Below are 72,089 nucleotides of genomic sequence, written 5' to 3' on the forward strand. Positions count from 1 at the left end.
AAACAGTGCTGCAATGAACATGGGTGTGCATAGACCTGTTTGTGTAAATGCTTTTATTTCTCTAGGATATATTCCAAGGAGTGGGGTTGCTGGATCGTATGGTAGTTCTATTTCTAGCTTTTTAAGGAAGCGCCAAATCAATTTCCAAAGTGGTTGTACCATTTGACATTCCCACCAGCAGTGTAGAAGTGTTCCAATCTCTCCACAGCCTCTCCAACATTTATTGTGTTTTTTTTGGATTAATGCCAGCCTTGTTGGAGTGAGATGAAATCTCATTGTAGTTTTGGTTTGCATTTCTCTAATGGCTGGTGATCATGAGCATTTCCTCATGTATCTGTTAGCTACCTGAATGTCTTCTTTAGTGAAGTGCCTGTTCATATCCCTTACCCATTTTTTAATTGGGTTATTTGTCTTTTTGTAGTTGAGTTTTTGCAGTATCATGTAGATTTTAGAGATCATGCACTGATTGGAAGTGTCATAGCAAAAAACTTTTTCCCAGTCTGTAGGTAATCTTTTTACTCATTTGGTGAAGTGTTTGGATGAGCACAGGTGTTTGATTTTTAGAAGCTCCCAGTTATCTAGTTTTTCTTCTGTATTCTTAATAATGTTTTGTATACTGTTTATGCCATGTATTAAGGCTCCTAACATTGTCCTTATTTTTTCTTCCATGATCTTTATCGTTTTAGATTTTATATTTAGGTCTTTGATCCAGTTTGAGCTCGTTTTTGTACATGGAGTGAGGTATGGGTCTTGTTTCATTTTTTTGCAGATGGATATCCAGTTTTGCTAGCACCATTTGTTAAAAAGACTGTTCTTTCCCCCACTTAACTGTTTTGGAGCCTTTGTCAAATATCAACTGCTCATATATGGATGGATTTTTGTCTGGATTCTCAATTCTGTTCCATTGGTCTGTGTATCTGTTGTTGTACCAGTACCAGGCTGTTTTGACTACTGTGGCAGTATAATAGGTTCTAAAATCAGGTAGATTAAGGCCTCCCACTTTGTTCTTCTTTTTCAGTAATGCTTTACTTATCTGGGGCCTCTTTCCCTTCCATATGAAGTTGGCAATTTGTTTCTCCATCTCATTAAAAAATGTCATTGGAATTTGGATTGGAATTGCATTAAATGTGTAGATTGCTTTTGGTAGAATAGACATTTTTATAATGTTAAGTCTTCCTATCCATGAGCCAGGTATGTTTTTCCACTTATGTAGGTCTCTTTTGTTTTCTTGCAGAAGTGTACTGTAGTTTTCTTTGTATAAGTCTTTTACATCTCTGATAAGATTTATTCCTAAGTATTTTATCTTCTTGGGGGCTACTGTAAATGATATTGATTTGGCGATTTCCTCTTCGATGTTCTTTTTGTTGGTGTAGAGGAATCCAAGTGATTTTTGTATGTTTATCTTGTATCCCGAGACTCTGTTGAACTCTTCTATTAGTTTCAGTAGTTTTCTTGAGGATTCCTTAGGGTTTTCTGTGTATAAGATCATGTCATCTGCAAAAAGATATACTTTTACTTCTTCCTTGCCAATCTGGATGTCCTTTATTTTTTTATCTAGCCTAATTGCTCTGGCTACTTTTCTTTTACTATAGTTATTACTCATTGTGATATCTCATACTCACATGTTTAGCTATTACAATGTATATCATTTATCCTAAGGGGAAAAAAATAGATGATTTAAAAAATCTGTGCTAGGTTGAACAAGTTGTAATTATAAATGCCTGTTGGCTGGAATGGCTTTATGGATGCTTTATGAGAATCCACTATTAAGCAAAGATTTATTGAACCCCCACTATGTTGAGGCATCATAAGTTTAAAGGTAATCCAAAGGTAAAACACACCTGTGTGTCAAAGTGCTAAATAAAGAACTGGAGAATGGGAGGTGTGTCATGAAGGAATATATATTTTAAAAAGGCATGAGAGGGCTAAGCAAGGACTTACGGTTAGTGCCTCAAGAATCCAGGACTGTCAAACAGAGGAAGTGGCATTTGAACTGGACACTGATGTATGAGTATGATTTGGGCCAATGGCTATGTTTCATAAAATAATGGAGAAGGGAAAATGCAATCATGTAAAAGAAATAGCCAGTAGTATAATTAAGCTGAAATATAATGGGCATGAAGCAGAAGAGAAGAAGTAAGGCATATTTGCAGCCAGATCATTGGTAAACTTTAATGCCAGCATTCAAAATGCTTGAACTTTACTTGACAGGCCAAAAACAAAAAACAAAAAACCAAACCCTCTGCCGTCAAGTCAATTCCGACTCATAGCGACTTGACAGGTGGTTATAAGCAAATAGACTTTTGAGTGGGGAACTAATATCTGCATTGTACTTTAGAAAGATCACTCTGAGAGTGATGTGGAGGATGGATTGGAACAGTGCCACAAGGTTGACTTCACTTAATCCAACACAGGACTCTTCCTGCTGAGCCCAGATGTATTCTCAGAGTCTTTCTAGAGGTAACACTCTAGGCTTCCATTACCAATCAACTGGAGTTGGCACAGGGGGTGAAAATAATTTGCTATTCTGGGGCTGGAGTTAGGGGAGACACCTTGGGAGATTATTATGAGTACTGATGTAAGGAGGGTGCGAAATAAGGAGTTGATAGTGGGAGAATATTACATAAGATGAAATGGACCCTAGGGGACTTTCGGTAATAGGTTTAGCAAGTCTTGGCTACTTTTAAGTGTTGGGAGGGAATAGGAGGCTGAGTATCTCTTTCATTAGCGGTCTAGGCTAGAGTTGTATATTCCATCATCTAGTAAATAAAGTTGGTATTTGAAGATGTAAAGCAATATACCATGGTAAGTTCAGAAAGAAGAGAATAATAGAGATAAAATCTTGGAGAAATGTACACTTTGGAGGGAAAAGTTGATGTAGACAGAGAAGGAACAGAGAGGTATTAACGAACTAGCTTGAGATAGATGCTGTCTTAGTCATCTAGTGCTGCCATAACAGAAATACCACAAGTGGATGGCTTTCACTAAGAGAAATTTATTCTCTCTCAGTCTAGTAGGTTACAAGTCCAAATTCAGGGTGTCAGCCCCAGGGGAAGTCTTTTTCTTTTTATTGGCTCTAGAGGAAGGTCCTTGTCCTCAATCTTCCTCTGGTTGAGGAGATTCTCAGGCTCAGGGACCCCGTGTCGAAAAGACACGCTCTGCTCCTGGTGCTGCTTTTTTGGTAGTATGAGGTCCCTAACTCTCTGCTTGCTTCCCTTTCCTTTTATCTCTTGAGAGAGAAAAGGTGGTACATGCCACATCCCTGGCAAACTCCTTTTACCTGGGATCAGGGAGGTGACTTGCATAAGGGTGGTGTTACAATCCCACCATAATCCTCTTTAACATAAAATTATAATCACAAAATGGAAGACAACCACAGAATACTGGGAATCATGGCCTAACCAAGTTAATACACACTTTTTTAAGGGGACATAATTCAATCCATGACAGATTCCAATCAAGAAGGCAATCTGAAAATGAATGATAGGTCAAGCACTGTCAAATGACCAGATGGTTGAAGAGAATGGTGGCTGAATAAATGCCATTGGTGAAAATTAAAGACCAATATAGTATATAAATCTAATACGGAGTTGGCTTTATAAGAACGATCTTAGACATGAACATTTGTAATTCAAACAATTCAGTATACATTCCAGTCAAAAGAGAGTTTATGAAAATTTTAATATCTCTAAGTATACGTGAAAGATGTTGTCTAGGCAACTCTGTCTTTTATTTGAATTGAAATCAGGAATAGAAGAATTGTCTGAAAATGTAGTAAGAAAGTTAAAGAGCTGAGGGAACTGTATGATATTTTCATATTAATTAATATCCGAGCATTTGAATATTTTCAGTGACTGTGTACTGTTTTATTCATAAAAACAAATGAAACCATGTGAGAAATGAAGGTTAAGAGTAACAATAAGTTGTTAAAAAAAGAAAAAAGGGTTGAAAAATGTTGAAATTTATTATGGAGCAGGTTCTACATCCTTGTAGGTAGTAAAGAAACACTATTATGGAGTTTATTTTAGATATTGGCCAAAAGCCATAGGGGATTTGAAACTCTGTAGTTTTTCTTTTTTTGGCAGTGCATAGCAAAGGATTGGTTCATATATGAGGCATTTTAGACACCAAGTCTTGTTGGACTCAATCCCTGACTGACAAAGTATCCTCAGTCATTCACTTGTTTGAATTGCATATAATTTATATTCAAATTTAAATTTATCAAGACACTATAATTGGAGATCATTAAAGATTATTTGAAGGACTTGGCTATTCTAAGAATCACGAGATTTCATAGCTTATATTCATTATTAGCAGAAGTCAAACAAATTGGAGTAAGGCCATGGAACTTCTTATTTTTTTTAATTTTATTCATTTTGTTGTTGAGAATATACACAGCAAAACATACACCAATTCAACAGTTTCTCCATGTATAATCAGTGACATTGATTATATTCTTCAAGTTGTGCAACCATTTTCACCCTCCTTTTCTAAGTTGTTCCTCCCCCATTACTATAGACTCACTGTCCCCTAAGGTTCCTATCTAGTCTTTTGAGTTGCTGTTAGCAATTTCATCTTACATAGATAGCACTTAAAAGAGCATAATGCTCAAGGCAGACTTTTTTTTACTAGTTAAGCTAAGCTTTTGTTTTGGTTTTAAGAAAACTTCAGGAGGTATTTTTGGTTTAAGGTTTAAAGACTAACTCAGGGGAATAGTTTCAGGGATTCATCCAGTCCCCATGGCTCCAGAAAGTCTGGAGTCAATGAGAATTTGAAATTCTGTTTTGTATTTTTTTCCCTTTTGATCAGGATTTCTCTATAGAATCCTGGATCAAAATGTTCAGTAATGGTAGCCAGGTACCAAACCATCCAGTTCTGGTCTCATGACAAAGGTGGCAGCTGTCCATGGAGGCAATTAGCTACACATTCCATATGACATGGAAATTCTTTTAATTTAGTGCAGTCATGGTCTTGCTAGAAATACGTACCCCATAACCTTTTTTATTATTAAATATCATAGTAAATATGAAAAACTTTAGAGCTGGATGTATTAACTATATCTGAACACACATATGAAAGTCAATCCCTTTTAGATATTGCTTTATTAGACTGAACAACAATTTATCCTGTCATTGATTAAAGATTAAACTACTGATTTGTGCTGAAAATTCATCCTTGAGAATCACTCAACAACAAAAAAAAATCACTATAATATAATCAGTACTTCTGGCAAATTCTGATTTGAGTTCTGATGCTGCCTTCTGAACTTACCCAATTTGTTATTGGATTAAAAAAAAACAAAACAAAACCTATGAACAACTTTTTCAGGCATATATAGCTTAATAAGACAGACTTTTTCATGGAGGGGTGGTGAGAGAGGGGGAAGAAGTGTTTACCCCAGGAATAATTTTGTCAGCTTTCACTAAGCACTCAGGAGAAAGATTACTTGATGTGTGTTTATGCTATACAAATTCAACTTAGACATATAATTGAAATTAAAGATTGTAACACTTCTAAGTTTCAAATGACAGGCACAAAGAGATTCTGTTATTTCCTAATATAATTTAAATTAATCTTTGTATCTCATGGTGAGTTTGATTTCTCTAGTTTGATGTGGCAGTGCACAAGAAAAAAAAAAAAAACAAAGTCATAATGTCTTTAGTTCACTACTGGAAACTAATAGTTTTGCCCTATGATTTTACTTTGATTTTCTTAGACTAAGTTTACTTTTAGTTATTTTCAGTCATACTTTGCTCAGCCAGGAACTCTTGTAACAGGGAGGGGGAAAATAATATCATCTGTTCTTTGTAGTTACCTCTGAAACCACTATAGAAAAATGAAACTGGTAATGCAATGTGTTTTTAAAAACTCACATTCTGTCTTCAAATTTTTCAATATTTCTTAATGCAATAAAAAATATTATATGAATTAAGAATAGACATTGCCTAGATTAGACTAGAACTTTTATTTATATACTAATGGTTAATTACAAAGAAAATAGAAATTTGTTGAAATGGAGGTACAGTTGTTAGAAATCTCAGAATGCTGGTCTCGATGCTGAAATAGTTATTGCCCAAAGTAAAACACTGGTAATCTTAACATCTTGTAATTATAATAATAACAAAAACAACTAAAACAATTATAATAACAGCACACTTCTTGAAGAAAGGGTCCCAGTATGTAATCTCAAAAATGAAAATCCATTTTGTTAAAGTAGAATTAAAATTATATAATTAACAAGACTGCACCACTAACCCAGGAATCACTCACAGTGTGTAATTACTAAGTGGTAACATCTTTTTATTTTTATTTTTTTTTAATTAGGTGAAAGTTTAACTAGGAAATTAGTTTCCCGTTTGATAATTTATACATAAAGTGTTTCATGACCTTGGTTTCATTTCCCACAGTGTGTCAGTACTCTTCCTATCTCCAAATTGGTCCCCCCATTTTCTTTTATCTTGATTTTCTACCCCTTCCTGCCTTCTCATCTTTACTACTAGGCAAATAATGACCTTTTGTTCTCATATAATTTATTGTTCTAAGGAGTATGTTCTTCTCAGGTGTTATTATTTATCTTATGTGCTTGTCTATTGTTTGGCTGGGAGGTGGTTTCAGGTAAGAGCTTCATTTACAAATTAGAAGGGTGTCTTAGGGCCATAGTCTTGGGGGTTCCTTGTCATGGATTGAATTGTGTCCCCCAAAAATATGTGTATCAATTTGGTTCAGCCATGAATCCCAGTATTGTGTGATTATCCACCATTTTGTCATCAGATCTGCTTTTCCTACATGTGTAAATTCTACCTCTATGATGTTAATGAGATGGGATTAATGGCAGTTATGTTAATAAGGCAGGACTCAATCTACAAGATTAGACTGTGTTTTAAGCCAATCTCTTTTGAGATATAGAAAAGAGAAACAAGCAAAGAGACACGGGGACCTCATACTACCAAGAAAGGAGCACTGGGTCCCTGTGCTGAGAAGCTCCTCAACCCCTCAGCCGGGGAAGATTGATAAGGACCTTTCTCTAGAGCCAAAAGAGAAGGGAAAGCCTTCCCCTGGAGCTGATGTCCTGAATTTGAACTTGTAGCCTGCTAGACTGTGAAAGAATAAATTTCTCTTTGTTGAAGCCATCCACTGGTGATATTTCTGTTATAGCAGTACTGGATAAGTAAGACACCCCTTGTGTGCTCTATATGAGACGTACCTACAGTCATGTATATAGAGATATCCAACATCAAACCTGTATTTGCCAGTGGGTGTGTTCTCTTACATCCTCCCACACCTCTTGGCATATCTACCTATTTGTCCATTTGTAAATTATTGTTTGTTGATACTATTGCTGCAGGACTGTGTGAGCTATAGCAGTTATCATAAAAAATAGTTGCCCTTTATTCTTGCGGTCCTTGGTCATGTTGTACTGACTTTCCCAATATTATGTATTGCCTTTCTATTCACCAATATTAACTCGTGTCGTCTAATTGGTAATTTTCCCTCCCTATCCCTCCGTCCTGTCCCTGGTAACCATCAAATAATTTTTTTTTTCTTTTTTCCTGTGTGTAACCTTTCGTTGTTTTTTTATAGTAGTGGTCTCATACATGTGTCCTTTTGTGATTGACTTATTTCACTCAGCATAATGTCCTCCAAATTCACCCATTTTATGAAATGTTTCGAGGATTCATTATTCTTCATTGATATGTAGTATTCCATTGTGTTTACGTACCACAGTTTGTTAACCCATTCATCTGTTGATGGGCGCTTAGGTTGTTTATATCATTTTCCTATTGTGAATAATGCTGAAATGAACATGGGTGTGCATATGTTTATTCACATTGCTGCTTTTATTTCTTTAAGGTATATACCTAGGAGTGGGATGGCTGGATCATATGGTATTTATATTTCTAGCTTTCTGAGAAAGCGCCATATTGTTTTCCAAAGTGGTTGTACCATTTTACATTCCCATTAACAGTGTAAAAGAGTTCCTATCTTCCCACATTCTCTCCAACATTTATCTTCTTTTTTTTTTTTTTTAATTAGTGTCAGTAATGTCCAAATGAAATAGCATCTCATTGTAGTTTTGATTTGCATCTGAGATGCTCAAGAACATTTCTTCATATGTTGGTTAGCTGCCTGAAAGTCTTCTTTGGTGAAGTAACTGTTCCTATCCTTTGCCTATTTTTTTAATTAGATAGTTTTTTTTTTTTTTTACTGTTGAGATGTTGATGTTTTCTATAAATTTTAGAGATTAGCCCCTTGTCAGATATGTCATAGCCAAAAATTATTTCCCAGTCCGAAGGTTCTCTTTTGGAGAAGTTTTTGTTGAGCATAAGTGTTAAATTTTTAGACAGTCCCATTTATCTAGTTCATCTTGTGCTGCGTGTTGCATTTTTAGTTGTGTTTGGTACTATCTATATTTATGCCATTTGCGCTGTGTGTGCATTTTTAGTTATGTTTGACAATGTATTTATGCCGTATTTTCAATTGTTGAACCATTCTTGAATACCTGGTATGAATCTCACTTGATCATGATTTTTTTTTTTTTTTGATAATGCTGTTGAAATCTTTTGGCTAGAATTTTGTTGAGAATTTTGCATCTATGTTCATGAGGGATATTAATCTGTAATTTTCTTTTTTGTGGAGTGTTTGCCTGGCTTTGGCAAAGATTGTAAAAAATGTATCAGGGTTATACTGGCTTCATAGAATGAATTCAGTATTCCTTCATTTTCTATGCTCTGAAATAGTTTGAGTAGTATTGGTGTAAGCTCTTCTCTGAATGTTTAGTAGAATTTCCCAGTGAAGCTGTCTGGGCCAGGGTTTTTTTGTTGTTGTTGTTGTTGTTGGGAGTTTCTTAAGTCTGTGATCTCTTCTTTTGTTATAGGTTTGTTCAGATTTTCTAACTCAATTTGTGTTAGTTTAGGTAGGTGGTATGTTTCTAGGAGTATCTGCATTTCCTCTTAGGGTTTCAAATTTGTTGGAGTAAAATTTTTCATAGTATCCTGTTATAATCCTTTTTATTTCAGTTAGTTCTGTTGTAATGTCACCCATCTCACTTCTTATTCAGGTTGTTTCCTCTTCTAGTTTTCTATTGTCAATTTGGCCAGTGGTTTGTCAGTTTTGTCAATCCTTTCAAAGAACCAGCTTCTGTACTTGTCGAATCTTTCTATTGTTTTTCTGTTCTCTATTTCACTTATTTATGCTCTAATGTTTATTATTTCCTTTCTTCTGGTGACTGTAGGCTTCTTTTCTGATCTCTGTTCAAGTTGTAGGGTTAATATTTTAACTTTGACCCTTTCTTCTTTTTTGATGTGTGTATCTATTGCTATAAATTGTCCTCTGAGTACAGCTTTTGATATGCCCCAAAGGTTTTGATAACATGTTTTCATTCTTATTTGATTCTAGGAATTTTTTTAATATCATCTTTAATCTCTTCTATTACCCATTGGCTTTTAAGTAAAGTGATATTCAGTTTCCATGTATTTGATTTTTTTAATCCTTGCTCTCCTTTTATTGATTTCAATTTTTATAGAGTTGTGATCAGAGAAAATACTTTGAACTTTTGGATTTTATTGAGGCTTGCTTTGTGGCTTAAAATGGGGTCTTTTCTGGAGCATGATCCATGTGCATTAGAAAAGAATCAATGCTTTGGCGCCATTGGGTGAATTTTCCTGTGTGGCTGTGGAGTCAAATTGGTTGATTGTGGCAATTAGGTCTTCTGCATCATTGTTGAGTTTCCAGATTTTCTGTCATTCTCTAAAAGTGGCTTGTTGAAATCTCCTATTAATTGTGGAACTGTGTCTCTTTTCAGTGCTGTTAGAGTTTATGTACTTTGATGCCTTTTCGTTTGGGTGTGTATGTATTTATTATGGTTAAATACTCTTGGTGGATTGACCCTTTAATAGTTATACAATGTCCTTCCTTATCTTTCGTGGTGGATTTTGCCTTAAAGTCTATTTCATCAGGGTTTAATACTGCTACTCCTGCTTTTCTTTTTTATTGCCTGCTTGATATATATTTTTCCATCCTTTGAGTTTTAGCTTATTAATGTCTTTGTGTCTGAGGCATGTCTCTTGCAGACAGCATATTGGTGGTTCATGTTTCTTTATGCATTCTGCTACTTTCTGTCTCTTTACTGGTACGTTTAAGCCATTTACATTCAGTGTGATTATCCACAGGTGTGTGTTTACTGCTGTCATTTTGTTGCATGGTTTTGTGTGTGTGTATGATGTTGAAGGTTTCTTTGTCCTGCTTAATTTTCTGCAGTGATTTCTTTTGATTTTGTGAATGTTCTTTTCATTTGTTTTGTTGTCATGAATTTTGTGAATACTGAGACTTAGTTTTTCTTCTTTTTTGATGATTAGGTTTGTTAACTTTCTTAGTGGTTACATGGAAATTTACCCTTACCGTCCTAAGTTTAAAGCAGTCTTTTACTTCTTGATATCACCTTGATTTCCTCTTCATATGAAAGCTCTATAACTACATCATTTATTCCCCCTTTTTGTTTTGATGTTGTTGTCAGTTATAGATTGATGTCTCTGGTTTTCTGTTTTTAGTTTTTTAGCTGTTTTATTTTTGAGGGTTCTTTTTCTGGGTTGGTATCTGGCTGATGCTGACCTGTGTCTTAAGCTCCAGTTGCTGTCTGAGGTTGTTGTTTTTCTTTCCAAAGGACTTCTTTTAATATTGCTTGTAAGTTTGGCTTAGTTTTTACAAATTCTCTTAATTTCTCTTTTTCTGGAAAAAATTTTTATTTTTTTTATTTGAGAGACAATTTTGCTGGATATGTAATTCTTTGTTGGCAGTTTTTTTCTTTCAAGGTTTTTTTTATGTGTCATCCCATCGCCTTCTTCCTTGCGTGGTTTCTCCTGAGTAATGAGAGCTTAGTCTAATTGGTTCCCCTTTGTAGGTGACTTTTTTTTTTTTCCCTAAGCTGCTCTCAGTATTCTTCCTTTGTCTTTGGTTTTAGAGAATTTGATTATGATATGTCTGGATGACTTTGTTTTGTGGTCTATCTTGTATCAGATTAACTGAGCTTCTTGGATGGTTATCTTCTCATCTTTCGTGATAAAAGGGAAATTTTTTTCATCAAATCTTCGGCAATTCTTTCTGTATTTTCCATTGCCTCCCACTGCTCTGAAAATCTGATCAAGTATAGATTTTTCCTCTTGTTAGTGTCCTACATAATTCTTAGGATTTCTTCATTTTTATTTATTCTGTTTTTCAGATTTTTCCTCATACAAATTGGGTTAAGGAATTTGTCCTCAGTTTTGCTAAGTCTGTCTTTTAGTAATTCAGCCTGCTCCTATATCCTTCTATTAAAGTTCCCGTTTCTGAGCAATTGTTGCTAAACTTTTAGATTTCGAGTTGCTGTTTTTGTATGGTTTCTAGTTTTCTTTTCATTTTGTTGTTTTGTTCTTGTATTGTTTTCCTGAATTTTTTTTTTAATTAATTTTTATTAAGCTTCAAGTGAACATTTACCATTCCAATCAGTCTGTCACATGTAGGTTTACATACATCTTACTCCCTTCTCCCACTTGCTCTCCCCCTATTGAGTCAGCCCTTACAGTCTCTCGTTTCGTGCCAATTTTGCCATCTTCCCTCTCTCTCTATCTTCCCATCCCCCCTCCAGTCAAGAGTTGCCAACACACTCTCCCGTGTCCACCTGATTTAATTAGCTCTCTCTTCATCGGCATCTCTATCCTCCCCACTGACCAGTCCTTTTCATGCCTGATGATTTGTCTTTGGGGATGGTTCCTGTCCTGTGTCATCAGATGTTCTGGGGAGCATTGTCTCTGGGATTCCTCTAGTCTCAATCATACCATTAGGTATGTTCTTTTCATGAGAATTTGGGGTCTGTATCCCATTGGTCTCCTGCTCCCTCAAGAGTTGTCTGTTGTGTTCCCTGACAGGGCAGACATTGATTGTGGCTGGGCACCAACTAGTTCTTCTGGTCTCAGGATAATGTAGGTCTCTGGTTCATGTGGCCCTTTCTGTCTCTTGGGTTCTTAGTTGTCGTGTGACCTTGGTGTTCTTCCTTTGCCTTTGCTCCAGGTGGGTTGAGACCAATTGATGTATCTTAGATGACCGCTTGTTGGCATTTAGGACCCCAGGCGCCACCATTCAAAGTGGGATGCAGAATGTTTTCATAATAGAATTATTTTGCCCATTGACTTAGAAGTCCCCTCAAACCAAGTTCCCCAGACCCCAGCCCCTGCTTCACTGACCTTTGAAGCTTTCATTTTATCCCGGAAACCTCTTTGCTTTTGGTCCAGTCCAGTTGAGCTGACCTTCCTTGTATTGAGTGTTGTCTTTCCCTTCACCCAAAGCAGTTCTTATCTACAGATTGATCAATAAAAAGCCCTCTCCCTCCCTCCCTCCCTCCCCCCTTTGTAACCACAAAAGTATGTATTCTTCTCCGTTTTTTCTATTTCTCAAGATCTTATAATAGTGGTCTTATACAACATTTGTCCTTTTGCAGCTAACTCATTTTGCTCAGCATAATGCCTTCCAGATTCCTCCATGTTATGAAATGTTTCACAGATTCGTCACTGTTCTTTATCGATGCGTAGTATTCCATTGTGTGAATATACCACAATTTATTTACCCATTCATCCGTTGACGGACATCTCGGTTGCTTCCAGCTTTTTGCTATTGTAAACAGAGCTGCAATAAACATGGGTGTGCATATATCTGTTTGTGTGAAGGCTCTTGTATCTCTAGGGTATATTCCGAGGAGTGGGATTTCTGGGTTGTATGGTAGTTCTATTTCTAACTGTTTAAGATAATGCCAGATGGATTTCCAAAGTGGTTGTACCATTTTACAATCCCACCAGCAGTGTATGAGAGTTCCAATCTCTCCGCAGCCTCTCCAACATTTATTATTTTGTGTTTTCTGGATTAATGCCAGTCTAGTTGGTGTGAGATGGAATCTCATCGTAGTTTTAATTTGCATTTCTCTAATGGCTAATGATCGAGAGCATTTTCTCATCTATCTGTTGGCTGCCTGAATATCTTCTTTAGTGAAATGTGTGTTCATATCCTTTGCCCACTTCTTGATTGGGTTGTTTGTCTTTTTGTGGTTGAGTTTTGACAGAATCATGTAGATTTTAGAGATCAGGCGCCGGTCTGAGATGTCATAGCTGAATATTCTTTCCCAGTCTGTAGGTGGTCTTTTTACTCTTTTGGTGAAGCCTTTAGATGAGCATACGTGTTTGATTTTTAGGAGCTCCCAGTTATCTGGTTTCTCTTCATCATTTTTGATAATGTTGTATTCTGTTTATGCCTTGTATTAGGGCTCCTAGGGTTGTCCCTATTTTTTCTTCCATGATCTTTATCGTTTTAGCCTTTATGTTTAGGTCTTTGATGCACTTGGAGTTAGTTTTTGTGCATGGTGTGAGGTATGGGTCCTGTTTCATTCTTTTGCAAATGGATATCCAGGTATGCCAGCACCATTTGTTAAAAAGGCTATCATTTCCCCATTTGACTGACACTGGTCCTTTGTCAAATATCAGCTGCTCGTACGTGGATGGATTTATATCTGGGTTCTCAATTCTGTTCCATTGGTCTATGTGCCTGTTGTTGTACCAGTACCAGGCTGTTTTGACTACTGTAGCTATATAATAGGTTCTGAAATCAGGTAGGGTGAGGCCTCCCACTTTCTTCTTCTTTTTCAGTAATGTTTTGCTTATCCGGGGGTTCTTTCCCTTCCATATGAAATTAGTGATTTGTTTCTCTATCCCCTTAAAGTATGACATTGGTATTTGGATTGGAAGTGCCTTATATGTATAGATGGCTTTTGGTAGAATAGACATTTTTACTATGTTAAGTCTTCCTATCCATGAGCAAGGTATGTTCTTCCACTTAAGTACGTCCTTTTGAATTTCTTGTAGTAGAGCTTTGTAGTTTTCTTTGTATAGGTCTTTTACATCCTTGGTAAGATTTATTCCTAAGTATTTTATCTTCTTGGGGGCTACTGTGAATGGTATTGATTTGGTTATTTCCTCTTCGGTATTCTTTTTGTTGATGTAGAGGAATCCAAGTGATTTTTGTATGTTTATTTTATATCCTGAGACACTTCCAAACTCTTCTATTAGTTTCAGTAGTTTTCTGGAGGATTCCTTAGGGTTTTCCATGTATACGATCATGTCATCTGCAAATAGTGATAGCTTTACTTCCTCCTTACCAATCTGGATACCCTTTATTTCTTTGTCTAGCCTAATTGCCCTGGCTAGGACTTCAAGTACGATGTTGAATAAGAGCGGTGATAAAGGGCATCCTTGTCTGGTTCCCGTTCTCAAGGGAAATGCTTTCAGGTTCTCTGCATTTAGAGTGATATTGGCTGTTGGCTTTGCATAGATGCTCTTTATTATGTTGAGGAATTTTCCTTCTATTCCTATTTTGGTAAAAGTTTTTATCATAAATGGGTGTTGAACTTTGTCAAATGCCTTTTCTGCATGTATTGATAAGATCATGTGGTTTTTATCTTTTGTTTTATTTATGTGATGGATTACATTAATGGTTTTTCTGATATTAAACCAGCCTTGCATACCTGGTATAAATCCCACTTGATCAGGGTGAATTATTTTTTTGATGTGTTGTTGGATTCTATTGGCTAGAATTTTGTTGAGGATTTTTGCATCTATGTTCATGAGGGATATAGGTCTAAAATTTTCTTTTTTTGTAATGTCTTTACCTGGTTTTGGTATCAGGGAGATGGTAGCTTCATAGAATGAGTTGGGTAGTATTCCCTCTTTTTCTATGCTTTGAAATACCTTCAATAGTAATGGTGTTAAGTCTTCTCTGAAGGTATGGTAGAACTCTGCAGTGTAGCCGTATGGGCCAGGACTTTTTTTTGTTGGAAGTTTTTTGATTACCGTTTCAATCACTTTTTTTTGTTATGGGTCTATTTAGTTGTTCTACTTCTGAATGTGTTAGTTTAGGTAGGTAGTATTGTTCCAAGAATTTATCCATTTCTTCTAGGTTTTCAAATTTGTTCAAGTACAATTTCACGTAGTAATCTGAAATGATTCTTTTAATTTCATTTGGTTCTGTTGTGATGTGGTCCTTCTCGTTTCTTATTCAGGTTATTTGTTTCCTTTCCTGTTTTTCTTTAGTCAGTCTAGCCAATGGTTTATCAATTTTGTTAATTTTTTCAAAGAACCAGCTTTTGGCTTTGTTAATTCTTTCAATTGTTTTTCTGTTCTTTTTTAATTCATTTAGTTCAGCTCTAATTTTTATTATTTGTTTTCTTCTGGTGCCTGATGGGTTCTTTTGTTGCTCACTTTCTATTTGTTCAAGTTAGGACAGTTCTCTGATTTTGGTTCTTTCTTCTTTTTGTATGTGTGCATTTATCGATATAAATTGGCCTCTGAGCACTGCTTTTGCTGTGTCCCAGAGGTTTTGATAGGAAGTATTTTCATTCTCGTTGCTCTCTAAGAATTTCCTTATTCCCTCCTTGATGTCTTCTATAACCCAGTCTTTTTTCAGGAGGGTATTGTTCATTTTCCAAGTATTTGATTTCTTTTCCCTAGTTTTTCTGTTATTGATTTCTAGCTTCATTGCCTTGTGGTCTGAGAAGATGCTTTGTAATATTTCGATGTTTTTGATTCTGCAAAGATTTGTTTTATGACCTAATATGTGGTCTATTCTAGAGAATGTTCCATGTGCGCTAGAAAAAAAAAGTATATTTTGCAGCAGTTGGGTGGAGAGTTCTGTATAAGTCAATGAGGTCAAGTTGGTTGATTGTTGTAAGTAGGTCTTCTGTGTCTCTATTGAGCTTCTTACTGGATGTCCTGTCCTTCTCCGAAAGTGGTGTGTTGAAATCTCCTACTATAAATGTGGAGGTGTCTTTCTCACTTCTCAGCTCTGTTAAAATTTGATTTATGTATCTTGCAGCCCTGTCATTAGGTGCGTAAATATTTAATATGGTTATGTCTTCCTGATCAATTGTCCCTTTTATCATTATATAGTGTCCTTCTTTATCTTTTGTGGCGGATTTAAATCTAAAGTCTATTTTGTCAGAAATTAATATTGCTACTCCTCTTCTTTTTTGCTTATTGTTTGCTTGATATATTTTTTTCCATCCTTTGAGTTTTAGTTTGTTTGTGTCTCTAAGTCTAAGGTGTGTCTCTTGTAGGCAGCATATAGATGGATCGTGTTTCTTTATCCAGTCCGTGACTCTCTGTCTCTTTATTGGTGCATTTAGTCCATTTACATTCAGCGTAATTATAAATAAGTAAGTTTTTAGTGCTGTCATTTTGATGCCTTTTCATGTGTGTTGTTGGCCATTTCATTTTTCCACATGCTTTTTTGTGCAGAGACGTTTTTCTTAGTAGCTTGTGAGATCCTCATTTTCATAATGTTTAACTTTGTGTTTATTGAGTCGTTACGTTTTTCTTGGCTTTTTTCTTGAGTTATGGGATTGATATTCCTTTTTGTGGTTACCTTATTATTTACCCCTATTTTTCTAATTAAAAACCTAACTTGTATCCTTCTATATCGCCTTGTATCACTCTCCATCTGGCAGTTCAATGCCTCCTATATTTAGTCCCTCTTTTTGATTATTGTGATCGTTTGTCTGTTGATTTCCATGATTTCTTGTTAAATGTGTATTATTTTGTTTATTTATTTATTTTTTAGAATTAGTCTTAATTTGTTTGTTTTTGTGCTTTCCCTATTTGAGTTGCGTTGATATCAGGACGTTCTGTTTTGTGACCTTGTATCGTGCTGGTACCTGATATTATTGGTCATCCGGCCAAACAATCTCCTTTAGCATTTCTTGCAGTCTTGGTTTAGTTTTTGCAAATTCTCTAAACTTGTGTTTATCTGTAAATATCTTAATTTCTCCTTCATATTTCAGAGAGAGTTTTGCTGGATATATGATCCTTGGCTGGCAGTTTTTCTCCTTCAGTGTTCTGTATATGTCGTCCCATTCCCTTCTTGCCTGCATAGTTTCTGCTGAGTAGTCTGAACTTATTCTTATTGATTCTCCCTTGAAGGATACCTTTCTTTTCTCCGTGGCTGCTTTTAAAATTTTCTGTTTGTCTTTGGTTTTGGCAAGTTTGATGATAATATGTCTTGGTGTTTTTCTTTTTGGATCAATCTTAAATGGGGTTCGGTGAGCATCTTGGATAGATATCCTTTCGTCTTTCATGATGTCAGGGAAGTTTTGTGTCAGGATTTCTTCAACTATTTTCTCTGTGTTTTCTGTCCCCCCTCCCTGTTCTGGGACTCCAATCACTCGCAAGTTATCCTTCTTGATAGAGTCCCACATGATTCTTAGGGTTTCTTCATTTTTTTAAATTCTTTTATCTGATTTTTTTTCAGCTATGTTGGTGTTGATTCCCTGGTCCTCCAGTAGTCCCAGTCTACATTCTAATTGCTCGAGTCTGCTCCTCTGACTTTCTATTGCGTTGTCAAATTCTGTAATTTTATTGTTAATCTTTTGGATTTCTACATGCTGTCTCTCTATGGATTCTTGCAACTTATTAATTTTTCCACTATGTTCTTGAATAATCTTTTTGAGTTCTTCAACAGTTTTATCAGTGTGTTCCTTGGCTTTTTCTGCATTTATCCTAATTTCATTTGTGATATCTTTAAGCATTCTGTAAATTAGTTTTTTATATTCTGTATCTGATAATTCCAGGATTGTATCTTCATTTGGGAAGGATTTTGATTCTTTTGTTTGGGGGGTTGGAGAAGCTGTCATGGTCTGTTTCTTTATGTGGTTTGATATGGACTGCTGTCTCCGAGCCATCACTGGAAAACTAGATTTTCCAGGTAATCAGCTAAAAAAAAAAATGCCGTCAGATCCCTATCTGAATTCTCCCTCTGGCTCCGGGTATTCGGATGTTAATGGAGCCGCCTGGGGGGGGAGGGGGAGGGATCAGAGAGCTGGGAGTGTAACACCACAGAATATAGAGCTGAACACCGCTTTCACAGTCCGCCCCCATCCGCCAAAATCCGGGCGGGCTGGCTTCCCGTCTAGGACACTGCTTTCCCTGCTCGGAGACCAGTCACTTCCTCCCGGGACTACTCCCTCCGGTGCAGGGCACCGCTCGCATGCACTGGGTGGGCGTCTCCCGCACGAACGTGTGGGCCCCGCCCCGGGGTCGCTTTAGGGAAATATAGCTGACCTCCCCCCCCACTCGCGCCCCGCTCGCTTCCTGCCAAACTCCCGGCAGGACGGGTCCGCAGCTGGGACGCTGTTCTCCTCGCTCCAATATCTGTCACTACCTCCCGGGTGCTTCTCCCTCCGGCTGCTCCACTACGCCGCCTGCGCCAACAAGCTAGACTTCCTCCCAGGATGGGTTCGGGGGGAAGTGCTGGGCCCCCCGTCTGTGCCGTCTGCCCCCCTGGGCTCTGCCCCAGATCGGGCTCCGAAGGTCACCTGCCTGGTACGCTGGCTCCTAGTTCTGAAAACGGTCGCTGTCTGCCCGTATTTGTTCGTTTTCCATCTCTAAGTCTGTGCTTGTTGTTCAGAGTTCGTAGATTGTTATGTATGTGATCGATTCCCTTGTTTTTTCGAGTCTTTGTTGCAAGAGGGATCCGCGGCAGCGTCCACCTAGTCCGCCATCTTGGCCCCGCCTCCCTTGTTTTCCTGAATTCTTATTTGTCTTCTGTGTGTTTTCCTTGATCTCTTTCTTGATCTTAGGGGGACACTGTATATTAGGGTTTTGAATTCTTTTTCAGGTAGCTCCATTACTATTTCTTCCTCCAGAAGGTTATCTCATTCTTTATTTTGGTCACTTGATGGAGCCATCTCAAGTTGCTTCTCTATGTGATCTGATATTGTCTATTGTCTCTGAGGCATTGTGGTGTTATTATAGGTATTGATTTATTGTATGTTTGTTTGCTGCAACCTGGTTTTTTGTTTTGTTTTGATATATCAAAGTAAGCAGGGTGTATGTGCTCCTCTGGTTGCACTGGAGCACTCAACACCTTTCTGTGGGTCAATGAGACAGTGACTGGGTGTGAGAGTATGGTTCTCTGTTTGCTGGTTTTTGTCGGACAGCTGAGGATATAGCTGATTTTTTGGTGAGATGATGTGTCTGTCTGGTTGGTCAGAGGGATGTGGGTGCAGTTAGAATTCTCGCTGGTCACTGGGTTGGGTATTGTGTGTGTGCAAAGTCGATTGCTGGGTGTTCTGTTCAAGGGTATCTGGATCATCCATCACTGGATGGTTGAGTGACATGGAAACTTTCACTGACAATCCCTGGCAGACTGAACTGGGTGGGGTTGTTGGAGCAGGCACAAGACTCCAGTTATAGTAGGGGATGATGTTGGAGGGCAAGTTAGAGAAGATATTGTTAGCCCACAGGTGCTCAGTTAGAAGGGGTAACTCATACACATGATCTGGCAGGCAGGAAAGATGGAGTGGGCAGCTGGGATTGCACCTGAGCTATCTGCCTGTGCTTTCCAGGGTCAATGGGGAAGAAGGATGGATTGGACGGTTGAGTCTGTGTCTGATGACCTGCGGTGCTCTGCTTGGTCAAGTGAACAGGAAAGGTGGGGTGGGACCAGAGCCCATGTGGCTTGCTAGTACTTGGCTCTCTTGGGCAGAAGGGTGGGGGAAGAGAAAGGCAGGGCAGAGCTGATGCCGAGCCAGAGCTGCCTGCTGGCACTTAGGTCAGTCAGGCAGGTAGCAGGGTGAGGCCAAAGCTGTGCTGGAGTACCTGTTGGTACTCAGCTTATTCAGGCAGGGGAAAGGTGGTATGGGGCTGAAGCCAAGCTTAAGCTGCCTGCTGTACTTGGGGAGGTGAGGCAGGGTGGGCAACTGAGTGATGGGGGAGGAGGGAAAAAAAAGAAAGGAAAAGGGGTTGGGACTCATACCATGGTCCCTAGTGAGCTGGGCTGCAGGGATGGGGGGTTGGTTGGTGCCTTTATTCACCTTATATCAATTTGGGTGTGTCTTCTCAGTTTCTCCACGTCCTGGTGGGAATTCTGTGAAGTTGTCTCCTGTGCTCCTCGCCCAGGATCACAGCTGTCTTTGTCTCAAGATGACCCCTTTGTGACAGGCCAGTTGGCTCAGTCAGCTAGGTACATACAGTCAGTCTTTTCCTGTTCACTGTCTTCAGTCAGTTTCTTCTTCCGTTCAGTTTTCGATCTAGTTCTTTATTTCTTCATTTGATGTTCAGGGTTCCAGGACTGATTTCTATATCTGTTTTACTTGTTTTTTTCAGGTCTTTGCTACAGAGGGATGGTATGTTCCTTCTAACTAGTCTGCCATCGTGGCCCACTCCTGCTAACATATTGTTAAATATCACAATCCTCATTCTTCTTTTCCCATTCCTCTCTGTCTAATTTTAGACACTACCGCTGATAATTGCGTGGAGCATAGGGCACTGCACAAATAAATGTGAAAGGGATATATTTCTATTTTTTATTTATTTTTGCAGTCAAAATGTATATACAGGCATTTTCTCTTTTCCGTATGCATGTAGGTTATATCCAATTATGTTTGCATTAACACATTAAAGAGAGAGAGTATTCCCCCATCATAATAATCGATATACCTGTAAGAAAGTGATATTTGTGTAATTGGGGCCCTGTTAGACATTAAACTGAAAATACGACATTATGTATCTGTATAAGTTAGATTTTATGTCTCCAAAGTGTCAAAAATTCTACAAGTAAATATCTCTGAAATCTATTGAGACCATTTAAAAACTATCTACATCATATTTATTTCTGAATTATACAGTTACTCTTTTTTGTACTGCTAAGTTGGTTCAACAAACAAGAATGATGGGAAGATTTATATTCAAATAAAAATTAAAAAATAAGATGCCGTCATTCTTGAGTGTGCTCTTCAATCTTTTTACGCTTAAATTATTTTTTTGAAATAGGAAAATGTTATATAATGAGAATAAAATAAGCCTGGTTATGCCTGTTGTGCCTTGAAATTTCAGCTTCAGTGTTGTTGGAAAAGTTTATTTTAGTTTCAATATAAAACGGTGAAAGAGAAGTAAAAAAACACTTAAAATGAGTCTTCTCAAGTTTCCAAACATATAATTCAATTTTCTTCCAATATCGAGTAAGAGAGGTAGAAAAGAAATTTCAACACTGTTATAAACTCTTGAAAAATGTGGTTAATAACAAAAGTGCTAACCCACTCTTAAACTATGCAATAAAAGCTCACATGAAAACATAGCTGAAGTAGGAAGAGAGAGAAACCTTTTTGTTATAGTTTCTAGAATGCCAAATATTTGTAATGTGTTGCTCAAATAAGAAATACACTTTCTTCAGAGCAGCACTATTTAGTTTTAGCTATTTAGCTTTAGGTTAGGCCTGAGATTTTCAATGCTGGTTTGCGTAATAGACTTTCTAAGGGGGCTCTTTCCTAAGAATTAAAGATGTGAAGAAACAGGAAACAGCTATGGCAAGACTTTATTTCATGCCTGTGTATAATTATGTATGCAAGGGTGTTTTTCTTAGTGACCACATGACCTGGAAGCTTTATCTGCAGAGATGAAATATATATACTTTATAGGTTTTTTTTTTTTCTTTTTTTTCCTGAAAGGAAAACAAATAAACTTGGCTGAGGGTTAGAGTCAAATGTCAAAACTGAGTTTGATTTCTATAACAATCATTTGGTTTCCTGAAAGTAGCCATCTGCAGCAAACGCTGTGATTATTTTTAAAGAAAGAAAAAAATAATAATTTATTTGGTTTTTATTTTGATCCTGTGTTTATACACAGGAATTGTTTGAACTTATTTCATTTTAAGTTAATTCAGTTTTTTTTAAAAATATTTTAATATTTTTAAATGATAAATTTTTCATATGATTGGTTTTGGTTTATAAATTAAAAAATGCAGAGTACTATTTTTTATTAGGAGAACGTGTTTCTGAATCAGGCCTTCAAAAAAGATGAAATTAGATAAATGATTTAGTTTGATTTAATAAAGAAGTGATTTTTTTTTTTTTAAATCACAGAAATTTCAAAAAGAATCTTTACTGGTAAAATACTAGGAGAGTTACTTTCTATTCAGGATCTTCACATACAAGTTCTATGGCCAATTATTATTAACTGTGAATACGTAACTCATTGCAGTCGAGTCAACTTTGACTCATAGTGACCCTGCAGAGCAGAATAGAACTGCCCCATAGGATTTCCAAGGAGCAGCTGGTAGATTCGAACTGCCGACGTTTTGGGGGTTATTATACAGGCTGCCTGTTTTGAAAAGAAACAAAAATTAACAAAACAATTTGAAGTTACTTATTAATTTTATAGCACATACTATCCCATCATTAGGTCTGAGATTACTAGTTTTCTGTCTAACTGGCTTCCTGTCTGTTGACAAGGGCTATTTTAGCTCCTTTTCTGAAAATTTCAACCCTTTCACCAGGCTTCTATCCCTCTGCTTGCCCTTTTTCCTGGCCACCCTTCTTCCCTCCGAGCCTGTTATAGAGGAGTGATCAGTCTGATTTTTCAGAAGATGGATAATAATTTACTAGTGGTTGGAGTTACCAACCAAAACCAACCAGATGCTATCAAGTCAATTCTGACTCATGACAACCCTACGTGTGTCACAGTAGAACTCTGCTTCATAGAGCTTTCAATTGCTGTGATCTTTGGAAGTAGATTTTTCAGGCCTTTCTTCTGAGGCACCTCTTAGTGGACTCTGCCAACTTTCTGTTTAGTAGCTGAGCACTTAACCATTTATACCACTCAGGGACTTCTGGTGAGCGGGGTTACTGTGCCTTAAAGTTGACAGCCATGAAGGAATGATCCCTTTTACTTCTGACTTTTTAGGTTAAGCAGCTCTGGCCATCTGTTTTAGGAGGAAGCACAGGAATACTGGAGCCTCAGTCACATTCTCCCGTTCAGCTTTTATTTAAGCCCTTTGGGTGTGGGAGGAATCTTGAACTGTATCCAGATGTTAATAAATCATTAAACTGGTTCCCATTAGGCAATTTTCCCTTGCATTTTCAGTGCTTGGATCGTAAATGGTGGGAGTAAGGCACCAATAGCCCACCTCAAACATTTAAGAAAATTTGTAAATACAAGGGTTTCTATTGCCTAGAAATTTATAGTGTGGAGGCACATCTTTGAGGTATAGTATACAATATTAGGCACAGGGAAAGAAGAGAGCCCTCTAGATTTTTCACCTTCTGATTTTTTCAAATATGTTACATTTGACATGACATAGAAATTAGGAATTAGTCATTCTCTCTTTTTATATGATTAATATTCAAACAAACAAACAAACAAAACGAACCTGTTGCCATCGAGTTGATTCTGACTCATAGCGACCAAATAGAACAGAGTATAACTGCCCCATAGGGTTTCCAAGGCTGTAATATTTATGGAAACGTCTGCCACATCTTTCTCCCATGGAGTGACTGATGGGTTTGAACTGCTGATCTTTTGATTAGCAGCTAAGTGGTTAACCACTGCACCACCAGGTCTTCCCTAGGATTAACACTACTCAGAAAATATTACCTGTTAAAACATCTTGAATATCGGTTAATAAAACCAGTTGCCTTAGAGTCAACTGTGAATCATGGTGACCCCAGGAATGTCAGGGATGAACAGTGCTCCATAGAATTTTCAATAGCTGATTATTTGGAAATATATTGCCAGGCCTTTCTTCTGAGGTGCCTCTGAGTAGACTCTAACTTCCGAACTTTTGATTAGCAGTTGAGCACATTGATCATTTGCACAACTCAGAGATAATAGCAGGAAATATTTCAGGGCAACATTTTTTAAAATTAGTAAGGCACAGCTAGAAGGTCGTATGTTCAAAATCATTCCTTTAAGGTTTTTTTTTTTTTTAAACATTGTGCTTTTGTGAACGTTTATGCAGCAAATTGGTTTCCCATTCGACAATTCACATACAAATTGTTCTGTGACATTGGTTGTTATCCCCCCGATATGTCAGCATTCTCCCTGTTTCCACCCTGCCTTCTCTGTTTTCATCCTTCCAGTTTCCTTGCTTTCTCATCTTTGCTTTTGGGCAAATGTTGTTCATTTGGTCTCATTTAGTTGATTGTTCTAAGAAGCACATTCCTCATGGGTGTTATTGTTTATTTTGTATGCTGATCTATTATTCTGCTGAAGGGTGACCTCTGGGAGTGGCTTCAATTCTAGGCTGAAAGGGTGTCTTAGGGCGATAGTTTCAGGGGTTCCTCCAGAATCTATCATTCCAGTAAGTCTGTATTTTATGTGCTATATTATATTTATGAATATGTGTGCAGCACATACAAATATGTATATATGATAACCCACAACTATACCCGTGTAAGCATGCACACGCACTCCCATGTACCCTCCCACCTCTATGTAGCATACATTTCTACCCATGTAACCACTCACAGAGTTTGAGGTTGCTTACTGTTGTTGCTGAATAGTGTACGGTAGAGTCATTAACATAGTTGTCCTTTATTCTTGTGTACTTCTCAGTGTCTTAATTTCCCCCATATGGTATGCTGTCTTTCCTTCACCAGAATTAACACGTGTCTACTGTCGATTACATGGTTATCCTTCCCTCCCCTCCCATCCCTGGTAACCATCAAGAATGTTGTTTTCTATGAGTAAGCCTTTTCTTATTATAAAAGTGTTATCATACAGTATTTGTCCTTTTGTGATTGACTTATTTCAGTCAGCATAATGTCCTCCAGATTCATCGATGTTGTAAGATGTTTTGTGGACTCACCATTATTCTTTATCATTGCATAGTATTCCATTGTATGTATGTACATTCTATTTATCCATTCATCCATTGATGGACATTTAGATTGTTTTCATCTTTTTGATATTGTGAATAATGCTGCAATGAATATGGTATGTCCATTAAGAATTAAAAAGTAAATTGAAATTCTTTGATTGGAAATAATACCATGAATTTAAGAAATAGTTATTACCACTGTAATATGCATTCCCTGCTTTCAACCAGGATCCATCAGACATCAGCAGTGATATATCCCTGGCTCCACATCCTCTTCTGAATCTGGCCTGCATTTCTGGAAGTTCCCTGTTGATATACTGCTGCAGCCACTTTTGAATGATCTTCAGCAAAATTTTGCTTGCATATGATATTAATGATATTGTTTGATAATTTCTGCATTCGGTTGGATCACCTTTCTTGGAAATAGGCATAAATATGGATCTCTTCTAGTGGGTTTGCCAGGTAGCTATTTTCCAAATCTCTTGGCATAGATGAGTAAGCACTTCCAGTGCTGCATCTGTTTGTTGAAATATTTCAATTGGTATTCCGTCAATTTCTGGAGACTTGTTTTTCCCCAATGCCTTCAGTGCACCTTGGACTTATTTCTTTAGAACCATCAGTTCCTGATCATATGTTACCTCCTGAAATGGATTTGACTGTGTGGGTCATAACAAATTATGGATAACATTGCGGAGAATGGGAATTCCAGAACACTTAATTTTGCTTCTGAGGAATCTGTACATGGATCAAGAGGCAGTCGTTCAGACTGAACAAGGGGATACTACATGGTTTGAAGTCAGGAAAGGTGTGCTTCAGGGTCATATCCTTTCACCATACCTGTTCAATCTGTATGCTGAGCAAATAATCCAAGACTATGGACTATATGAGGAAGGACGGGGCTTCAGGATTGGAGGAAGACTCGTTAACAACCTGCATTGTGCAGATGACAAGACCTTGCTTGCTGAAAGTGAAGAGAACTTGAAGTACTTACTGATGAAGATCAAAGATCACAGCCTTTAGTGTGGGTTATACCTCAGTGTAAAGAAAACAAAAATCCTTACAACTGAACTAATAAGCAATATTATGATAGAGAACAGTTTAAGGTTGTCAAGGATTTTGTTTTACTTGGATCCACATTCAACACCCATGGAAGCAGCAGTCAAGAAATCAAGACACATTGCATTGGGCAAATTGGCTGCAAAAGACCACTTTAAAATATTGAAAAGCAAAGATGTCACCTTGAGGACTCAGGTGCGCCTGACCCAAGCCCTGGTGTTTTCAATCACTTTACATGCATGGGAAAGCTGGACAATGAATAAGGAAGACTGAAGAAGAATTGACACCCTTGAATTGTGGTGGTGGTGAAGAATATTGAATATACGGTGGACTGCCAAAAGAACAACAAATCTGTCTTGGAAGAAGTACAACCAGAATGCTCCTTAGAAGCAAGGATGGTGAGACTGTGTCTCGTATACTTTGGACATGTCATCAGGAGGGATCAGTCCCTGGAGAAGGACATCATGCTTAGTAAAGGAAAGGGTCAGAGAAAAGGAAGAAGACCTCAACAAGATGGATTGACACAGTGGCTACAACAATGGGTTCAAGCATAGCAAGAAATGTGAGAATGGCACAGGACTGGGCAGCGTTTCATTCTGTAGTACATAAGGTCACTATGAGTCAGAGCCAACTCTATGGCTCCTAACAACAGCAAAAGCAACAACAACATATATGTATATAAATTAGGAAAACATGATGTTTTGTATTGATATATGTACATTTAAAATAACTTTTTGGCACTACATTTTGGAGAAATTTGATTCATAGCTTCAATGCAGAAATTAATATGATTAATGATATCTTCGACTATGGGAAAACTGCTAGGAAAAAGCTAAGCCAAGTTTGCTCATTTTATAATGAAATGAAAAACAGTGATGAGACTTCTGTCTGTCATTTAAGTATTTAACTCAATAACTCTTCATTGAGTATCTAGTTTTTGAAAGACCATATGCTGGAAACACAGCAGTGAAAAAAAAATGATCCTATTTCTGCCCTCATGCCACTGTGCCACTGAAGCTCCATGATATACTAGTGAGCGAAAATAAAGGCTACAAAAGTGCCATAGGATAAGTCTCGAACTCATTGTTTTTTAAAGAAATATTATAGCAGGAAATAATGATGGGAAAAATTCAGCAGTGGAACCAAATCTGAAATTGAAGAAAACCTGCCAGTTAGTGAAAAAAATAAGTAAACAAATAAGAAGTGTGAGAAGCATTGTAAAAATGGAATAAATAATCATGTTTCAGTTTTAGTTAAGATAGTAAGGTATGCCCTGTGTGAAATAAAGAAATACATTTTAGACATATGTGGGCTGCATTAAAGAGAATGATTTCTTAAGCAGAACTATCTGAGAAGCACTTGAATCTGCTTATCTATCAGGATCAGATGCTAACTTATGAATTTAAAGGGATTATTTTTTCCAAGGATATTTTAGAAATTGGCAGCAGTCTAATTTGTAATTTTCTGCCACAAAAGTAAGTGGTTCAGGCAACAAGACTCAAAATGGTAGATGTCATGTTCTATAATATTCTTCCTGTATAAATCACAGAGACCTCAAAGTATGACATCTTAAATGATAGTCCCTTGATCTGCCCATAAATCTGTACTTAATGGAGAACACAGAAATAGAAATTTGTATTATTATCTATTCATGCAAATATCTATTAGAAAAATGGAGGTCATGAAGATTGCATACAGTTTTAATGTTATTGTGTAAACATAGATAATGTATTTAATCTCTAAATCACCTTTCTGAGTACTGAAAAATGGAAGACTTGGAAATATCACGTCCTAGGTCACTTTAAATTTAAGCTATTATTATTCTGTTACTCTGAAAATATTAATAAACTTATTCTCTTATTTCTTCTGAAAGTTATATTGATCAAAACCATATCATTTAGTGACAAGCTGTCCTCCTTTGAGCATGATGGGGAGATATTTAAGTGTAGGGACATTGCTCCAAAAGGAAAAAAAAAAAAGGATTTGCAACTGCCTGACAGAAGGAAAGAAACAATTGAAGAGGTTTAGATGAAAGGTAATAAAAACCACGGAAAATAATAAGACCAGTAATAAAATGAGTAGAAATTAATGTTATATGTACTATTCTCAGAAGTGGATAGGAAGTTTGGCTCTAAACTTTCTAGCTGCAAATGAAAAAAAATAAATTAATTAATTAAAAATTTATCATGTAGAAAAAGTATAATTTTTCTAAGAATAAAACCTTTTTTTCTGCTTTAATCAAAAGGAACACTGTTCAATATAGTGGGTAATGACTTCAATATCTCAGAATTTTATAAATCTTAGTCTTATAATATTCTCAATAGCTTGAGGGCTAACTTCAAAACACCCATTCTATGTGATATTATGCCATTGAGCTAGGCAGGATTTCTAAATGTTGGGTCTAATGACATTATGAGTCTGATGGTTCTTTGTTGTGGGGAGCTATCCTGCTCATTGCAGAATGTTTAGTACCATTCCTGATCTCTATCCACTAGATGCCAGTGGCAGCCCAACTCCCACCCTAGTTGTGAAAACCAAACATGTCTCCAGGCATTGCCAGATGTCCCTGGGAGACAAAATCTCCTACAATCAAGAACTACGGAACTACAATAATTAACAAATTACCAAAAATGTAATTACAATTGTGAAAAATGCTATAATAAAAAATAAAGAAACTGGTTTGGGCTGCAAGAACTTTTTCTGAGGAAGTAAGACTTAAGGGAAGACATAAAGGGTGAGGAGTGTTTAGGCTGGAGTATTCCAAATATTCTAAAAAATAATGGTCAATGAAAACGTTACAAGTCGGAGCAGAACGTTGTCTGATATAGTGCCAGGAGATGAACCCTTCAGGCTGGAAAGCATTCAAAATACAGTTGGGAAAGAGCTGCCTCCTCAAGACTTTCATCTGATGATGTGGCATGACTCAAAATGAAAAGAAACAGCAGCAAATAATAATAATTTTATTATTATTACTAATCAGAATTTAGAATATACAAAGTATGAGTCTAAGAAAATTGGAAGTTGTCAAAAATGAAATAGAACACTTGAAAATAGATATCGTAGGCATTAGTAAGCTGAAATGGACTGATATTGGCCACTTTGAATCAGACAATCAATTGGTCTACTATGCTGGGAATGACAAATTAAAGAGTAACAGCATCGCATTCATTGTCAAAAGAATATTTCGAAATCTATCTTGAAGTACAATGCTGTCAGTGATGAAATAATAAACATATGCCTACAAGGAACATCAGTTAGTATGACTATTATTCAAATTTATGTACCAACCACTAATGGCAAAGATGAAGAAACTGAAGATTTTTATCAACTTCTGCAGTCTGAAATAGGCCAAACGGGAAGAGAAGATGCACTGATAAAAAAAAAATAATAATAATTCCTGGTAATTGGAATGTGAATATTAGAAACAAAGAAGAAGAATCAGAAGATGGAAAACATGACCTTGGCCATAGAAATGACATCAGAGGTCACATAAGAGAATTTTGCAAGACCAACAATCTATTCATAGGAAATATCTTTTCCCGACAACATAAATTGTGACTATATATGTAGACTTCCTGGATGGAATACACAGGAATCAAATAAACTACATCTGTGGAAAAAGATGATGAAGAAGCTCAGTAACATCAGTTAGAACAAGGCTAGGGGCCAACTGCAGAGCAGACCATCAACTGTTCACGTGCAAGTTCAAGTTGAAGCTGGAGAAAATTAGAACAAGTCCACGAGAGCCAAAGTGTGACCTTAAGTATATCACACCTGAATTTAGAGACCATCTCAAGAATAGATTTGACGCATTGAACACTAATGACTGAAGACCAGAGGAGTTTTGGGATGACATCAAATGTGAAGAAATCAAAAGGACATTAAAAAGACAGAAAAGAAAGAAAAGACCAAAATGGATGTCAGAAGAGACTCTGAAACTTGTTCTTGAATGTTGAGTAGCTACAGTGAAAGGAAGAAATGATGAAGTAAAAGAGCTGAACAGAAGATTTCAAAGGGTGGCTAGGGAAGATACAGTAAAATATTATAATGACATGTGCAAAGAGCTGGAGATAGAAAACCAAAAGGGAGGAACATATTCATTATTTATCAAGCTGAAAGAACTGAAGAATAAATTCAATTCTTGAGTTGCAGTATTGAACTGATTTTATGGCACCTAACAAAAACAACAACATGTACTAGCTATTCTATGGGCAAAATGTTGAAGAATGCAGGAAGTATCAAAAGAAGATGGAATGGCTACACAGAGTCACTATACCAAAAAGAATTGGCCAACATTCAACTATTTCAGGATGTAGCATATGATCCAGAACTGATGGTACTGAAGGAAGAAGTCCAAGCTATGCTGAAAGCATTGTTGAGAAACAAGGCTCTAGGAATTGATGGAATACTAATTGGGATGTTTCAACAAATGGATGCAATGCCAAAAGCAGTCATTCATCTATGCCAAGAAATTTGAGAGATTGCTACTTGGCTGATCAACTGAAAGAGATCCATATCTGTGCCCATTCCAAAGAAAGATAATCCAACAGACGAGAAAAATTATCAAACAGTGTCATTAGTATCACACACAAGTAAAATTTTATTGCAGATAATTCAAAACAGTTGGAGCAGTGCATTGATAGAGAACTGCCAGAAATTAAAGTCAGATTTGGAACAGGATGTGGAACAATGAATATTATTGCTGATGTCAGATGGATCTTGGCTGAAAGCAGAGAATACTGGAAAGGTGTTTACCGGTGTTTTATTGACTATGCAAAGGCATTTGACTGTGTGAATCATAGCAGATTATGGATAACATTGCGAAGAAGGGGAATTCTAGAACGCTTAATCGTGCTCATGAAGAACCTGTAGTTAGACCCAACCAAGAGGCTAAAAACGAACAAAGAGAACAAGGGGATACTGCATTCAGAAAGTCAAGAAAATCAAGAAAGGTGTCTGTCAGAGTTGCATCCTTTGACCATACTTATTCAATCTGTATGCCGAGCAAATAATCCGAGAAGACAGACTATATGAAGAAGAACAAGGCATCAGTATTCGAGGAAGACTCATTAACAACCTGCAATATGCATATGATACAACTTTGCTTGCTAAAAATAGCAAAGTTGTGTCATATGCATGCTTTCAAGAGAACTTGAAGCACTTTCTTATGAAGATCAAAGACTAGAGCCTTCAGTACAGATTACACCTCACCATAAGGAAAACCAAAATTCTCTCAGTTGGACCAATAAGCAACATCATGAAAAAAACAGAGAAAATATTGAAGTTGTTAAGGATTTCATTCTTCTTGGATCCACAACCAGTGCCCATGCAAGCAGCAGTCAAGTACTCAAACGATGTATTGCATTGGGCAAATCTGCTGCAAAAGACCTCTTTAAAGTGTTAAAAAGCAAAGATGTCACCTTGAAGACTAAGGTGCTCCTGATTCAAGCCATGGTATTTTCAATAGCCTCGTATGCATGCGAAAGGTGGACAAGAATAAGGGAGATCAAAGGATAATTGTCGCCCTTGAATTATGATGTTGGGGAAGAATACTGAATATACTATGAATTGCCATAAGAATGAACAAATATGTCTTGGAAGAAGTACAGCCAGAATGCTCCTTATAAACAAGGATGGCAAGACTTCATCTCACATATTTTGGACATGTTATCAGGAGGGACCAGTCCCTGGAGAAGGACATCACGGATGTTAAAGGAGAGGATCAGCCAAAAATAGGAAGACCCTCAATGAGGTAGACTGACACAGTGGCTGCAACAGTGGGCTCAAGCACAACAATTGTGAGAATGGCACAGGACCAGGCACTGTTTCATTCTGTTGTACATAGAGTCACTATGAGTCAGAACTGACTCGATGGCACCTAACAACAACATTACATATATATATACATATGTATATAAAATTATTTTTTACCTGGCGTTTTGAGGAAACATAAGGACTAAAAAATTAATGATTTATAATTAAATTAGTATTTACTCATTATTTTCTGTAAATTCTAGTTTGGAGTGCCACATCATTAAAAAAAGGAACTTTTTTTTTTTTTTTTTTAATTCTCTGGGAATGCTTTATATAATATCCCCCATTAGAAATTTATGCTCATTAAAACTGTTAAAAGTCATAGGAAAGTCCTGTGGTTAAAAAAGAAAAAGAAAAAGCTTACTTAATATTAATTCACAATATTCTAAATTTACTAGGTCATTGAAACCATTATTTCTTTTTGTAAATTCCTATCAACATTACATATTTATACTTCGGGAAATGGTGGGTTAGCAAACCAAACAAACCCTCCACATACACACACACACACACACATGCACCCACACACACCCCAAAATAATAGAAAATAGATTTAAGAACAAATTCATAAATTAAGAAAAACATAGTTTAAAATCATAGCCATAGTAGCCATAGTTTTAATTTTATAAGTACATTTCTAATATTCTGTTGTTGACAATACAAAAAATTATAAAACAGAAAATAAAAACTGCTTTTATTTCATACCAAAAAACGAAACAAAAAAACCCCAAAACCCACTATTGTCAAGTCGATTCCAACTCATAGTGACATTGTAGGAAAGAGTAGAATTGCGGTATAGGGTTTCCAAGGCTGTAAATCTTTATGGAAGCCGACTGCCACATCTTTCTCCTGCAGAGTGGCTGGTGGATTCGAACTGCCAACCTTTTGGTTAGCAGCCAAGCATTTTAACCTCTGTGCCATCAGGGCTCCTATTTTATTTAAAAAAAATAATTTGAGAATTAACATATAAACATTATTTCTGAATTATTTGAAAATAATGTTTTTAAATATTATATGTATTCTTTTATTCAAAACCAGTTTGAATATTAAAATATAGTCTGAGATGACCTGTATAAATTACCTGGAAAATAGTCATAACTGGATGTTTATAGAGACAGCTCTAAGAATTGAGGGGTATTTCACTTTGATACATCTGTTCCACAAATCAGTTGTTTCTAATGGTCCTTCATCATTTTAAACTCGAAAGTCTCATCGAGGAAGTTGTCCTTTAATTTTCTTTAACAAGATGGAAGGGTCATTAAGCTTCCTAGGTCTTAAATGTCACAGTACCTCACACTCTCACAACTGACAAGGAAAACTGGTTTAGCTCTCTGGAAATTCCAAAGCCAGTATTATTAGGCTCTGTAATTGCTTGTGGCAAATTATCTTATTGATAGAGTAATATGTAAACAAGTTCCATGTGGATATTGTTTCTTTGAAGATCAGAAATGATTCTAAGTAAACGCCTTCAAAGTTATCTTTTGAAATGAGTTAGCTATGGCTTGAGTTTGCAAATTATACACTGTGTAGTATTTTCAATCAGTGACCACTAGAAATCAAAGAATTATATATTAGAAGGATAACTTTCAAAGCTCACTGCTGGAAAAATCACCTCGAAATTAGTTTTATTTTATCTTCTCAGACACAGAGGTTTTAAGAGATGTGATACTATTGGAATTATGTTTCATTTTTTAAATGAGCTTTTCGCTTTCTTTAGTTCAGTGTAGTAGTGTAGGCTTCAGAACCAAACTTTAGTAAAGTTTGAAATTACCAAATAGAATCTCATATAAATAAATCAATGATTAGAATTCTGAGGTGATGATATACTCTTGGCTAAGAAAAAAAAAGTTATTTTAACTCCTATTTTCAAAAATGTCCATTGGTGTGACTATAAAGCCCCAAGTAGAATTTGTGTGGATTTTGTCTTTTTACTCAAAGTGGGAGGTTTTCTTTGCCTCGAATCATATACTTTCTTAAGCACAATTAAATCTTTCCCTGATAATATTGGGCTTTGTAATGTTTAAGAGACTTCATTCAATAATTCATTGAGTGGCATATGGTGCACAGGAAAGTGTCTTCTACTTGACACCGAGTCTAATATTTGAATTTTGGATCAGCCTGTAACTGGTGATTACCTGTGGCTAGATCATTTCACCTCTTTAATCCTCCATTTGTTCATTTGTAAAATTAAGTATTCATTTCTGAAGGCTTTTTGAGTATTCACGTTTTGTTAGAGCTGAGGGCTATCTCTCTTTAAATTGTGCATTTGGAAGGAATCAAAGATTTTCACTAAGTCTTAGGTATCTCATAGATGACTGTTTTTTAAATAAGTGCTTAATACCAATCACTTTTCTTATGGATTTCTTTTCTTCTCTAAGCATAGTGCTAAAGATAATCAGACAAATGTACAATGCATGTGAGTAACTGAGGGTTTTGTATTTACTGACTGGAGTACTGGTTTTATCGTAACTTGTTTTTAATGCATTATGTTAGAACTCAGTTATAATGGAAATTCAAATCAGAAGGACTAAACCTACACATGATTGTAAAATAAGCAACATATGATTGTAAAATAAGCAAAATATATCTTTGGTATTTCTTTTACTGACCGTTAGTGTTTTCCTACTTCCCACTCCACTTAAAAACTCCAATTCTACTTATCAAAATTAGCTCTCAGCAAAATCCCAGCTGTAAATGACCGAAAACAGCTTAAAGCCTTTACCTTCCTGAAATTCAAAATATGAATCTCAAAAAGATTTTCAGACAGCAGCCAAAGTATGGAAATGACATGTTTTGGGACGGTGTACCTTCCTTCCTGTCATTGATTAAATAATTAACCTTCATATTACTTAATGATATAATCTGTTTGTCTTTGTGAAAACACAGGAAATTAGCACTAAATATACATTGATAACTTCTACCCTCACAAGGCCTCACAAATTTTACCCTAATGAGGAAGAAAGACAATGAACTAAGTCATTTATCACAAAGCAGGATGATAGAGGAAGAGTGGTCTCATATAGGAACATATACAATGGTACTTAATGTTCCTGGTTTTTTCCTTGTTGTTAGTTGTCATCAAGTCAATTCTGACTCATGGCGACCCCGTGTGTTACATGGTAGAACTGCTCTGTAGGATTGTCTTGGCTGCAATCTTTATGGAAGCAGATCACCAGGCCATGGTACCTTTGGGTGGGTTTGAACCTCAACCTTTTGGATAACAGTAGAGTGCAAACCATGTGTGCCACCTGGGGACCTTTCTTGTTCATTCATGTCTAGTATAACAAAAGAAGACTTAAGACTCTTTAATTTTCAAAATAAAACAACAGTTAAGAAGATACTCCTCAAAAAAAAAAAAAAAAAGAACCCTATAATTTGACTACCTTAAATTGACAAGTTTTCATGTTTTGTATTCTTTTGTAGTAGCTACCCACCCTGGTGGCTCAGTGCTTAAGAACTTGGCTGCTAACCAAATGGTCAGCAGTTGCTCCTTGGAAACCTACAGGGCAGTCCTACTCTGTCCTGTCGGGTCACTGTGAGTCAGAATCAACTCGATAGCAATGAGATCAGTTTAGTTTTCATACATGGACATATACATTTTATATAGTTATTGTTGTTAAGTGCTGTTGAGTCAGTTCCAAAACATAGTGACCCTGTGTGCAGCAGAACAAAACTCTGCCTTCTCCTGCACCATCCTCACAATTGTTGTTATGCTCGGGCTCACTGTTGCAGCCACTGTGTCAATCCATCTCATTGAGGGTCTTCCTTTTTTGTGGTGACCCTCTACTTTATCAACCATGATGTCCTTCTCCAGGGACTGGTCCCCCTGATAACATGTCCAAAGTAAGTAAGGCAAAGTCTCAGCATTCTTGCTTATAAGGAACATTCTGGCTGTATTTCCTCCAAGACAGATTTGTTCATTCTTCTGGCAGACCATGGTATATTCAGTATTCTTTGCTAACATCATAATTCAAAGGCATCTATTCTTCTTCTGTCTTTCTTATTTATCGCCAAGCTTTCATATGCGTTAACATAGCCTAATTAGGGTTTTGTTGGCTGCTGCTACCACATGTTTATAAAATATTGCAATAATGTCTTCATAACTGTGTCTTTTAAAAAAAAGGATAGGCATAATATCACTTTATGATGAGATGCCATAATCTATTTGACCAATTCCATTTTATTAAATATTTAAACTTTTTCAGATAATATTGTCTAGCACAGAATATCATTATGTTTATTAGAGTTTTATTTGTCCTTTGTATTATTTCTTAGCATAATTACTGAGTCATAAGGTATGAACGTTTTAGTATCTCTTTGAGTATTCTGCATTGCTTTCCAGAGGTAATACACCAATTCCCTTTGCCATCATAACTATATATTTTATTTTCAATAAATTATTTCATTTACTTAACATTTACTGGAAGCTTAGGGTGTTTAAGGTTTGTGGTGGCACAGATTAGTGAGATTTAAAGCTAGTCAAATCTTTGGAATTATCTAAAGGGATGAAACAAGAAAAAGATCTTTTGGAGCCATAAAAGCATCCCAGGGGACAGAGGAGGATGAATATGTGGGTATTTTAGAAAAGATATTTCACAAACTCTATCACAGTGAAGCATTGAGACATGATCTCTTTACAGTCTGATTCCGAACAACGTTGACTTCTATACAGCATCTTGGTAATCCATCCAGCCCACTCTACTTCTCCCTGAGGACTGCTCATGGTACAATCAGCTTTACAAAGTGCTTTGCCTGTTTATTGATGGTCTGTCAAAAAAATTCAACAGGTAGACACATTCCTGGCCCAAACAGTGATAACAAGGTGGCACAAGTGTAGCTTAGCTGGAAGACTATATTAAAATAGTCTAGTGGTATTACGGCCTCCTATTTTTATCTCTATTTGAGGGAGAACCAGGAAAACAGAGCATCTCTCATATCAGCAGCTATCTTGGCCCAGTCTGCACTCAAATGCTACACTAATTTAACCCTTTTACATTTTCCTTTCACATTTATTAAATTTCAGAGCCTTGCATATGTTGTCTCTCTCATTCCTCACAACCTATGGGACAGTTGTTATTAGCTCTTCTTTACAGATAAGAGAATGGAGGCCCAGAGAACTTAAGCAATTTGTTTAATATCATATAGCCTGTAAGTTGCACATCTGAGGCTCAGACCCAGAAGAGGCTAACTCTGAAAATTCTTTACACTGGACACCACTGCCCAATTCTTAATTTGGGATTTATGTGATATTCTCTTAGATGGGAACACACCTCTAAATTGGCCATTCTTTTTATAGTTCTTTTTTTATTCACCCTCTAGTTGGTAAAGCAAATGACAGCTATTACCACTGAGCCACCAGAGTTTCCAGGAATATAATAAATAAATAAAAATTATTATATTCCTGGAAACTCTGGTGGCTCAGTGGTTAAGTGCTATAGCTGCTAACCAAAAGGTCGGGAGTTCAAATCCACCAGGTGCTCCCTGGGAACTCTATGGGGCAGTTCTACTCTGCCCTATAGTGTCACTATGAGTCTGAATCAACTCGATGGGAATGGGCTTGGTTTTTTTTTTTTTATTATATTCCTTGTGCTGAGTCAATTATACCATCTAATCCTCACAACAACCCTAAGAAGTAAATACTATTGTCACTGCTATTTTACAGTAGAGGAATTTGAAACTTTAGAGAGGTCTAATGACATGCTGAAGTCCCTCAGCAATTAGGTGCAAGAACTAAGAAACCATAGGAATGAATTATCTCAATAAATATTCAGGCCGACTGGTATAGAAACAAATAATTATATTGACCACCCCTCCTTTGTGTCCACAGATTTAGGGTTTTGACTTTGAATATGTCATTGACTCCTGTTTAGGCCTGAATTGGAGAGACTAGTCAGCCCGGTAGCAGTCTACAAGCAATAATAAAGCATCACTGAGATAAATCAGAAAAAGAAAGAAAAACCACCCTGTTTCCAATTAACTCAGGTTTCCACATTTGGCTGCTCTGCCACAGATGCCACTGGCAAACTTACAGCAGATACACGAGTCACTTGACAATTTTGTAAGATAAAATTCTGAAACTGAAAAATACGCGGTATAAATGCTATTTCCTTAGAATGAGATTTTGTAATTTCATTCCTATAGTTACCTCTATCGTGAGTGAAAATTGACAACTGATATCTAATTAGGAGTTAAATACTAAAAATAAAAAACAACTCCAAGTAATTAAAAAAATTATGCTGAGTGTTTATAATAAATCGCATATATTTTAAACATAAAGAGATTTGACCTGTTATTAAGACAGTTCTGTCTTGGAAGAAGTACAACCAGAATGGTTCTTAGAAGCATAGATGGCAAGACTACGTCTCACATACTTTGGACATGTTATCAAGGGGGGATCAGTCCTTGGAGAAGGACGTAATGCCTGGTAAAGTAGAGGGTCAGCAAAAAAGAGGAAGACCTTCAAAGAGATGAGTTGACACAGTGGGGGCAACAATGGGCTCATACATAGCAACAACTGCGAGGATGGTACAAGACTGGGCAGTGTTTTGTTCTCTTGTGCGTAGGGTCGCTATGAGTCAGAACGGACTCGATGGCACTTAACAACAACAACAACATTGAGAGAGTTAATTTCTCCATACCTCAACAGGTATATTTTAAATGATTGTTTTGTAGTACTTCACAGTATTGCTTTGTCTCATCTGCCTTGATATCTTCATCAGATCCCATTCCTGGTAACAGTAGGCTTGTTCTACCCTTTCTCATTCCCTACATATGCTCAATGATGGCCGTTGCATTCAAGATACATGGAGTCCTGGTCACAGCCTTTTTGCTCAAAGGGAAATTAGAATTGTCTGTATTTGGAAAGGATCAGATGTATGAGATGTTAGAATCACATAGTAACTCTAGCACAAATACTGTCAGAATTGATCTTTGTAAATATAAAAAGTTAAAAATTTGAGAAGGCTGTACTGCCCATCACTTAAATATTTTATGTTCAGGGTTCACTTCAGTGTTACTACAATTTTCTTAATACATTTAAAATGCAACCCCTGAGCTAGGTATGGTGAGAAATATAGTTAATACAATGTAGTTCCTTCCCTCCAGGATCTTATATTCTAGAGGGGTTGACAGAAACAGAAACGAATAACTAACAGATCAAGAAAAGTTTTTTAATTGCCATTTTTGCAACTGCAAAGTGTTGTGTGAGGATAGGATTTTTAGAGATCATTTACTTTGACTTGATTAGGGAAGGCAGCAGAAAAGACCATCTTTATACTGTGTCTTAGAGGGCGTAAGTTTTTATGAGGCCCAAAAGGGGAGGACAGAGGAGTGGGAGTAGGAAGAAAAGAAATACTTCAGGTGGAATATTTGCATAAGCAATAGTATAGAAGCAGAGAAGTGAGTAGGATTGGCTGGGGGAAGACTTACAGTTGAGTGGAGCCAACTATTAACAGAAATGCAAGATGAAAAGAGAGTGAAAGCAGTGGCTTCTCTGGTGATATTTTTCGTAAATGATTATGGAAAGGTATCATGCCAGAGGTATTTACTATTCTGTGTTCTTCCAGCAATGATAGTACAGCATCTCATGGATTGTTTATTGAATCACTGGATTTTTTTTTTTTTTTTTAGTTGTACTCCAGAACCAAAGATTTAAAGGGATAGCACAAAAACCCTTTCTTCCATCCATTCGGCAAATATTGAGCACTTGCCATGTTCAGGGTCTGTGCTAGACATCAACATTATAAAGAAGAGTTAGAAAAGCCCTGACCTTAAGAAGCGAACAGTAGTTGGGGAAGCAGATATATCATCAAATAATTAAAATTAAGTGTGAGCAATGTTCTACGGAGAATAGAGGAGGAAGTGTGTAGCTATGAAAACGGTGACTTTTGATCTGAGTTATGAAGGGTGAATAGGTGTTCTCCACACACCAGAATAGGTTTTCACATAACTGATTTAATTACCCTTTGATGAAAAAACACAGGGTCAGAGAAGTGAAGTGATTCTCCCAACATGGGCAGTGCTTTAAGAGCTGAAGCAAAAGCCCAAATCAGTAAAATACAAGAGGCTCATGGTATTTCCACTATGACATCCTCAGGATGGGAAGACTATTTTTCAAATCATTGTCTTCCTGTCCCCAGGATATCATAGTGGAAACACTACGAGAGAGGAAAATAAGGGCAAGATTGACTCTCAGTGGTGAAGTAAGTAGAACTTAACCTAATTTGCATCACTAGTTACTGTGTCCCAACACTGCAGCCCTTCTCCAAGCTTAAGAAATGCTCCATGATCGGTGCTTTTTCAGTCTTCTCCACCATAGCAACTTTTGTCTGCCATGTTTCTCATTTACTTAAAGCCTTTCCATCAGCCACTATGGTAATGGAAACAGCAGTTTTAAATAGGCTAATCTGTAAACATTAATACAAATTTCCCAAAGTAATGTTTTTACCATGTCAAAAATCATTTCACTAGCAAAGCAATTTTTTTTAATTGAGCTTTAAGTGAAAGTTTACAATTCAAGTCAGTTTCTCAAACAAAGACTTGAGTCATATACATTGTTATATGACCCTAATTACTCTCCCTGTAATATGACAGCACACTTTTCCTCTCCAACCTGTATTCCTTACGTCCATTCAACCAGGTCCTGTCTCCCTCTGCCTTCTTATCTCGCCTCCAGACAGGAGGTGCCCACTTAGTCTCATGTGTCTACTTGAGCTAAGAAACATACTCCTCACCAGTATCATTTTATGTATTATAAAAAAAAAATATATATATTTATTTATTTATTTATTTATTTTATAGTCCAGTTTAATCTTTGTCTGAAGAGTTGGCTTTGGGAATGGTTTTAGTTTTGGGCAAACAGAGAATCTGGGGCCATGTCTTTGGGGTTCCCTCTAGTCTCAGATCATTAAGTCTGGTCTTTTTACTAGAATTTCAGTTCTGCACCCTACATTTCTCCTGGTCCATCAGGGATTCTCTGTTGTGTTCTCTGTCAGGGCAGTCATTGGTAGTAGCCAGGCACCGTCTAGTTCTTCCAGTCTCAGCCTGATGGAGTCTCTGGTTTATGTGGCCTTGTCTCATAGGCTCGTATTTTTCTTGAGTCTTTGCTGTTCTTCATTCTACTTTGCTACAGTTGGGTTGAGACCAAATGATGCTTCTTAGATTGCTGCTTGCTAGCTTTTAAGACCTCAGGCGCCATTCACCAAAGTGGGATGCAGAACAGTTTCCTAATAAACTTTGTTATGCCAATTGACCTAGATGTCCCCTGAAACCATGGTCCCGAGACTCCCATCCCTGCTACTCTGTCCCTCAGAGTATTTGGTTGTATTCAGGAAACTTCTTAGCTTTTGGTTCAGTCCAGTTGTGGCAAAGCAATTTTTAATAAAAGCATAAAGCCAACCTCATGTGTAAATTTCTACTCACCATGATAAAAAAGTAAAAACAGGAAAATTTAATTTTATTAATGTATTTTATTTAATCCAATATCTAAAATATTATCATTTCATTATGAAGTCAACATCAAATTTATAATGGTGGTATTTTTCCATTCCTTATTTCCTACTAAGTCTTCAAATTTTGATATATATTTTCTAGCACATCTCAATTCGGATTAGCCACATTTCAAGTGCTCAACAGTCATATATGGCTGGTGGCTACCATACTGGATATTACAGCTTCTAGGAGATGTATAATGACTTGTTTTAATGGTAGAACATCAGGTGCTATAGCAAGCTAGGGGGAAAGGTACTTTTGATCTGGAAAGTCTTTCTTGCTTCTCACATTGCAGTGAAAGAGTGGGTCAAGTTTCTCAACTTTAGCTGAATTTTAGAATTATTGGGGAGCTTAAATGCTCCAGTGTCCTACCAATATTCTGATTTGGTTGGTATGCAGTGGTATACCAGTTATCAAAATCTTCCAATATGTAACCAGGGCTGAGAATCACTAAGGTAGATAGAACCAATTTTTATCCTTATTGTGGATAGTGCCAGGAAAGGGTCAGGATAAATGGGGGAATAGCAGAATTTTCCTCGTTCTCTACCAGGAAAGCTACAATAGACAATTCCTTGGGCAAAACCATCTAGTTTCTAATAGTGTCTATACTCATTCTGGATGAAGATACTGAGCGTGATGACTATACAACCCCTGCTGGAATTCGTATCCTTATCTAACTTGTATTGGTTTGGGCTTAATTGCAAAAATCAAAATAGAATCAAATGAAGCCTAAATAAGAATTTTGTTTTATATTATCTGATAAGTTACTGACCTAAAAGTTTCCAGTTAGATGGTACTTAAAATATATATATACATTCAGTAAAAATTTAGAAGTATATTACTTCTGAGGAAACTGATTTCTTTAACATTGTGGAAAAAATGCTTTAGGCCTTTACAGGTCACACAAGACAATCCAGACCTCTGTATTTGGATCTCCCAGCATGGTCTGTATGGTCTGGGATGTGTGAGGTGAGGAGGAATAGGAAGAAGGCAGGGTATAAACATCTGCTGTCTATGCTACAGGTCTGATCCTTTGTCAGCCATAATAGAGCACAAAAGTGCATGAATGTCCTCCACTCCATCCCTAGCTAATGTTCAATTTCCATCTAATGTTATAGATGCCATTGTAAATTACCCTTAAATTAGGGATTGCAGTTTCTCAATAATGGGGTCCAGTTAATATCTTGAGTTTAAAGGCTTTCCTAATGCTGAAGCAAATACCATCAAAATGCATAGACCAATATGACTTTAAGTTTTCATTATTATAGTAAAATTATTAGCACCTGGTTATCCAGAGAATGTCTAACACCAGCATGCAATTGCTTTTTTATGATTATTGCAATAGTGATTTATCCTCTTTTAACTCCTAGCCATTCTCTTTGGAGAGTACTTCTTCTAATGTGTATAGAGAAGCCTTAGGCTCATGACAATGATATTTACTACTCTCAATATTAGGATATTTCTCCATTTTGTGCCCATTTACAACATTCATAAAACATCTGCCAAAATGCTGAAATCAGCTTTGAGAAAGTAAACAAATGGTGCCCTGTGAAATGAGGAGATTTGAGAGTGTAAGATTTGAAAGGCTGTAATTACCCCAGCTCTCACACTGTAATCTGTATCTTTAGCATTGAGATACATGGTGAGTCATGAAACACTGATGCCCGTATAACATCTCCTGTAAATGAAGTTATTGTGCTAAATGTATCTAAGGCCCAAACCTGCGCCCACATGTATACCACACACACACACACACACACACTTGTGTGCACACATACATACCCACTCCAGAAGAATTAGAAAATGCTTCAAAAAGGACTTATAAACTTAAAAATGTTACAACCTGTGATCACCGCTTTAATGGTGAAGCAATGTGTTGTTAATGATAGACTCTATTTCCATTTTTGCAACCTAAAGATATTTGATATTGGTGGCTGAATCCCCATATTGTGAAGTTAAAAATCAAGACTTTAAGAAAATAGCTAACTTGTCTGGGCTCACAGAGAACAAAACGTAGAATCATGCTGTGACAAATAGTCCATAGTCTATAATATCATGATGTAACCAATCAGATTAGGGATAATTTAATGTAGCAAGAAACCAGTCAGCTGCATTGAGTCAGTCCCCAAGGGATCCATTAAAATCAGATGAATCAGAGTAGCATGGCTGCTAATCTTGTGCTCATCCAAATTGTATGTGAATAGCCTGAGTCTGCAGATTTGAAATGTCTGCAGATTTGGGCTGAGCAAATCTTGAATGCGGTCTTGTCTCAGATATTTAACATGCAACCTGATCAGTGCATTTCAGAACAGGCTTCAGCTGGATTAACTGAACAAATTTTACCAAGAGCTTCCCAACCCCTCTCATACACACATTTACAAAAGCAATTGATCAGTTTTGAGTGTTTGTGATCATTCAATAGGAAGGTTGATATAAAGAATTTACAAAGATTCAGCCTATTTCTTGAGTCAGTTTTATGGGTAGGGCTATGCCTGAGCCCGGTTTTTTTTTTTTTTTTTTTTTTATGCCTGAGCCCACAAATGTGAAAGTCAATTCCAAAGTGATTTGCTTTGGTTGAATATTTGTTGTCTATGTTTTTCGGCATTTTGTGTTGTTAGGTGCCATCCAGCTAGTTCCAACTCATAGCAACCCTATGTACTACAGAATGAAACATGGCCTGGTCCTGTGCCATGCTCACAATCTTTGTTATGATTGAGCCCATTGTTGCAGCCACTGTGTCAATCCATCTTGTTGAGGGTCTTCTTCTTTTTTGCTGACCCTCTGCTTTACCAAGCATGATGTCCTTCTCCAGGGACTGATCCCTCCTGATATCATGTCCAAAGTATGTAACATGTAGTCTCGCTATCCTTACTTCTAAGGAGCATTCTGGTTGTACTCCTTCCAAGACAGATTTGTTCATTCTTTTGGCAGTCTCTGGTATAATCAATATTCCTCACCAACACCACAATTCAAAGGCGTCAGTTCTTCTTTGGTCTTCCTTATTGATTGTCCAGCTTTCACATGCATATGAGGCAATTGAAAATACCATGGCTTTGGTCAGGCACACCTTAGTCTTCAAGGTGACATCTTTGCTTTTCAACAGTTTAAAGAGGTCTTTTGCAGGAGATTTGCCCGGTGCAATGCGTCTTCTGATTTCTTGACTGCTGTTTTTGTGGGTGTTGATTGCGGATCCAAGTGAAATGAAATCCTTGACGACTTCAATCTTTTCTCCATTTGTCGTGATGTTGCTTATTAGCCCAGTTGTGAGATTTTAGTTTTCTTTATGTTGGGGTGTAATCCATACTGAAGGCTGTGATCTTTGATCTTCATCAATTAGTGCTTCAAGTCGTTTTCACTTTCAGCAAGCAAGATTTTGTCATCTGCATAATGCAGGTTGTTTATTAGTCTTCCTCCAATCCCAATGACCTGTTCTTCATATAGTCCAGTTTCTTGGATAATTTGCTCAGCATACAGATTGAATCCACCTAGTGTCGTCGAGTCAATTCCGACTCACAGCCATGGTGGAAGTGTACGGCACTGACGCATAGCTTTCCTGACTTCAAACCACACAGTATTCCCTTGCGCTGTTCAAACAACTGCTTCTTGATCTATATACAGGTTCCTCATAAACACAATTAAGTGTTCTGGAATTCACATTCTTCACAATGTTATCTGTAATTTGTCATGATTCACACAATCAAATGCTTTTTCATAGTCAATAAAACACAGGTAAAAAATCTTTCTGCTATTCTCTGCTTTTAGCCAGGATCCATCTGACATCAGCAGTGATATCCCTAGTTCCACGTCCTTCTTTGTAATCCAGCCTGAATTTCTGGCAGTTCCCTGTTGACATACTGCTACAGCTGCTTTTGAATGACCTACAGCAAAATTTTACTTGCAAGTGATATTAATGATATTGTTTGATAATTTCTGCATTTGATTGGAGCACCTTTCTTGGGAATAGGCATAAATATATAGATCTCTTCCAGTCAGTTGGCCAGGTAGCTGTCTTCCAAATTTCTTGGCATAGACGAGTGAGGGCTGTCAGTGCTGCATCTGTTTGTTGAAACATCTCATTTGGTATTCTGTCGATTCCTGGAGGCTTGTTTTTTGTCAATGCCTTACGTGCAGCTTGGGCTTCTTCCTTCAGTACCATTGGTTCCTGATAATATGCTACCTCTTGAAATGGTTGAACGTTGACCAATTCTTTTTGGTATAATGACTCTGTGTATTCCTGCCATCTTCTTTTGATGCTTCCTGTGTCATTTAATATTTTGCCCATGGAATCCTTCACTATTACAACTCGATGCTTGAATTTTTACTTTAGTTCTTTCAACTTGAGAAATGCTGAGTGTGTTCTTCCCTTTTGATTTTCTCTCTCCAGCTTTTTCCACATGTCATTATAATATTTTACGTTGTTTTCTCGAGTTGCCCTTTGAAAACTTCTGTTCAGTTCTTTTACTACATCACTTTGTCCTTTTGCTTTAGCTACTTGTTCAGAAGCAAACTTCAGAATCTTTTCAGACATCCATTTTGGTCTTTTCTTTCCTCCCTGTCTTTTTAATGACCTCTTATTTTCTTCATGGATGGTGTCCTTGATGTCATCCTACAACTTGTCTAGTCTTTGGTCATTGGTGTTCAATGCGTCAAATCTATTCTTGAGATGTTCTCTACATTGAGGTGGGGTATACTGAAGGTGGTACTTTGTCTCTCCTCTACTTGATCTGATTTTCTTTGGTTTCAACTTGAACTTACATATGGGCAATTGATGGTTTGTTTGGCCCCTGGCCTTGTTTTGACTAATTGTATTGAGCTTTTCCATTGTCTCCTTCCACAGATATAGTCAGTTTGATTCCTGTGTATTCCATCTGGCCAGATCCACGTGTATGGTTGCCATTTATGTTGGTGAAAAAAGGTATTTGCAAAGAAGAAGTCATTGGTCTTGCAAAATTCTATCACTTTATCTCTGGTATTATTTCTATCACCAATACCATATTTTCCAACTACAGATTCTTCTTCTTCTTTGTTTCCAGCTTTCACATTCTAGTCACCTGTAATTATCAATGCAACCTGATTGCATGTTTAATCAAGTTCAGACTGCACGATTTGGTAAAATCTTCAATTTCTTCATCTGTGACCTTAGTGGTTGGTGAGTAAATTTGAATAATAGTCATATTAACTGGTCTTCCTTGTAGGTGATGGATATGATCTTATCACTTACAGTGTTGTACTTCAGATAGATCTCGAAATACTCCTTTTGACAATGAATGCAACGCCATTCCTTTTCAACGTGTCATTCCCTGCATAGACCCATATGATTGTGCCATTCATAATGGCCAATATCGGTCCATTTCAGCTCACTAATGCCTAGGATATCGATGTTTATGCATTCCATTTCATTAAATCTCTTTGCATTAATCTACTCTCAACTAACAACTGTAAATCATGGCAGTATGCTCATTAAAAAAATTTTTTTTTTTCTCTCTTCGGGTTGAGATGAATACCACCTGCTTGATGATACAGCAGTGTGGTGGAAAGCATTCTTATCAGCAAGGGTAATGGAAGGTTTCTTTATAAATCATTCCATGGAGACAAGCAGTCAAGAGTTTCACTTTATTGAGACTATGAGTGATTGAAGCAACACCGAGCAAAGAGCACCTCAGGCATGTGGGGGGATTTGAAAAAAATGTAAATACATAATATTTAATCATTAAGCACCCAATCCTCCCAAAATTAATTATGCAAAATTCCTATTGGTTTCAATCTGTCTGTTTTCCAAACAGTCTTATGGTCCAGTTTTATAGAAGGAAATTAATTTCTTGCTTTCTACATCTAGTTTAGAGTTTATCAGCATTGGAATGTGAAAGAGGCAGAGAATAGCAATTCTTGGAGAAAAATTGTATTTTTCTTGGGCTCCTGTTTTGAACCAAGACTATAATAAATATTTTCATACAATTATCATTGAAGGCATATGAGGCTTACTAAAATAATGAAACTCATATAAATTTTCCTAATAATGCAGTACAGCAGAGCTAGGATTTGTCTAGAATTAGTATTCTGGTTAACAGGCAATGCAAAAGAGCACTGAAGTTGAATTTCTAGGGCTACAGTTTTATTTTTGACCAATCTACCCTAAAGCAGCATTTATTGGGCACCTACTATGTGCGAACTGCTGTGCCCTCAGAGTTCACAGCTGAGTAGGTGATAATTATGGAAAATAATTCGTGCATGTATATGTAATATACAAGGACATACTTCCTGCCCCTGATATCTGGATTGGGTGCATTTTCTATGTGCCCCACGTCACATCCACAAAAGTTAGGTTAGATTATACCACAGTAACAAACAACCTCAAAGTCTCAGTGGTTTAATGTATTAAATGTTGATTTCTTTCTGATGCTGCATATTTATCCTGGATCTGTTGAAAGCACTGTTCTGCACTGCCCTCATTCCAGGACCCAGGCTTCCAGGTCAGCCACCTGGAGTAGTGATGTCAGTTACTGTGTGAAGGAAAAAAAAGAATGTGGTAAATTGCATACTGGTTCTTAAAGGTTTTATTCAGAAGTGATCCACATCACCTCCACTCTGTTTCATTGGTCAAAATAAGTCACACAGTCACGACTAAATTTAAGGGGCCAGGATATATCTATCAAGCACTTGAGAGCCAGAGTAGTTTTTGACAATACTGAACATGATTGCATTCTGTTTTCTGCTGGTATAGTACTTACCAAAAAAAAAAAACCCAGTGCCATCAAGCCGATTCCGACTCATAGCGACCCTATGAGACAAAGTAGAACTGCCCCATAGAGTTTCCAAGGAGTGCCTGGTGGATTCGAACTGCCGACCCTTTGGTTAACAGCCAAAGCACTTAACCACTACGCCACCAGGGTTTCCGGCAGCATGCTGTAATAGTTCTTTAATAGAAACTCCATGATGGTCATCTTTACTGTGTCTCCAATACCTATCAGAGCACCTGGCGTATTCATTTTTTGCTGAATGAATGGAGTTAATGCTCTATTGCAAATTCATAGTAATTAGAGTTATAGATTTCATGATCAGCTGGGCTATTGAGAAAAACCTTTGAATTTCTGGCTTAAAATCTCAAAAGAAAAACAAGAAATACTTTGGGCCATTCCCACATACATTTCTACAAGAGGTAATTCAGCACAGACACACACACACACAAATCAACTAAAGACTCTATACAGAGCCTGAGTCTAACTTCAGAAAAATGATTGGGGAACCTCCACCCATCTTTCATGAAAGGATGGCTTATTTTTCCCGCTTGTCTAATAGTGGTACACCAATCACATATAAACAGACTCATCCAAGAGACATTTTCATCAATTACAGAGCACTCTAACAACAGTCTGTCTCAGGAAGCTTCATAGCATTCTCAAGTGTGATTTCTTTTCCCTTTTCATCCTGAGATGAAACACTGATCAGTACAACCCGCATCAGAGCTTTAACTTGGCATGAAACCATTTGCTATCTCGCCTTTATCCCACAAAAGAATCCCTTTGTTGTGTGAATGTTAGAACTTCATTTATCATTTTTTAAATCTCACTTGCTGAATACTTGGGGTAGATTTTAGCACTACACAACCTCTTCAATATTTTTAAAACTTTAAAAATGGCATGTAGAAACCAGAGATAAGACTAAACACTAATAAACAGGACAAGTTATTTTGCTTTGAGCTCAAATTATATCAACAGTCTCACAAATGGAGTTTCTCGATCAGAAGCTCTGATAAGAAGTTATAAATATGATTAAGTAAAACTAAAATCATTTAAATTAATTATTGTGGTAAATATGTATACCCACTGCCACCAAGTCGGTTCCGACTCATAGAGACTCACTAGGATTCCAAGGCTGTACATCTCTATGGAAGCAGACTGCCACATCTTTCTGCCACAGAGCCACTGGTGGTTTCAAACTGCTGACCTTTTGGTTAGCAGTCTGTCACTTTAACCATTGCGTCACCAGGGCTCCTTGGTAAATACATGCATAATATGTGTATCCATATATATACATGCATTTTATATGTATATATAACATATACATATAAATGGGAAACCCTGGTGGCATAGTGGTTAAGTGCTGCAGCTGCTAACCAAAGGGTCAGCAATTCAAATCTGCCAGGCACTCCTTGGAAACTCTATGGGGCAGCTCTACTCTGTCCTATAGGGTCGCTATGAGTCGGAATCAACTCGACGGCACTGGGTTTGGTTTTTTGGTTTTATACATATACATATGGTTATGCAGTGGTTAAGAGCTTAGGCTGCTAACCAAAAGGTCCGCAGTTTAAATTCACCAGCTGCACCTTGGAAACCCTATGGGGCAGCTCTGCTCTGTAAACAGGGTTTTATATTTATATACATAAAAAAAGAAAATTCTTTTTTTTATATACATATACACACATATATATGTATGTATATATTTATGTGTGTGTGTAACAAAACATTTGCCATTTTAACATTTTTCACATGTACAGTTCATTGACATTAACTTCTGTTCATCATATTGTTCAACCATGACTATGGATTTCAGATTTTTCAAAAGATAACTGTTCTTTAAAACTAGGCTTGGTGATAATTGTATAAGTGATAGATCATGCTACACAGAGGCAATTTTTGATGTATTTACAGGGACATGGGTTCTTGCCAGCAAGAGAGGGAATGCTTCATAATTCCTGTTCCTTTCAAAGCCCCTTCTCAATCCCTGTCCCTTGTCAGCCATCCTTGTTGGGTGGCCAATGGGCATATAGCCTGATGCTCTTGACTACAGATTATTCAAGAAGGAACAGGAACAAGAGAGAAGAAGGAAGAGAAGAAGAAGAGAGGGGAGGGAAAAGAAAGGAGGAAATGACAGGAAAGGAAGGGGAGTACCTGGGCTCTAAAAAAGGCTCTAGAGCTGCCCAATTCCTATACTCCCTTACCTGGGATTTCAGCTTTTCACAAGTGCCTTTTCCACAAACACTATTTGTCTGAGGTAACTTAAGCAGGGCTGTGTTCTCTGCAATCCAAAATGATCTTATTAGAAAATGAAAATAATCTCCCTTACAGCATTTAAAATAAAACTAATCTGACTGAACTTTTTAAGAAACACATCTCATAGACAGTTGCTTCTGGGCAGAATTTTTTTTTTTTCCCCTCATCTTCTGGCATGTTCCTCTGCTCTATTGCTCTATTGCAGTAATTTTGTTCCCCATGCAACAGTGAGGACAGTTATGAGACGATACCTCTTGAGACCAATTTGAGTGCTCTAAAGAAAAAAAAAAAAAGAAGGGAAAAAAAAAACACATTAACTCAGTATTTTATTTCTGTAAGTAACCACGTCTGCTTGGCTTAAAATGAATATGACATCATATTATGGGTTCTACAAGTAATATCTGTATACCTGTGGGGATTCATTTTTCTTACGCAGTTTAGCTTTTTAATTAGTAAAATTTTGGAAAATTTTAATAACATAAAAATAGGCAGTAATTCTAATACTATGTAACATTAGGAGTACCTACCGTGTGTCAAATACTGTGCTGTCAGAATTCTCATTTGGGAAGGTGAAGCTATGACACCTTAATTATGTGCAGTTAGTCAATGCTGAGCTTGAATTAGAAGCCAGGCAGCCTGAATCCAGAGCCCACAGTCATCCACCAGACCATGTCTGGTTCCGAGGGTCTTTAGAGAATGATAGGGCTCAAACTTTGAATGGATTGATTTTTTTTTTTTTGCATGTTTTAACTTTTTAAGCTCCTCTTTGAAGATACTACCATGTGAACTTTACGCTCTCAAGAGTAGTCATTGCCCTTTTAACATCTGATCTGTATGAAGCATAGGCTTTTCTTGTATTTCTTACAGAATACAAATTCTGATTTTCAAGATAGCACAAGATCAGCCAACGTTAACAGGAAAAGTATTTGCCCTTTTTTTGTGTTTAATCCATCTTTCCAGGAGCTTTAGTATTACCTCATTAAACTCCTACTTAGGGGTCTAGGATGAGAAAATGATTCAGAATACTCTGTGCTTGGAGAGGAGCTTGAATGAATACACTCACTGGACTGGACAACCCCTCTCCTTCCTCCACAAGTGAACTATTCAAGGCTTACATCAATCCTATTTTTTTTTTCCAAATCTGGATCAAAATTTTCTTCTATACTACTGGTAAGCAATGATATCTGCTGATAATATGGATCAAACACGAGGACTAGTAATTATTAGGAAACGTTTAAAGCCGTCACTTTCACCTGTCTTGGAGTGCAACAGAAAGTGAAGGTTAATTGCTTGAGCAACTGCTCTGGCTATCCAATAGAAATGCCAAATGATTCTTCCTTCAATTTAAACTTTAAATGCAGGACAACAGCTTTATAACTCATTAAGTCTAAGTAACTGGCAGTTTACAAGTTGCCAAGAATAAACTTGAATGTTCTATGTAGTACCAGGCTGCATTCTGCATCACTGGGTTATTCAAAGGGCAAATAAATATCAGTTTTAAGTATCAGTCTTTTTCCGCTTTTTTTGTGTTAAGCAATTTCTTCTCCTTTTTTTTTTTTTTTAATATGATCACAGCTACGTCTTATAGTTGGAGAGCAGAAAAACACAAATAGCCCCTGAATTTTATTTGTTTGTTTATAGAATATTTATTGAATGCCTGCAGTGGTGGTGGGATAGCACAGTGGTCAAGAGCATGAGCTCTCTGGAGGAAGAGAGACCAGGTAAGCTGCTGACACTCCAGGGTTTTAGAGCTGCTGTTCATATTCTCTAACCATCAGACCCCTAACTTACAAAATGGGCGTAATATTAGAACTTATTCAGGGTAGATTTGAGAATTGCATGAGGTAATGGACTTAAATTCCCTATCAGAGACTTGTGCAAATGGAAAGTATTCCAGTAAAATGTAGCCGAATATTGTTAGTGTCTAGAACATACTGAATGCTTAATGCGAATGTGGGAAAATGTACCCACATCCAGGAAAAAGTTAAGATTCTGGGTGGAAATAAGATGCATGAAAAATAGCCCCCACCAAGAGAAAAAGTCTCTGCACTTTAAAAAATTAAATAGTGATAATAACAGAGAGAGGAAGAGGGAGAGAAGAAAAAGATAGAATACTGTGTGAATTTAGGAAAGAGAACCAGTTCACGTCATCAGAGAAATTTTTATAAAGGAGGTGATTTTAAATGGGAACATGAATGGACTGAATTTATATTTGTGGGGATATTATATTGGAGGAAAAAAAAACAGAAAATAAAGATCTCCCCTCCCCCAAGGTTCTCTCCTCAGCACAAGGTGTGTAAAGTTATAATATGATATTTGGAAAGAGTAAATAGTATTTGTTTCAACAAATTCGCATGAGTTCCTCGCATAAATGAATATTTGTGGTAATTGTATAAGTCCTAAGAAGTTGGCCTCGTGGCATAGTGGTTAAGTGCTATAGCTGTTAATCAAAAGGTCGGCAGTTCAAATCCACCGGCACTCCTTGGAAACTCTAGGGGACAGTTCTATTCTGTACTATAGGATTACTATGAGTTGGAACCGACTCGACAGCAATGGGTTTGGTTTGTTTTGGTGGGGAGTTGGCTAGAACTCCTTTAGACTTCTTAGGAAAAATAAAACTGGATTGGGCTTGAGATTTTAAAAATTCTTTATTTCATATGGTCCAACTTGTCAAATAATTGTAGAAAATTGTTGGTCTGAAAAAAAATGTATTGTCTTAGAAGAGTCCATGACCCTGTTCACAGTTACTAAGATCTTGCCCATATTTGAGCATCTTCATCTCCTTTCTGCTTTGTTGGACTTAAAGTACACAACATTTTTTGAGGTAGAGAAGGGAATAGTAACAAGTACCCAGAGCCTGCAATGCAGTTGGTAGGAGAGTTTCCCTCTACCCGCCACTGAACTGTAGCTTATTCTGTGATTTTTCTGCATAAAGTTAACCATTAGGTTCTTTCCAAAATTCCCTTGAAAACCAGAACTGTATTCAAGGTCAGAACTTCATGCTTGTCATAGCTTCTAAAACGACCATTAGCGTCATATCCTGTATCTCTGAATGGCATTTGGGACAGCAAGAGTAGCAATAATTTATTACATACATGCTCTATGTCAGACATTGTGTTAAATAGATTATTTGATTTCTCTTCCCTGTACTCCTGGGAGGTAGGCGATAGTATTAGCCTTTTATCACTGATGATGTCCATGGAGGCTTAAGCTAAGTAACTTGTGCAAGTACCGTACCCAGCAAGTGATGACAGCAGAATTCGAACTCAGTTCTGATTTTAAAGACTGTGTTTTTAATCATCATGTCTGTGAAGAAATTACCCCCCAAAACATATATGCATGTGCATACCTATACGCATTTACATCTGGGCTATAAACTTATACTCTGTTACAATCTAGCTGGCAACTTATTAGTAAATCAGAAAGATAAGGTCTTTAAGTCAGGATGAATTGAAAGAGATTAGAAACTAAGGGGAAACTTTTTTTTTTTTTTTTGAGAAAGGTAACTAGATATAATTGACCGTGACTTCAAGGGCAGTTCTAATCTGTCCTATAGGATCGCTATGAGTCAGAATAGACTCGACGGCACTGGGTTTTACTGGGTTCACAAGCAAGAAAAATCAACTAAATTGTTGATCTATTGATGTTATTTCTTAAAATGTATTCAATAATTACATTTTGCTTTATCCAGTGTATTGCTTAATTACCTGACAGGTAATTACCTTTCGGGACAATGTGGTGTGATAGGAAGAGCATGTTGTCAATGACAGTCATATCAGAGTTTCAGCCTCTGTACTCTCCCCTACCAGTTATGTTAACTACCACAAGCTATTCGACCTCTTTATGCTCCAGTTTCCTTATCTTCTAAAATGGAGTAAAAAATTCTGCTTTAAAGGGTTGTTCTGAGATTGAAGCAGCTAATATATACGAAGTACTTAGCAATATACCTAAAACATAATACATGCTTAAAACATGGAAATAATAACTTTTTTTAACCTTGACCTTCAGTTTCACTCTTTATCATCTGTGGACAATAATATCTACCTTCCAGTGTTTTGTGATGACTAACTGTAAATAGTATTTGTAAAGAGACTAGCGCCTAGTAGGGTCTCAGTAAATGTTGGAATTCTCCTCCTTTTAATTCACATTAAAAATGCCTTCCGGTCGTCTTTATTTCCTTTTCCTTATGGGCATGTGTATCTTTTTATTGCTCACCAGAACTTGCTTGGATTGGATGCAACTTGCTGTTTCTAAGTTTTAACTCTAAGAGTAAAGGAAGAGAAAATCCCACGTAAAAGCCAATCTCATCAGGAAAAGAGTAAGTGTTTTTTTCAGGCAAAGAAATGGAGAACTTAAAATGTAGGTTCCTTTTCAATATTTCAGGAAAGCACTTTACATACAGTTCTGGGAATGTAGCCAAAATGTGAAAGCCAAGAGTTATATCCAACAGATATTATGAGAGGGTAAGAGGAGTCACAGATATCCAATTACCTCTAAAATAAAAGTACAACATCCCGTACCTTTCCATCCACATCTTTGTTTTAGAAGCAAAGGCAAGGGGTGGAGGTTATGAAGTAAATCTTTAAAGCTTATTTGAAAAGCTCCCCTCTTTTCCTCTCACTCCCTTCCATTTTATAGTGCAGGTTTAAGTTAAAATGCAACAAGAGCCCTGACACAGAGCCTTATTCTTAGGAAGTTCTCTGGAAGCAAGTAAAATAATGTGCATCCATTTATTCAGAAAATTGAACACCTACTATGTGTCAGGCACTGTGTTAGATGCTCAAGATTCATGAAGACATTGGAAGACATTTCCTACGTGCTCACATGCCTGCATCTGCACCCAGACACTCTCCCTTTTCTCCAGTCACAGTGAAAGAACTCCCCCAGGTTCTACCTATGGTCAATCTTTTTCTCTTGGGTAGTGTATCCCATCCTCTTTCCTTCTCTGGTACTTTACTCTTGCAATTGTCTCTCTCTTCTGTGCATCAAGTTCCTTCCCCTTCTATAAACGCGATTACACCTTTTTGAAAAAAGTGGAATCCCACTTGCAAAATACATCCCCATAACCTCACATCCCTCTCCAAATATATCCCCATTTCTCGAATCCATTTTCTATAGCAAAACTTGAAAGATTTGTCTCTACTGCCTTTCCTCTCAAGATTTCTTGTATCTACTCCAATCATTCATTCCTGCTCTTCTACCAATCATTCATTCCTGCTCTTCTACAAAATTGCTCATATTAAGTTTGTCAGGTATCCCTCTGTTGTCAAACCTAGCACTTCACTCTCACTTCTCACATTACTTAACCTACCTGTACCCTTCACCTGTTATTTCAAGGGCACCACATTCTCCTGGTTTTCCTCCTGTCTCGAAGTTAAATCCCTCTCAGTCATATCTGTTGGTTCCACTTTATCTTTCCAAGCACCGAATACTGGAGTACCTTGGAAGGTGACCTTCAGATCTTTGCTTTGTTTTTTTTGCATTTAAGAGCATTGAGGGGAGGGAGTGGTTGGCAAAAAACAAAAAACAAAAAAAACATGGAAACCATGTATTATTTATGTGAAATTATGGTACTGCTTACTTGATATTTACATGGTTCAAACTTTACCTATTCTTAACTTGTAATATCTACCTTCCAAAGTCCTTCTCCCCATGTATTTCCTATCTTGATTAATGCAACTCTAATCTTCAAACTGCTCATGCCAAAAAATGGGAACCTTCCATGGTGCTCTATAATCCTTTGAATCTCAGCTTTTCTTTCTCTCCTCCTCATTCACCCTGCCATAGCCATGATGCCTGAATTGCTGTCTAAGGAATACACCAAGTACATCCCAGCCTCATGTCTTTACATTTACTGCTCCCTGTACCTGGAATGCACTTCCCCTAATTTTTGTAGTGGGTCTACTTATCAAGAAGCCTTCCCTGATTACCTTTGATAAAATAGGGCCCATCACAACAACTTCTCATTATTGCAGCCCTGGTGACTCTTTATTTCCTCATACTGCTCTGTTCTTCATAACATCACCACCTGCCATTTTTGTTGTTTATTTCTATCTGCTAGAATGTTAGTTCACAGCTGTATACCAGGGCTTTGAATAATGCCTGACACCTAATATGTGTTCAGTAAATATTTATGAGTGCTGAGGAATATGGACATGACTCCCTCCTTCATAGGAGTTATATGGTAGTGAGGGCTAAAACCAAATACAAAGTAAACAAACCTATAAAATAATATACACGTTTTGATAAGTCATTTTGGTAAGTACTTTAAAAGCAATGCTCAGGGCAGTGGGATGAAGAATAACAGGAAGACTTAATTTAGATAAGTTGGTTGGGGAGACTTTTCTGAGGAGGTGACCTTTCATGACAAAAAGGAGCAGGCCAGTCCTGAGTTAAAGGGAGAGCACTCTATTTCCTGTGGCTGCCGGAAAGTGCAGTAATTGCAAACACAGCTTTCGTTGGATCAACAAGTTTCTCACAACATACGCATACACACCTTTCAGTGAGAATTTATGTAGCATTATAAGAGTAAAGTACACATTTCCAATCAGCCAGGGAGTAGTAAAAAGAAAGAAAATTCTATTTTTTTTAAATTTTATTGTGTTTTAGGTGAAAGTTCACAGCACATATTAGCTTTTCATTAAAAAATTTATACACAAGTTGTTTTGTGACATCAGTTGCAATGCCCACAACGTGTTGGCATTCTCCCCCTTTCCGTTTCCACCCTGAGTTCTCTGAGTCTGTTCATCCAGTTTTCCTGTCCCTTCCTATCTTCTTTTCTTTGCTTTGAGGCAGGTGTTGCCCATTTGGTCTCAAAATCACATTCCTCAAATGTATTATTGTTTTATAGGTGAAAGGTGGGCTTCAGGAGTGGCTTCAGTTCTGAGTTAGCAGGGTGTCCAGGGGCCATAGCCTTGGGTGTTCCTTTGGTCTGTCACACCAGTAAGTCTGGTTTTTTTGTAAATTTGAATTTTGTTCTATATTTTTTTCCCACTGTCAGGGACCTTCTATTGTGACCCCTCTGAGCACAGTTAGTGGTGGTAGCTGGGCACCATCTAGTTCTTCTGGAGGCTGTGGTTCATGTGGTCCATTAGTCCTTTGGACTAATATTTTCCTTGTAGTTTTGCTTTTGTTCATTCTCCTTTGCTCTGGACAGGGTGGAACCAATAAATGTATCTTAGATGGCTCTTTGCAATCTTTTAAAACCCCAGACGCTACTCACCAAAGTGGGATGTAGAACACTTTCTTTATGAACTATATTATACCCATTGACCTAAATATCCCCTGAGACCATAGTCCCCAGCCCTCAGCCCCAGTAACTCCGTTCCTCAAGGTGTTTGGATGCGCCTAGAAAGCTTCTACGACTGTGCCTTTGTCAAGTTGTGCTAACTTCTCCTATATTATGTGTTGTCTTTCCTTCCACCAAAGTTAACATTGCCTACTATCTAGTTAGTGATTTCCCCTCCCCACCCCTTCCTTTCCCTCATAACAAAGATTTTTTTTTCTTTTTTCTGTGTGTAAATGTTTTCTTGGGTTTTTATATTAATGGTCTCGTACAATATTCTTCCTTCTGTGATTGATTTATTTCATTCAGCATAACATCATCCAGATTCATCCATGTCGTGAGATGTTTCACAGATTTATCATTGTTCTTTATCACTGTGTAATATTCCATGGTATGTATGTACCATAGTTTGTTTAGCCATTCATCTGTTGATGGACACTTAGGTTGTTTCCATTTTTTGTTATTGTGAATATTGCTGCAATGAACATGGGTGTGCATATGTCTATTCATGTGATGGGTCTTTTCTCTAGGATATATTCCTTGGAATTGGATTGCTGAGTGGTATGGTATTTCTATTTCTAGCTTTTTAAGGAGGCCCCATATTGTTTTCTATAGTGGTTGTACCATTCTACATTCCCACCAGCAGTACATAAGATTTCCAACCTCCCCACAACCTCTCCAGCATTTGTTATTTCCTGTTTTTTTTTATGCCAGTAATGTTGGGGTGAGATAGTATCTCACTGTAGTTTTGATTTGCATTTCTCTAATGGCTAATGATCATGAGCATTTCCTCGTATGTCTGTTAGCTGCTTGAATGTCTTCTTTGGTGAAGTGTCTGTTCATATCCTTTGCCTGTTTTTTAATTGGATTATTTGTCTTTTTATTGTCAGGGTGTTGAAGTGTCCTATAGATTTTAGAGACTAGGCTCTTCCTGGATATGTCGGAGCCAAATTTTTTTTTTCCCAGTCTGTATGTTCCCTTTTTGCTCTTCTGGTGAAGTTCTTTGGTTAGCGTGTTTAATTTTTAGGAGTTCCCGGTTATCTAGTTTCTCTTCTGGTGTCTGTGCATTGTTAGTTATGGTTTGTATTGTATTTATGCCGTGTATTAGGGCCCTTAGCGCTGTCCCTATTTTTTCTTCCATGGTCTTTATTGTTTTAGGCTTTATATTTAGGTCATTGATCCATTTTTAGTTAGTTTTTTGTATGGTATGAGGTATGGGTCCTGTTTCATTTTTTTACATTTGTTAAAAAGACTGTCTTTTCCTCATTTAATGGATTTTAGTGCTTTGTCAAAGATCAGTTAAAGGTAGGTGGATACATTTACATCTGGGTTATCAGTTCTGTTCCATTGGCCTATGTGTCTGTTGCTGTACCAGTGCCAGGCTGTTTTTACTATTGTGGCTGTATGGTAGGTAGAAAATTCTGTCTTGAATGGGTATCATGTCTAGTTGCAGTGCAGAAGAATTCTCGAATGTGTAAAAGGGAAAGCACAGCTTGGAATGCAGAGCAGTTATAAATCTTGGCTGATCTCAAGGTGTCTGTAGCCACTGTACATGCTTCGCATCTGTTTTTGAAGGAGACTTTACCTGAAATTAATGTAAGGAGTAGAAATGAAATCCTTCCTTCGTGCTCTGTGGTCCCCAGCCCCATCTGGCTTCGGAATAATACTAGACATTTATTTAGAGTATTTTTGTAATTAGGGATTAACTAACAACAACAAAAAAGAAGAACCAACATCAGTGGCATTGTTAATATTAGCCGCCATTTATTGAACATCTAGCATGGTTATGGTACCCTACAAATAGTTATTAGTATAATTATGTAAGTGCTTATTAGAACATAGCTTTTAATAGTAATAATGATAACAGTATCAGCTATCATTCCTGTATTACTACCCCATATTACAAATCAGAAAAATGAGGTTCAAAAATGATTACAGAATAGTGTCAAGGTCACACATTTTAAAGTAGTGAACCTGGGATTCAGAATTAGGCTGGTCTGATATTCAATAGGTATTCCTGTACTATCTTTCCCTTCTTCAAATAACGCTTTTACTTCTCTACTATCTTTCTTTTCCTCCCCTGATGGTTTTAATATAATTGGTGCAAAATGAACTAAACTGGGCTCCCTTTTCAGGAAGCTGTTAATTGGCTTGCTATTACTAAGTCAGTCAAGGCCAACATTTTTCCTTTGATCCACTTTCTTCTTCCTCCACCCCTTCCTCCTGTCCCTCATTTTGCTTGTTTGTATCATTGCCTTGCATCTTTTTTCCAGTCCCCCATGTCCACACTGCTACTTTCCTTGAGCACTTCCGATACTATTTTTCTAGCACCCTCCATAATAGCTCATTGCCTTCCTTCCACAAGGCAGTACTTTTCCAGCTGGCATGGTTGTCTTGCAACTTGTTTCCCCCTTGGTCTCAGTACACCAGTGCCAATCTCAACTGGCAGCTCTTCCAGCAACCGTTTGGTGCCAGCCTCCTCCGATGCATGTGAGGCCCCAGGGAGTTACCTTGAACTATTCCCAGCTGCCTCCTCTATTCCTGGAACTTGCCAAAGTTTTCTTCAGATCAGCTGAGTCTCTAATCTTCAGAAAATTACTTGAAGACTATAGATGGATCTTTATCCTTCATGGGCTTTGTCCCTTCTGAACCACTATCAAGCAGAACCATGTGGAGAAATTAGACTTAGAATGCCTATGAGGAATCTGATTGGTGTTTTAAAGTTGAAAATGCAGTTATAAAAGACAAGCATGAGTATTTATGAGATATAATGTTTAGTAGCATTAACTTCTGTGACTTTCATCTATTTCCTTTGTCTTTGTGCTAATATGAAGAGGCAGGTGCATCCTAGGTTCACATGAACTTTAAGGAAAGTAAGTTATGTAATTGACCAACTCTCAACTCTAAATTTCCCTAGTCTACTCAACCTCAACGTAAAAATTATGCCTCAATATAAAGAAAAGAAAAAATCCTCACAACTGGACCAATAAGCAGCATCATGATAAAAGGAGAAAATATTGAAGTTATCAAGGATTATTTTACTTAGGTCCATAATCAATGCCCATGGAAGCAACAGTCAAGAAATTAAACAACTTACTGCATTGGACAAATATGCTACAAAAGATTTCTTTAAAGTGTTAAAAAGCAAAGCTGTTACTTTAGGGAATACGGCGTGCCTGACCCAAGTCATTTTCAATCACCTCTTATGCATGCAAAAGCTGGACAATGAATAAGGAAGACCAGAGAAGAATTAATACTTTTTAATTATGGTGTTAGCAAAGAATATTGAATGTATCATGGGCTGATAGAATAAGGAACAAATCTGTCTTGGAAGAAGTACAACCAGAATGCTCTTTAGAAGCTAGGATAGTGAGACTTCATCTCATGTACTTTGGACATGTTGTCAGGAGGAACCAGTCTCTGGAGAAGGACATCATGCTTCATAAAGTAGAGGGTCAGCAAAAAAGAGGAAGTCTCTCAATGAGATGGATTGATACAGTGGCTGCAATAATGGACCCAAACATAGCAATGATTGTGAGGATGGTACAAGACTGGGCAGTGTTTTGTTCTTTTGTACATAGAGTAGCTATTAGAATCAACTTAATGGCACTTAACAACAATTACAATAACAACAACAACTCAATGTCAGGGTACGGGCAATATAGAATATTGGATATGATGGTTTTTGAGCCAGACAAGCTTATGGCTGAATTCCAAGCTCCATCATCGACTAGTTGTCTTGTCTTGAAAATCTACTTAAGTTTCTCTATCCTGCTTTTTCCGTCTATAAAATGGGGAGAATAACTCCTAATTTATAGTGCCATTGTAGGAATTAATTAAGTCATTAAGTCTGTAGTGGGTACAAAATCTAGGAATATAAATCCAGAGGTAAAAGAAAATAAGCTTTCTTCACTTTCTTTAACTTATTGTAATTTCTGAGTTTCAAGCCTCCTTCTATTGGGCTGATAGAAATATAAAGACAAAAACTCAACTTAATTCCTGTCTGAAAATTTATTCTCACTTTCATTGGTGAGCAGTATCCACTATTTGAGAATACCATACAGTGCTAAAATGTTGGGTGTGAGGTCTTGGTGAGTGTCATAGTCCTCTAGTGTTGCTATAACAGAAATACCACAAGTGGATGGCTTTAACGAAGAGAAGTTTATTCTCTCACAATCCAGTAGGCTAGAAGTCCAAATTCAGGGTGCTGGCTCCAGGGAAGGCTCTCTCTCTGTCAGCTCTGAAGGAAGGTCCTTGTGTTGCATCAATCTTCCCTTGGTCTGGGAGCATCTCAGTGCAGGAACCTCAAGTCCAAAGAATGGGCTGTGCTCTCAACACTGCTTTCTTGGTGGTATGAGGTCCTCATTCTCTGCTTGCTTTCCTTTCCTTTTATCTCTTGTGAGATAAAAGGTGGTCAGGCCACACCCCAGGGAAACTCCCTTTACATTGGATCAGGGATGTGACCTCCTAAGGGCATTACAATCCCACCCAAATCCTCTCTAACATAAAATTATAATCGCAAAATGGAGGACAACCACAGTACTGGAAATCATGGCCTAACTAAGCTTATATACACATTTTTGGGAGACAGTGAGAAAGGAGACAGTCTGAATTTAAGTCATAAGTTAACACAGGTGGTCTCTGAGACGTCAGGTTGTGTGGTCCCTTAAGATCGCAAGGTTCTCTGATTCTCTCTGCTTCTTTGCCAAACTTGAGTATAGAAGCGTTGGTGAAGTTCCAGAGAAGCCCATCTCCTAGCTGTTCCTTTCTCTGTTCCTATTTCCTTCATTGCTTAAAACCAGGGGTTGAGTTTTTTTTCCCCTCAGGATTCATAGAATTTTCTGTCTTTCTTTTTGCTTATTCCTCAAGTGATTTTTTTTTTTCTAATAAAGATTGTTGGAGAACCTTGATTCTACTAAATGCTTACATGTACCAATCCTCTTTTCTCTCTGTTTCTTTCAAGAGTACCTATTATTATTTGCTTAGTTGATGTGGAATTCTGAAAACAAAGTACTCTTACCCAAATTCATTTGAAGGAAGCAAGCAAATCCTCTTTACAGCCTTAAATGAAGGTTGAGAGTAGTGTGCATCAAGAGGGGGAATTCATGGAAAGAAAACACCTTAATAATTATTATCTTGCCTGTGTAAGAGCACTGTGACAATGCCTAGCCCACAGTACCTGCCTGAGAAGATGGGAGTTATTACTGACATTTACAACTGATTCTCTATTATTGCTCTTTTCCCCATAGAAAGAGAATTCTCCAGCATCTCACTTTTAGAATGTCTTGTGATTCTGGGCAACATTTTGAGATGGCTGGCTGGGGTTGGAGAGAAGTCTGTGGCTATGGAACTGAACAAATTTAATTGATCCAATGTGATAGAGGGATGGAGAGGCATCAAAGTCAGCATTTACATCTTCAGAGTACCATGGAGTTCAGCTACTAAGACACATACAATATCTTGGATCTTCTGGAGAAAATGAGAATAACCCATTTTTCAGGAGAAATATAGGACACCCAAATGACCACTTGCTAGCATAATTTTGCCTGACCCAATGCCGTTGAGTCCATTCTGACTCATAGTGACCCTATATTTTTGTCTGCTAAGCCTATCTGTGAAGGAGTGCTAATGAGGCTGGCATTTGCTTATATGAACAGGCTAAGGGTGGAGTGGGCAAAGGATAAGGAGGTGATATCTAGAGGATTCTAGATGCTAAGAGTCAGATTGTTATATATTATTGTAGGAAGCAACAGCCAGAGCCCTGCAGAGCACAGAAAGCATGGCTGTCTCCTCAGGAAAGCACTAATAACTTATATTTGTATAGCAAGTTCAGTTTTGTAACACTTTTTTTTACATAACTCATCTTTCTCTTTGAGTTTCACAACTTGGACTAAAACTATGTAGGTGATTCTTAGAAATTCTGATTTTCAGATGGAAAACTTGAAGCTCAGAGAGGTACAGGAATTTACTTTATCTCAAAGGACTAAGATGCAACAGAACTCAAAAGAACGATGCTTTTTCCACAATGTATGGAAAAGTTCTGCTGCCTCTAGTTTTTGATCTGCATTCTCAAGGTTGACAGAGATTTTGCATATAACTTTGCCTACTCAGAAATACTCTTTGGAAGGGACTTCTGAGTTTCTGTTATGGAACAATTATTACTGTGAGTAATTTTGAAAATTTAGGAAAAGGCCTTATTTGACTCTTTAAGGTCATTTGATATTTGAATCATTGTGTATGACTATAGCTGTTTTCATAAGCACATCTCTTAACCTTGTGATGTTTTACTGTTTATCTTCTCTTTTGTTTAATACTTTTGAATGAGAAGCAGAAAGCATAATGGAAAAAGGAGTGGTTTTAAAAACCAGACTCGCCACAAGCGGGAGTAACTGACTAGATTCTGCCTGTCTTACTCACCCTCCTTCGTTAAGCTCTTCCCTTCAAGGATCTAAGAGCAGATTTCTTATTTAAATATCATTAAATCTTTGACCCTAATCTGATTCAGTTAGTATAGTCCTACATAAAACAACAAACACACCAGTCACTTAAAATGGTATGGCAGGTTAACCACAGATATCTTTTTTATTTCTAAAGGATACTCTGGAAAAGAAATGGGGCAATGTAGGGTGTGGGCAAGACTGATAAGGGACCCTGTGATTAAGCCTCTTCTCAAAGCTGGAAGAGCAGAGGCATCAAGGAGACACCACCTTGCACATTTCTCAGGTACTATATCCAAAAGGTTTTTTATATCTAAAAGGAGCCCTGACGGTGCCGTAGTTAAGAGCTTGGCTGCTAACAAAAAGGACTTCGGTTCAAATCTGCTAGTCACTCCTTGGAAACCCCATGGGGAAGTTCTACTCTCTGCCCTATAGGATTGTTATGAGTTGGAATCAACTCAATGGCAAAGGGTTTGGTTTTGTTTTGATATATCTAACATGTTCTCTTTAAACTGGACTCAGATCATTTAGTTTGCTCTCCTACCTCTAACTTACATCCCATAAAGCATAGCCTTTGTCGCTAGCTGCTATTGAGTTGGCTCTGATTCGTGGCAAATTTAAGTTTAACAGAAGGAAACATTGCCTAGTTCTATGCCACCTTTGTGCTCATTGATAACTTTGGTTTATTGTTTTTGTTATTGTGTTAATCCACCTCACTAAGGGTTTCCCTCATTTTCACCATTGCTCTCTTACCAAACATGATGTCCTTTTCCAGCATTTGGTCTTTCCTGATGATATGTCCAAAGTCCCTACAGAAGTGATATTGCCACTTTGTAGACGAAGAATAGCTCAAGGCTATTAGCAGCAAATGTTTAGAATGAACTCTTCTTGTTACTGTCTGGCTCTGACTCTAACTCCCTTTCTTACATATTCTCTTTCTTACAAGTCAGATTGAGCATTTGATCTTTGCACTCGGTGTTTAAGACTCTCACCTCTTCATAACAGACTTGGACTAGCTCCTCCATCTCATCCAGTTCCAGATGATCTGAGTAGCATAGCTTATATTAGCTCAGAGGTCAAGAGGCCCTGCTTCTGATTCTGGCTATTTGGCTGGCATCCAGTCTACTTGCCCTATGGGAGGAATAGTGAAAAATACCTCACCTTACAATGAGCTGAAGAAGCAAGTTTGAAATATTTCACCTTCAACTGGTACCATCTTTGGACCAAAAAATCTAATGGAAATTCCCATGTAGGATCATTTCTAAAATATTAATTATAGAGCAAGACTGGCTAAGGTATTGTTGACTTCAAAGTATTCCCTAAAAGAGAACTATAAGCAAAGTGAGGATATTTTAAACTAATACATTGTTTTCTCTAGTTAAATTGCCTGAGCTGTGAGTCTTCTTAATTTTATATCAGGAGAAATGGGCCATGTTCGTTCTACTTTAACTTAATTTATTTTATTTTATTCTTTGCCACTTTGGCTGGGTTATTTTGCTCAATTGGAGCTGTAATTTAATCACATGTATTGCAGAAGTATGAGGTTATACATTGCTATACTCTTCCTCAGTGCAGTCAATAGCTTATTCATTTCCACTGAGTCCCAAAGTTAGAGCATATTTACATTTGCTGTTGAGATGCAAGGCAGGGAATGCAAAAGGTGATGCTAACTCATCTTATATTCTTTAAAAACAGAAACAGTTCCACTAGAAGAGCCACAAAACATAGAGGCATTTATCCAAGTACCTACTAGGAATTTTTCTTTTTTCTAGCATAAACAGTCAATACAGTGAAAATGATATGCTGATTTGTTTATGCACTGTAACATAGTAATAATGGTAAGTCAAGCTGTTTGGTTTTGTTATTGATGAGATCCTACCAGTCAACTGATAGAATCATAATTATGACTTTTTTTTTTTTTTTTGCTAACGAAGGATGGTTTTCTATACATTATGAAGCATTTTTGCTTTCAATTAAAAAAAAAAAAAGAGTAAAAACGTCTGAATTGTCTTTTGAAGGATAATCTCTACCGTCATGAAAATCCTGACACAGGAGGTGACTCAAGAAGCCATTAATCTATCTCTTTTTCTTGTTTTATAGAAACTTTCAGGAATGCCTTCATTATGAAACACATTACTTTGTTTTCATCTCGCATGGCATTTGACTGCCAAACCATTATCTCTGGAGGGTCTGTATCATTCCAGTTGCTGTCATCGGATCAAGGTATAGTGTATCCCTTTAGAACTACACATTTAGTATTAATGCCTGTGTAGTCTAGGGGAGCCCTGGTGACGCAGTGGTTAAGAGATGCTGCTAACTAAAAAGGTCAGCAGCTCAAATCCACCAGCCACTCCTGGGAATCCCTATGGGGCAGTTCTACTCTGTCCTATAGGGTCTCTATGAATCGGAATTGACTCAATGGCAAGGGGTTTGTTTTTTTTTGGCTTGGTAGTCTGTATCCAAATCATCTTGGGTGCTTGTTAAAATATGGAGTCCCAGAACCTAGAAATTTTCATTTTAATTGGCACACCAGAAAATTTTCATGTAAATTTGGAGACCCACCAGCTAAAGCTATTCATGTGTGACCCCGAAGGTCCTTAACATACTGTAATGTATAATTTGTCACTTCACTGAAACACAGATTAGAATCATGGGCATTGGAGTTAGGGAGTGTGTCATTAGTGAGTTCTCAAAGTTTCATATATATATATATCTAACAAAGCGAGTTTAACCTTGTACAAATTTACCTAGGTAGGGAATTTAAGGTTCAATGATTAATGCAACCCTTTAATAATTTTTTTTTAAAATCTGCGTGTGTAGTACCTTGACTGATTCCGCCACCCCATGCTAATTGCCGTCATCATTCTTGTCCTTTTTAGAGAAGGTCGTGTCCATAAACAATAGTCCTTGAAAAATAGACATCAAAATATATGGTCTATGCAGGAATGTGAGAAACTACTTGGCTAGTTACAAAATCAGTGGCGTGTCCTAAGAAGGAGCTGTCATCAGCCTGAGTTTCGTGGTGTGGACCTGTTTCCATTTACTCTTTGTAGGTGTAAAATCATAGATATCTACAAAGACCAAATAGTTAAGCTTTTGTTGGCAGTAAGTAAACAAGGTGCAGTAAGTAAGCTCGATGTTCAATCAAAAACAGAATTCTTCTTTTTCATTTATCCTCTTTCTGATTAATTGATAAATACAGAATGGTCTCTGTTGCCAAATCAATTCAGTTTAACAAACATTTAGAGTATCTACTATGTAAAGAACATTATGCTGTGTCAGGAATAACGACAAGCATTGTTCATTTGAAAGGTCCAATCTTAAATTTCGTTTTATCAATGTATATGTCATTAATATTGTCACATCATAAAATATAAACTCTTATTGTGCCTTCATCTTTACTCACTATTTCAATATTGTATTCCCTTTGCCTTTCTGAGTGCCTGGAACATACTGATATTCACTAAATATTAGTTGAATGAACTCATCTTTAAACTGTGAATTGGTTATCTGTTGCTGTGTAACAAATCACCTGCAAACTTGGTGCCTTAAAACACTAATTGTCATTTATTTTCCCTCATAGTTTCTATTGGCCGGGAATTTGGGGAAGACTGTGCAGTTCTTGCTTATGACTCTCTTCTCTCATGTGATTATAGTCCTACATTGGCTGGGCTGCAGTCATCTGAAGGCATTGCAGGATTTACTTCCAAGGTGGTTCCCTTGCATGGCTGGCAAGTAGTTGGTGGATGTTAGTTAGAGGCCTCAATTCAATGTCGTTTGGAGGCCTCAATTCCTCTTTCTATGGGCATCTCCATGAAGTTTCTTGAGTGTCTTCATAGCAGAGTAGGATTCCACCAGAGCAAGAATTTAGCAGATTAGGTAGATTGTACAATGCCCTTTATGATTCAGCCCCAGAAGTCAGACACTGTGTTCCTTCCACTGTATGCTATTGGTGACATGTGTGCCAGCCCACATTCAGTGTGGGATGGACTATACAACTGTGCAAATACAAGGAGTTGAGGAATCACTAGGGTTCATTGTGGATTTGGCTATCCGAAACTGCATCTGTATATTCAAAGCATATGACCACTGTCTACCCAGCAGAAGAAAACACAAAGGGACAGTGTTCCTTGTTTAAGCACTTCTCTCTCTTACTCTCTCCCAGCAAGAATTCCTTTTGAAGAACCAAGAAGTTTAGAATAAGAATATAATGTACCTACAGTGCTATTTTCATACTTATAGTCACCTTTTCTCTCTCTCTTCTTTCCACCCCATTCAAAGCTTTATCTGTCACTCCACCTCCTCCTGCCATCCCTGTCTAGTGCCCCAACAAATTCAAGCAAATAAACCTTATTCATAAATCTTGAATCCATGTACTTCTCCCCATTTTCATTATCATTACCCTAGTTTAAGCTAGCACGGCTTTTTACTGAACAGCACCAAGAGGCTCAGGATTCATCTCCCAGCAACAGCTTTATCTCCAGTTCATTCTTCAAAAGCCATCAGAGTGAGCATTTAAAAAATTAAATTTCAATAATCTCATTTACCTACTTAAAGCCCTTCAAGAATTTTAATATAAGGAACATCTTTCCTAAGACCTACATGCTCTGAAAGATCTGGCTTCTTTCTTTACTTCCAAGGTCGTATTTTGCTTCTATGCCCCTCTTTCTCTGTACTCCAGTTTATTCTGCTCTCATGTAGCTCTTCAAATGGGTTTCCATGTTCTTTCCTAGCTCAAGGCCCCAGCACAAGGCGGTCTTACCCAACCCTTTCACCAAGTTAGTGCCTCTCTCTCTCTCAGATATTAATTTGTTACTTCCTCATAAGATTCTTTCTAAACTTATTTAGGTTCCAGAGAAATATTCTTTCAACATTTCCTATGCTTTTCCTTCATAGAATTCACCACAATTTATAATTAAATATTTGCATGATTTTATTTGTCCAATGTTTCTTTGCTGCACTAGATTATAAGTTTCATGAAATCAGATACAATCTTTTTGTTTTTCAACGAATCTCCAGGGTACATAGTGGTTGCTTTAAAATATTGAACAAATGAGTGAATGAATAAAACACAACTCTTTTTCTTCCCTTGTGAAGGTTTGAAAGGATATAAACTGATTACAGAAGCATGAGATTTTTTAAAAAATTTTCTCTTATTTATATTTTTCCATGGCTTTAAATAATAAAAATGACTTTTCTTTGTCTTGGCTTCATATATCAGATAAGAACTATACCCTTAAACAATAAGAAGGAGAAAGTTGATTTACGTGCCAAGTATGGTCATCATGGTAAATCTTCACAACAATCTTTATCTTATTTCAGTCCATATGACATAGTATATTTTCATCTATTCTTTTCAGAAAGAGAGCTATTTATGATGTCCCCCTTTTCTTTTTGAGGAAGTCCAGAGATGGTACTAAAAGAGGTTGAATTATATTGAACCTAAGAAGCCAAACTTTCTGCATATTTATTTTTTCAGTCAGATTAAAACAACTTTTCAGTAATGCTGGGGTGTCATATTTCTATTATATCCTAGGCACTGTGCTAAGACCTTCATCCCAGATATCTTAATAAATATTACAGGAAAACTTTGGGAACCTTATCAATTATTTCTATCTTAAAGGTAAAGAAAGTAGTACTCAGATAAGTTAGAAAACCTCCTTAAGTTCACACTGATTTAATGTAGGATCCAGGATCAGAACCTAGCTCACCCTGACTTGAAAACCAGAGTCAAAAAAAGATGCTCTTTAAATATGGCTTAATTCAGAGTCTGAGGCTTTGTAGAGCAGATGGACTCCTCTTGTGGAGATCATCACTCTGACTCAGAATATCAGAGGATTCACAGTGGGCTTCTATTCCCTTTTCTGGCCTGTTTTTAGCCTACTAGAACTTATTTGTGGCATAAGCTTCATCTTTTTATGCTTCTGCCAGTTACTAGCATCTCAGTAATTAATGAGTTTTTCTAAGTCCACTCAAGGACTACCAGGGACATCCAAAGAAGAAACATCAGGCAACTTTATTCTACGGTCAGTATAGAATTATGAGCTGTCAATAGAACTTGCAGAAGATACATATAGGACTATAAAACTCTGGTTTCACCTTTCTCATTTCATGAAGATATCACACCAAGACACACGGTGGTTCTACCGTGGTTACATTCATCATGTTACAACATCCTCAGCTTCTTGTTCATGAGCAAGTGTAAGAGTGTCATGCCAAGATGCTAATAAGAATGTCTTGTTCCTCCATGCCTCTACCCAAAGCTCTACTGCCAAAATATTGTTATCCTGCAAAGCCACTTAGTTAAGTTCTCTGTTTTAAATTATTACCCTTAAATTCCTTTTCCCAACCCAAATTCTCTGTTTCACACCATACTCCTACCATGGTGAGATGTGAGATTACTGGGGATTCCTTTATAGGTCCTGAAGAATTTCTAACCAAGTCTTCATTACTGAGGTCTCTAAGTACTGTTAAACCTTAAAAAAAAAAAAACCCAGGCCATCGAGTCGATTCTGACTCATAGCGACCCTAGTTAAAACCTTTAGCACCAGTTTAATCAACTGTCCTTTTCCTGTTGCGAGAACCTGAATGTGTTTAACTTACATGGCATCGTGGAAAGGGCTCATACCTACAGTCATAATCCTAAAACTTCACAGATTTTTCTTCTTTATCAAGTCTACAATGGGCGACTGAGTTAAGCCACTTAACTTCTCTAGCGTTACAGTTTCTTTACGTGTAAATCAAATGGTCTGAATCAGTCAAGATTCCTTTTAGCCCTAATGAACTCTGTCTCTCTTTTTCTAATGACTCAGTTCATACATTTCATGGATACTAGGCAGCCATGAGAAATAGCTAACAGAGTTTTTTAAGCAAAAAAAAAAAAAAAAAAACTCCATGTATCTGGCACAAAAGAGAATATTTTTAGCCCTAGCAATGCTTCTTGTTGTAGCTGAGACTCTGGCACCATACTTTTTCAAGGAAGTATACTAGAGGATGAAAAAAAGAAATCTTTCTAAACCCACTGATGAACAGGGTAAGTGTCTAGTTAGTTCCAAAATACAGAAAAGGTGGTATAGTGTGGCTATTCAGATGTAAAATACAAGAACTTCGATAAAACTAATGAAAATTCATTTTACCTTGGCATAGATATGTATGTAAGGTATTCATTTTTGAGGAAATTAAAATATAGGAGCCAAATCAAAGAATTTATTTATTTATGTCCCTATGTGAACCTGCAGAACTCAGCAGTAGTAACATATTAAGCTGCCATTCCAGCCTCCTTCACTCAACAAGAAGCCTGGTGTCCTGGGAAAAAGCTCATTCTCGGAATCCTGTGTTTCTAGATTCAGATCCTGTCTGTACCACCAGGTACCTACAATCCTGGGAAAACCACTTCTTTAGCCTTGGTTTTCTCATCTAAAAATGAGGGTAATACTAACTCCCTTACAAGGTTATTACAGGACTCAAGTTAGACAGGTACACGTGTTATTGTAATCATATATATATATTTTTTTGACCTGGTTTTATTTTACGTCTCTCAACTCCATGAAAGTAAGGATAATATCTACATTTTCACAATTGTATCATAAGTGTATTTTACAGTAGCTGGAAATAGTATATGCTTAATAAATACATATTGAATGAGTAATCTTTTTAAAGTGCTCAACATTGCATCTAGCCCTTAGTAGGTATTTGACAAGTCAGAGTTTGTTTCCCCTATTTTATCCTTCCCTTGCACTGAAACTCTGTTCAAAAAAATCTAAATTATATCCCAGATGGACCTACAAGTTATTTACCTATTATCTTAACTCCAAAGCCACACTTCTAGACTCTGCTTTGTGATTTTGGGTCTACCACCTGGAAAACTACATTTCTCAGATTTCGTTGACAAATGGCTTCTGTTGGGTTCAGTCAATATGCAGTACTAGAGGAAGAGTCCACCATTCCTCTCTCATTTTGTCGTATTGTGGTGGCTTATGTGTTGCTCTGATGCTGGAAGATATGCCACAAGTATTTTAGATATCGGCAGGGTCACCCATAGTGGAACTTTCAGATTAAGAGAGACTAGGAAGAAAGGCCTACTGATCTACTTCTGAAAATTAGCCAGTGATACCCTATGGATCTCAACAGAGCATTGTCCAATATAATGCTGGAAAATAAGCCCTCTAGGACGGCACTGTTTTTTTTTTTTTTTGTTTATGTTGGAAGATACTCAAAATTTTGTCCTGAATGAGTATTATTATAATTTCAATTCTGTGTCTATGTTTATATGTGTGTCTGCCCAGGCTTTATTCACTAAAAATACCTAGACACAATGTGAACCCATATTCCAAGTATACACTGTATATTTAGTTTATC

This window comes from Loxodonta africana, chromosome 9 (genome assembly GCF_030014295.1).
Source record: "Loxodonta africana isolate mLoxAfr1 chromosome 9, mLoxAfr1.hap2, whole genome shotgun sequence".
NCBI lineage: Eukaryota > Metazoa > Chordata > Mammalia > Proboscidea > Elephantidae > Loxodonta > Loxodonta africana.